The sequence below is a fragment of the Orycteropus afer genome, unplaced genomic scaffold (assembly GCF_000298275.1).
Source record: "Orycteropus afer afer isolate SDZICR_OR568_19922 unplaced genomic scaffold, OryAfe1.0 scaffold00031, whole genome shotgun sequence".
In the NCBI taxonomy this organism is placed as follows: Eukaryota; Metazoa; Chordata; class Mammalia; order Tubulidentata; family Orycteropodidae; genus Orycteropus; species Orycteropus afer.
In genome coordinates, this window is record NW_006921618.1 from 13767623 (window position 1) to 13818359 (window position 50737).

Consider the following 50737-nt stretch of genomic DNA (forward strand, 5'->3'; position numbering starts at 1 on the left):
TATATATATATATGCGTGTATATATATATATATATATATATACCTCCCTCTCATAGATATTTATTGAATTAAAATTAATCTAATTTTGCTATATCCCTGAAAAATCGGGATTATAATTTCTATTTCACAGATAAGAAAACTGAGGTCTAGAGACATAAAATGACATCCAGTGTTAAGGAGGTGGATGAGCTGGGATTTGCACCAGATTTGTAGAAATCCAAAGTCACTCCAACTCAAAATTCAATTTGAAACAACTGAGGCTCTACTCTGGGAAACGCATGGAAGAAGGAGAGCATCTGGGTTCAGCAGAAATATTCACTTTAATTTTTTAAGGTCCTACTCTCCACCAGCTCTGTGACCTTAGGTAAGTCACTTCATCTTTCTGAGTCTCAGTTTCAAGTTTGATCAGGATTCAAGGAGATCACATGATGGCAGAGCCTGGCTTGAAGGAGGCTTTTGGGAAATATTCCTTTCCATCCCTCTGCTGTAGAACAGCTTTGCAAACAATGGCCAGTCTTCAACACTCAGGAAACCAGCGAGCCCATCTTTCTACTCCCCACTAGTGAATAAATCTCACCACACCTGGACCTCTAAGATCTCTTTAGGTGAAGGCTGACTCTCCAGGGGGAATCTGCCGCTCCATGCTTTTAACTCCAAGTTCCAACAGTTCGCCCAAATAAATTGAATTTAGATGGAAAAACAAAACAAAACAAAAAAACCGAATTCACTGTCGTCCAGGTCGAGTCAGTTCCTACTCAGAGCGACCCCTCCTTGCGTTTCTGAGGCAGTATCACTACCGAAGTACAATGCCCAGTCTCCCTTCCAAAGGAGTGGCTGGTGAGTTTGAACCGCCAGCCTCTGATTATCAGTCAAATGCCTTAGGCACTACGCCACCAGAGCTTGAATTTAGATAAAGAACAAATAATTTTTCCAGTCTAAGTAGCCCCAGATATTGTAACATTAGTCCTGAGCAAGTGCAAGTCAATCCTGGGAGCCAGGTGCAGCACAAGTCCAAATCAGCCCAGAGCTGGGCCTGTAACTGGAGAAATTTCAGGGAGGCCTAGCTTGAAAGAAGCCCTCTCAAATGATAGGGCACAAATAGGCACAAATTACAAAAAATGCGTATTAAGCAATCTGGGGCTCTGTGGGTCCTGCTAGTGGTGACAGAAGAGTTGGAAACGGCCTGGAGCTCTGAAACCCCCAGTGAGAGCCCCGTGTTGTCTTCTGCGATGGGCAGAAATATGTAGAGGGTAGGGGGAGCCCCAGGGTCTTTTGCGGTGAGGGTTTGAGCACAGCAGTTTCTTTCAAGCCTCCGTGGGGATCACGCCCAGGACACCATGCGTACGTGTGTGTGTTGGGTGTTGCGGGGGAGCTTCCCTCCTCCTGAAGGAAGAAAGGACATTTGGGGATTAATTCTCAAATGAGCGAAGCGGAGGAGAGCGTTCGACCCCCGGACCCCGGATCCCTGGCTTGGTCCGCGCAGGGGGATTTGGTTTGGCAGGGAGGAGCCAAGAGGACCCCTTCTGGGCGGAGCAGAGCTTGGGCCTGGGGCTGGGGGAGGCGGGGTTAAAGCTGCCGGAGCAGCAGGGGCGGGGGTCCGCGCCGGGAATGCCGCGCCGCGGGGGCTGGGGCGGGGCTTCGGCGGCCCTGCCCCCTGCGCAGGTAGCCAATGGGTGCGGCGGTGCCGGGTGACGGAAAAAGCCGAAGTGCGAGTGCCTCGGCGGCGGCAGCAGCGGCGGCGGACGGCCCAGCCGGAGCGCGGGGGGCGCGAGGGCTCGGGCGCGCAGAGCCCCGGAACCGAGCACCCGGGAGCGGCACAGCTAGGGCCGCAGGAGGAGCGTTCGCGGCCAGGCGGCGGCGCGATGCCGCTCGCCCAGCTCAAGGAGCCCTGGCCGCTCATGGAGCTGGTGCCGCTGGACCCGGAGGTGAGTGAGCCAGGCGGGGGACTGGCGCCGGCGGCCGGCGAGCCGGTGTGCCCAGGGGCGGGGCGGCCCACGGCGCCGCTGCAGCTAGACTGGCGCCCTCCAGGGCGCAAATGCTTTCCGATCTCTTGCTTACTCTCCGGCTCCCCCCACCCTCATGCTCCGTGTGTGTGTGTTTGTGTGCCTGTGTATGTGTATTTGTCTGTGTACGCGCGTGTGAGTGCGAGGGACGGTTCCATCAAGTGCCGAGTACCCCTAATACCCAGGAGGTGGGAGAGAGTGGGGCGCCGAGATCAGGTCCTCCTCAGCACACGCCCACCTTGGACCCATACTGGGATCGGTTGGGTGCTGTTGAGGCTACGTGTTTAGCACAGACGGTCAGGACTGGCATGCCAGATACCTGGGACTCTACCAGAGACAAAAGTCATGGAACCCCCACTTTTCCTTGTATCCCACTGACACCCTAAGCGCTTCCGCTTCTTTGCTGCTGACTCTGGAAGGATTGCCCCTCCTTGCCTCTAGCAGTTATGGAATGTGAGGTGACACAGCCCCTCTGGGGCTGGGGACTTCTAGCTCTCTTTGCCCCGAGGGTAGGACCAGAGGATACCTGTATCCCCTTGCCCAGGCTGAGGAAAAGGGAGTGGGGGGGCCTGGACCTTGCGAAAATTATTGAGGTGGGGACAGGGAAGGCCCTGGTGCTAGTCTTGGGCTCCCTCATATAGCAAGGGCTGGGCCCTGAGGAGTTTGGCCTCTGCCTGCCCAGTCCCTCCCAGAACCAGCTCCTGCCCTTTCTCTGAGGAGTCTGTAGTGCTACGCCATAAGGAAGCAGAAAGCTAGCTCCTGTGCCCTTTGATACTGTTTGATCCCCAGGGTCAAGGTCAAGCCCCTGAACTTGCAGGTCAAAAACTTTCCCATTACCCTCACCCTGGAAAGGAGGCAGGTGATACTCCCTTTTCCAGGGGGCCTGAAGCCAGTGTACTAGGAGAAGTGAAGAGCTGGACTAAGTCTGGTAGCTCAGGTGATTTTCTCTCGGCTTAGGCCTCTGCCTCAGTCCCCTTCTCTGTCCCCTCTTACTGGAGGCAGCCCTGTGGGCCCTGGCTCTCAGGGCCACACACTGGGGTCAGGGTGAGGACTTCGAGTCCCCAGCACCCAAGGTGTGCTGCTCCTTTAAAGGGATGCCCAATTGGCGATTGGAGGGTGGTCGAGGTAGGATTAGGTAACCAACCTGAAGGCGCAATTTGGAGTAAATTGCTCTGGGATGCCTGCCATGGAGTTTTTACAGGCCCTGCACTGGCTGCTTGGAGGTTCTCTCGCTGACTCACCCTCCGAGATGAGAAACACTGCCCTCTGCAGCCCCTTTATCCCCCACACCTTCCCTCCTACTAGGGCTGGGGGTTCAGGGACCTGGGAGATGGCACTCAGAGGTGGATTTCTTTGCCCAGACAAGCCCCTGCGACCTAGGCTACCCATGAGAGAGGTAGAGCTGGGAGAGGCCAGGAGGGACTTAACCCAAGAACTTCCCTGGGTTATGCTGGTAGGGAGGGAAGACATCTAGGAGTCCAGCCCAGGGCACTACTTCCTGCTTCCCTTTGGGGATCCTGGGGCAGGAGCCAGCTTCACCGGGGGTCCAGGTTTAAAGGAAAACTTGACTAAGTTTTGAAAACTATTGTACCTGAATTTGTGAGAGAAGACTAGCTTATTCCCTAGGTTTTGGGGGCTGTGGTTTCTCCAGGAGCTTCTGTTGGAAATGCTGTGTGACTCTCGGTCAGTCCTTAGCCTCTCTGGGCCTCTGTTTTTCCAGTGGTGAGGGCTGAGTTCCAGGCTCTGCTTCCTGGTCCTGAGAAGACACAGGGCCCCTGGCATGGCTGCCGGTCTTCTCCTTCCCCTTGTGGAGGTGCCAGGCGACTGGGTGTTATTGTTTGGGTAACAGGAGCCACAGGATAGCCAGGGCGAGGGTTGGGCTGTTCTCACTGGAGAACAGGGCCTCGCTGTTCTTTGCCCAGGTGACATGTAAGTGATACAGCAGCCTGACCTGCAGGTACAGGCGCCGCCGCCGGCTCCTGGTGGCTTCCGGCTGGGAAGTAGGCAGGCGAGGGGCTAGCAGGAGCATTTGGCAGAGGTCTGGGATCTGGGCTGTCCTTCCCGTGACGCTGCCGAAAATGGGCTGCTGGGAGGCAGGGCCTGGCCCAGGGTGCGGCCCAAGTGGAATAAAGCCATTGGAAATGTGGGTGAGGAGTCCACCTGGGCCTTCCTTGGCCCTGCTGAAAGCAACCTTGTCCCCAGGCCTAGCCCTACCTTGTACAGAGCTTTGCTATATGCCACTAAATTCTGCTTCACCTGTGTCATTTTAATACTTTACACATTTTCAAAGTAGGGATTATTACTCCCATTTTCAAATAGGGCAACTGAACTCAGAGAGAACTGGCTTATCAATAATATTGGAGGTAGGATTGAAACCCAGATCTCTCATTGCCTTCCAGCAACTGGGAGAGGCTCAAGGAAGGAGAAGGGCTGGAATCAAAATGGCCCAGGTAAAAGGTGCTGCAAGAGCAGCTCCGGATGTTGGCAGACTCTCCTAACCCCACAGGGCCTGGGTCCAGCCTCGGCCAAGGGGCTAGCAGTGCCAGCCGGCCCTGGCACCTGGCCCTTGGCCTCTAGCAGTGTGCAGGGCTGCCAGTACTGGGCTCTGAACCTGGCTCCTGAGGCTGCTTCTTGCCTGTGGGGCACTTGCTGTCTTTCTCCATCTGCTTCCCAGTTTCACCAGACACTGCCCTGGCTCCCTCTTCCCAAGGCAGAGCTGCTTGGTGGGAGGGAAGGGCGCCTGTTGGAACTTATCTCTGACTTCTGGGAAGGGGACCCTGGGATCTGGTGGCCCTGGGCAGCTGCTCTCTGAGGAAAAGCAGGGAGAGTGGATCTCCCTCCAAGAGGCCAAAAGACCCTTCCCTATACCTCTAGTCAGTATTTTGCAAGGTCAGCATCATTGTCCCCTTTCATTCATTTATTCATCAAATATTTATTGAGCACTTATCATGTGCCAATACTATATTCTAAGCAACAGGGCTGCAGCTGTGAACAAGAGAGACTAAAATCCCTGCCTTCATAGTATAGTTGAAGAAATCAAGCCTCAGATAAGTGATGTGGCAGACTCAAGGTCAGAGTAATGGCTGGCAGAGCTAGGGTTGGAGACCGTGTCTTTGTGGCTGCAAACCTGTATTCTTCCCACTACCTTGTTTAGCAGCCAGATCGGAGGAGCACATGAGTCCTGCATTCCCAGGGCCCTGGCTCTGAGGAGGAAGCTCACCTGGGGTCTTCTTTGCACCCATAGTCCTTTCTCCAGAGCTGCCCATTCCCCTCAGAAACCTGTGCATCACTTCTTATAGGCATCACCCTTGGGTGGGGTTCCATGAGGACTATGCAGTCCAGAGACTTAAGGAGTAAGGGTGGGCCAGACTGAGCCTGTGGGATCCCCTGAATCATCCAGGCTAGTGTAGAAGCATTGACTGCTTACAAGCCCACACCTCTGGATACTCCTGCCTTCCTCCTCCTTTCCCTCATGAGGACCAAGACTTGCAGTCCTGTGACTTGAGTTATGTCCCATGCCTGCTACCTGCTTGCTGAGGAATGTTAAGGTTAGTTCCTTAACTCTGTGAGCCTTTTCTGAAAAATAGGAGTAATGGAACACATTCTTGCCTCCTTGCTGTGTTTTAACCTTGACAACTGATGTACTGGGCCTGTAGCTAGGTTCTGGAGAGAGAGTGATGGACAAGCCCTTCTCGAGGTAAGAGGAAAGAACTTGAGGCTGTGTGGTCAGAGAAGGTAGCATTTGAACTGAGTCTTAAAGGAGTTGGCCACAGTGACAAGGCACAAAGATTTTCTTTTTTTTTAAATAGTGATTTGAGTGAAAATTTACAGAGCAAATTCACTTTCCATACAGCAGTTCACATACACTTTGTCTCATGACATTGCCTACAATTTACCACAATGCAACAGCTTCCCTCCTACTTCCTCCCAATAGTTACCTCTTCCCTGTGCCCCTCCATGCACTCCTGCCCCCTGAGCTGTCTCCCTGTGCATAAGCAGCCCTTCTTTCTCCCATGATTGTTCTCTCCAAGGAGTGTATCTACCTCAGATGCGTGTTCAACTCATATGCCTGTCTTTTGTTTGGCTGGAAGCCACAGGCGTGGGTTCAATTCCAGACCTGAAGGGCAGCTAGTGGCCATAGTCTCAGTGGTTCCACCAGGCTCTATCAGACCAGCAAACCTGGTCCCCACAAAGGTTTCCTTGATGGAGGGAGCCACCATGCAAATACTCAGGAATGTGAAACCAGCTGGTTTGCTCAGGGTCTCAGGTGGTTTGGTTTAGCTCCAGATAGATCACTGCTGCGGAGTCCACTCCAACTCGTGGTGATCTTATGTACAACAGAATGAAATATTGTCCAGTCTGGTGGCATAGTGGTTAAAGCTAACCATCTGGCTGCTAATCAGAAGATCGGTGATTTGAGCCCACTAGCCGCTCTGCAGGAGAAAGTTGAGGCAGTCTTTTTCTGTAAAGATTTACAGCCTTGAAAGCCCTCCCCAGTTCTACTCTGAACTAAAGGGTCACTATGAGTCAGAATCAACTCCATGGCAGTGGGCTTTTTTTTCCCCCATTGTTATTATCCTCATGATTGCTGGCATATTCGAGTCCATCTTGCAGCTATTATGCCAGTCCATCTCACCAATGGTCTCTCTTGCCCTTGCCAGCCCTCTACGTCATCAAACATGTTGTCTTCCTGCAGTGGGATTCACGATGATGTGTCCAAAGCAAGTCTGTTGGACAGTGTCTGTTGTGATCCATTAGTTTTCATGGGCTGATTTTTGGAAGCAGATTACCAGGCCTTTCTTCCTAGTCTGTCTTAGTTTGGAAGCTTTGCTGAAACCTGCCCACCAGGGGTGACCCTGCTGGTATTTTAAATACTGGTGGCATAGCTTCCAGCATAATAACAACACACAAGCAACCGCAGTATGACAAACTGATATGTGGTGGAGCTCAAGAATAGGGCCTGATAATAATAACAGCTATTGTTTTTGGAACAGTTACATGCCAGGTGTATATGCTTAAAAGCATTTTTTTTTTTTTTTTATTGTGATTTGGGTGAAAGTTTACAGAGCAAATTCACTTTCCATACAGCAGGTCACATACACTTTGTCTCATGACATTGATTGTAATTTCCCACACTTCAACAGCTCCCCTCTTACTTCCTCCCCGTAGTTACCTCTTCCCTGTGTCCTTCCCTCCCATGTACTCCTGCCCCCTAAACTGTCTCCCTGTGTACACACAGCCCTTCTATTCTCCCATGACTGATCTGTGCAAGGAGTGTATCCATCTAATGTAAATGTTCAGCTCATATGCCTGTCTTTTGTTTGGCTGGAAGCCACAGGAGTGGGTTCAATTCCAGACCTGAAGGGCAGCTAGGGGCCATAGTCTCAGGGGTTCCACCAGGTTCTATCAGATCAGCAAACCTGGTTCTTTTTTCCTTTTTTTACCCTCCCCCCCCCATGATTTTGAGTTTTATTCCACATTATTCTCCCTCTCTATCCAGGATCTCCTACATAGATCCCCCTCCAAGTGGTTGACAGTGGTAGCTGGGTACTGTCTAGTTCTTCTGGTCTCATAGTCATGTAGGCTGAGGGTCACATGGTGTACCAGTTGCTTGGACTAGTTGTTTCCACATGTCTTTGGTTTTCTTCATCTTCTATGCTCTGGACAAGGAGAGACCCATCGTTACATCTAGATGGCCGCTTGGAAGCTTTTAAGATCCCGGTAGCTACTTGCCAAGGTAGGATGTGGAACAATGTATTTGTGTACTATGTTACCAGGCATTATTTTTCATTTGCTTCTTAAACACCCCAAAGTTAGATTACTTTTATTTTCATTTCACAGATGAGGAAACTGAAGGCCTGAGAAGTAAAGTAACCTTCTTAGGGTCATGCAGGTGATTAGAAGCCAAGTTTTGAATCTATGAGATTAGGTTCCACATTTTTGATGACTGTGCTGGAGATGACAGCCTTGAACGCCATGCTAAGGAGCTAGGACTTTAGTCTGCAGGAAATGAGGAGCCATGGAAGGCTTTGAGGCCTGGTATATAGAAAGTGCTCAATAAGTATTACGTGAGTGAGTGGCTAAGTGAATTGAGTACAGGGTTCACACTTTAGTTTTAGGAAGGATGAAGGTTTGGAGTGGGAAAGCCAAGGAGCTGGTGTACAGGCTGTTGTGATCATTTGTGGTGGAACTTACTTTACTCGGCAAATGCATTACCATACCCCCTGCCCCAGGCCCCAATCAACCTATCTCTGCTCCCCAGACTGCTGAGAGATGATGGTGTGTGTGTGTGTGTGTGTGTGTGTGTGGAGGAAGCCTGCAGAACACTTGCCCCCTGAGAAGGATTAGGAGGCATTAAGGGGGCTCAAGGGGCAGGATGTCCTGGGAGTAGCAGGGGAGCTATGCCAGGGGCAAGGAGATTATGTAATGGACAGAGCACAGCTGTGTCTGCTGCTGCCAAGCAAGGATACAGCTGCCCTATGGACCCAGATCCTGGCTCCAAAGTCCTGATCTGCCCCAGGCTGGGGGTTGCCAGCCCATGGGAACCTCATGTCTGCCTCACCAGACTCTTGGTATGCCAGGAGGGATGGGGATAGCTCCTTTTAGCTTCCTAAGGCCCAGAGAGGGTAGGTTACGCACCTCACATCACTCAGGAAAGGGATGGGCAGGTTTAGGTACCGGGTATAGAATACTCACTGGAGGGCAAAGTCTGGAGACAGGAAGAAGCATGGGTGGGCTCCAGGGCTTGCTTCTGCCTGAAGGAAATTCCCCTGCCTGGAGTGTGTACTGCTTTCCAGCAGATCTTTTTTCTTTAAACTCTCACCCTCTCCAAATCATGTTCATTTTCTCTCCTTCTCCTGACATTTACCAGTTGCCACTAAGTCAGTTTCCAACTCATGGCAACTCCACCTGTGTCAAGCTTTCCAGTGGCCAGTTTCTGTTTTTTTGGGTTTTTTTTTTTTTTTTTTCAGTTTTATTTTGATTTGGGTGAAAGGTTACAGAGCAAATTCATCTTCCATACAGCAGTTCCCATACAGTTTGTCTCATGACATACATTGCAGTCTCCCACAATGCCACAGCTCCCCTCCCACTTCCCATAGCCACCTCTTCCCTGTGTCCTTCCCTCCCATTCAGTCTTGCCCCCCACCTGTCTTCCTGTTCATACACAGCTCTTCTTTCTCCCATGATTGATCTCTGCAAGGAGTATAGCTACCTGATGTAAATGATCAACTCATATGCCTGTCTTTTGTTTGGCTGGAAGCCACAGGAGTGGGTTCAATTCCAGACCTGAAGGGCAGCTAGGGGCCATAGTCTTGGGGGTTTCACCAGGCTCTATCAGACCAGCAAACCTGGTCCCCCCCCCCTTTTTTTACCCTCCCCCCCCCATGATTTTGAGTTTTATTCCACATTGTTCTTCCACTCTATCTCCATGGTCAATTTTTTGGAAGTAGATCACCAGACCTTTCTTCCAGGGTACCTCTGGATGGACTTGAACCTCCAACCTTTTGGTTAGCAACTGAGCATAGTAACAATTGGACCACCCAGGGCTCGAGCAGATCTATTTTGAGCACCTCCTGGGTACCAAAGAGACCAGATTTTAAATCTTTACTTAAGTTGTGTACCTTAGGCACACCACTAGGCCCTTCTGAGCCTCGGTTTCTGCCTCTGTCAAGTGGAGATGGGGCCTACCTCCCAGGGCTGTCATGAGTTTTAAGTGGTACCACAGGTGTGAGGCTCCAAGTCCAGTGCCTGGCATGTGGCAGCAGCTCTGAAGAGAGCAGCTGTTAGCACCACGCTCTAATCTCTCATCTCCTAGGACTCCCATTTATTGGGAAGGACGGTCCTGTAAGTAAATAGTCCCTGCAGTGTCACATGTGGTACAGTGAAGGATCGAGGAGCGTAGTGGGGACAACAGTGATTCTATCTGACAGTAGCAGTGGAGGGTCCCAGAGTGGGACAGGGCAAGAATAGCCACCATCTCTGGGCTGGACACTTCTTCATACTTTGTCTCCTTCATCCCTTGCAGCATCTCGGGGATAGGGCTGTACTTACTTCTATATGACGACTGGGAAACTGAGGCCTCTTGTGGTTGAATAGTTTGCACAAGGCCACAGTTTGTCTCTGGAACAGCTCGGAGTCACATATGACTTTTCCCTCTCACTGGGAGGAGGAGATGTTTAAGCATGGTCTTCAAAGATGAGGTGTTTGCTGGGCCAAGAGCATGAGAGAAGGAGTATGGGCCCCTGGGGATTTCTGTGTCTGAGTTGTGAGGGGCTGTTGTAGGATGACTCATGCTCACCTCTGCTTCCACCCCCCGTGAACGTGGAAGTGGAGGGGACATCTAATCAGAACGCCTGTCCCCACCTCCAAGGCCTCCCTGGCCATTGGGAGCTGCCAGGGGTGGGGTGCCACATGGGGTCTCTCTGCTCTGTTCCAAGCTGGTAAATTCTGACCATGTTTCCCTTCTCTTTTCCAGAATGGCCAGGCCTCAGGGGAAGAAGCTGGACTTCAGCCATCCATGGTGAGGATGAGGGCCAGTGCCCCAGGTCAGGGACTGGGTGAGAGGACAGTGTTTGCAGGGCCTCGGAGAGATGCTGCCCTTGTCCCACCTGCCTGGCATGTCTTGGCTTCTCAGTTGTCTGCCCAGTTCAGCTTTCCTTTTCTGATCTCATACCTAATCCTTATGGCAGCTCCTACACAGAGAGATCACTTACTCCGACTTTGTATTTGTAGGTAAGGAAAGTGCAGGCCAGAAAGGGTCAGGAGCAGAATTCAGGCTGGTTACTTATCAACCAGGCCAAGACACTTCCTCAATCTAGTTGCTCATTCTGCTCATGCTCAGGGTGAGGGTGGAGGGGCAGGGCCTAAGTGATAGGAGAGGCTCAGGTGGAATCTGCACTCTTGCCGTGGAAGAGCTGGGCCTGATGAGGGTCTGGAAGCATCTGGGCCCAGTGGTGCTGGGAGGGATCTAGTGACTTCTGAAGTCTAAACATGGCCCAGCCGTTCCTCAGGGCTCTCCATTCCCAGCCTGAGGCTAGTTCCTCAACCCTGCTACTTCTTTTTCCTCTGTCCTTTTCCCTTCAGTCCCTCAGCTCTTGTTGCTGGTTTTGTATGTTGCCAAAAGCTCCTGAGGTTGGGTGATAGTTTTGTGACGTAGGGTTGGTCTCTTGTCCCTTGTCTCTTTTCTGGGAAAGACCACACCAGTTCACGAACTAGCTGTGAGCCACAGGAGATGCTGTCTGTGAGGTGCCTTGAATGCCACATTAAGAAGAGAAGAAGCTTAACCCAGGCCTGACACCACCCAGGAGCTCTGCATTTAATTCTCCCAACCTCAGAGGAGTTGTTGTTGTCAGGTGTCAGGTGCTGTTGAGCCTGTTTCAACTCATAGTGACCCCTGTGACAGAACAGAACTGCCCCAGGGGCTTCTAGGCCATAATCTTTACAGAAGCAGATATCTAGGCCTTTCTCCTGCAGAGTGGCTGGGTGGGTTTGAACTGCCAGCCTTTCCATTAGCAGCTGACTGCTCAACTGTTGTGCCACAGAGCTCTTTACCCCAAGGCTAGAGATCACTCTTTTCTCCATTTTACAGATAAAGTTGAGACCAAGGTCACATAGCTATTGGATGATGGAGTCAGGATTTGACCACAGGTCTGCTTGACCTCAGAGCCCCCTCCCAGCCCAGGGAACCCTGAGTGCTAGAAAGGAGCAGCATTGGTCCCTGTGACCCCAAGTGCCATCAATTCTGGGTACCTGCTCATCTGTCTCCTCTCTTACCCCAGCCATTGGTATCCTCAGTGCTCAGTTCTGGGCTTGACATCCCTGAGGGTGTTCAGCCTGTGGTTGGGACCTCATCACTTTGTGCAGGGGACAGAGCTGGCAGCCAGCCAGTTTATCCTTTGCTTCATCAGACATTCGGTGCTCCCTGCTGTGGCACTAGGGGGCCCCAGAATGAAATCAACAGCTCTTACTCTCAGACAACTCTCAGTCTTGGGGAGAAGGTGGAGACAGGAAAGCTGTGTGGTGGGTGCTCTATTCAGGAAGAACATGGCTGTGGAAACATAGCACCTCCATTCCATGCTGAGCTCTGGGATCAAAGATGGAGGTGTGTCACCTTCCAGGTGCACACATCTCTCAGTGGGTTGGTGAGACAAACAAGTCGCAGGGAACCCAGTCAGCCTCATCTGAACATGGGGCTGAGTGTGGCCTAACAGATGGTCACTGCTATGTTTAGCAGAGGAGGAAGAATTGGGTTGGGCTAGGGGACATTGTGCCACCTTCCCTGCTGAGTTGGCATTTACTGGGCCTCAGCAGACAGGTAGAATTTGGGCAGTGGGAGAAGGATGTGGGGCCTCAGGGTGGAAGAGAGACAGAGAAAGGACTAGGGAGTCAGGTATCCTGAGTTCAAATCCTACCCCCACTTCTTGTTTGCTTTGTGATCTTTGGTGAGTGGCTGGCCCTGCTGAAACTCAAATTCCCTTCTTACAAAAGGAGACTAGAGCCCAGCTCTCAAGGCCAACTTAGGAAAGAATGGGATGCATGTAAAAGAAAGCATGCAACAGCAGTTGTGGTGCAATGCAGGTGTTTAATGCTTGTATATTCATTTGGGGTTTAGCAGCAATATTGTGGACAGCAGGTCCAGCATAGGAGTTCCCTGGATCCCTTCAGCACCCTGGGCACACCTGATATCCTCAGGCACCCTGGGGCTCCATTCACCCTCCCTCTTCTTCCTGGAGGTGGACTGGGCATCCCAGGCCCCCTCCCCCGGCTGTCTCCGGAGCTGGACCCCTTTGAAGCGCCTGCAGGTCTATTTTGAGAGCTGAGCGTCTCCCCCCTTCCCCTCCTCTCTTCCTGTTTATGAAACCCTGATCCCTCCCGGATCCCTCATGCTCCCCTGGCCTGAGCTCAGGCAGGATGTGACTGTGGACTTCGGGGAGCCTCAGGCAGCTTCAGGTGTTGGGGGAACTTCCCTGGGCTGGCCAGGGCAGGCCCAGCCTACCTTCCTAGCACCTGGGACCACGTGGCTGAGATCTGACCCTGCGGCCTGCCCAGGAGTGACCCCACAGGAAGATTGCCCAACTAAACCAGGGAGAGATCTGTTGACAATGTCTCTTTTGTCTCTTTGGCCCAATTTGCTTCTAGAAATATCCTTCTGTGGGTAAAACTAGTACTTTTAACCTCTGTTTTACAGAGGAGGAAACTGAGGCTCAGATAGGCAGAGAGATTTGCCTGGAGCTCTTCTTGACTTGCCACCCTTCACTCATGACCTCAAGCCTGCTGGTCTTTCTTCCTGGAGTATCTTCCTTCCTGGCCAACGCCTGTCCATCCTCAGGACGCACCTGGACTGCCCCTCTCTGGAAGGTCTTTTGGAACTCGCCCACAGGTGTTCCTCTGGGCACCTACAACACCTTGATTGCAGCTCTGTCATAGAAGCTGCCTGTGTTTTATTATCATGTGTTTATTTTTGGGGAGGCCCTCCCTGGGTGGTATAAATGGTTAACATGCTTGGCTGCTAACTAAAATCAAGATTGATGGTTCAAGTCCACCCAGAGACACCTCAGAAGAAAGACCTGGTGATTTACTTTTGAAAATCAAGCCCCCATGGAGCACAGTTCTACTCTGACACACATGGGTTGCCATGAGTCAGAATTGTCTTGAAAGCAACTGGTATTTATTTTCGGTTTCTCTGAGGGTCTGCCTTAACCTCTGTACCTCCTGGTGTCCGGCTGTGGCCTGAGACTAAGTAAAGGCCAGTAGTATGAGTGATGTGCAGAGAGAAGGCAGGCCAGCCTTGCCGGGAGGTGACAATGAAATGCTTAAAAGCAGGGCTGCGTAAAAGTAGGGCCTTTGGGGTGACCAGGTTTGCTGGCCCAATAGAGCCTGGTGGAACCACTGAAACTATGGCCACTAGCTGCCCTTCAGGTCTGGAATTCAATGCACACCTGTGGCTTCCAGCCAAACAATAGACAGGCATATGAGTTGAACATTTATCTGAGGTAGATACACTCCTTGGAGAAAACAATCATGGGAGAAAGAAGGGCTGCTTATGCACAGGGAGACAGCTCAGGGGGCAGGAGTGCGTGGAGGGATGGACACAGGGAAGAGGTAACTATCGAGAGGAAGTAGGAGGGGAGATGTTGCATTGTGGTAAATTGTGGTCAATGTCATGAGATAAAGTGTATGTGAACCGCTGTATGGAAAGTGTATTTGCTCTGTAAGTTTTCACCCAAATCACAATAAAAAGGAAAAAAAAAAAAAAAAGTAGGGCCTTTGGAAGCAAACAGACTTTGCCTTTCCTTTTAGTGCTATCCCTCTCTAGCCATGTTGCCTTGGGCAAGTCGCTGTCTCTCTGAGTCTAGCGTCCTCATGTTTGAAATGAGGATGGCTCCAGTGCTAGGGGCTAGCAGAATCCACATCAGCAAAGGTTGAGGGAAGCATGGTTGTGTGTAACAAATGCTCAATCAATGCCTAGGTAACCAAACCCACTGCTATCGAGTCTATTCCAACTTACAGTGACCCTGAAGGACAGAGTAGAACGGCCCCTATAGGGTTTCCAAGGCTGTAAATCTTTACAGAAGCAAACTGCCTCATCTTTCTCCTGTGGAGCTGCTGGTGGGTTCAAGCTGCTGACCTTTTGGTTAGCAGCTGAATGCCTTAACCACTATACTACCTGAGCTCAGTTAATAGGAGGTACAGTTCCCATCATTACTGTATGCAGGTTCTGGCATAGTGCCTGAGGCTAGCTCCCCTGAAAGAGGCTTGGAAACTAGAGACCCCTCCTTACCTCCTCAGAGGCATATTGGGAGATGCATCTGGGGGCACCTATCCTACCAGAGGGGGTAATGCCTGGAGGTCTTGCAGATGCTACAAGCTGGGGAAGGGGCTATTGGTGTCCATTAGGGCTAGGGATGGGCAGATGGGCTTGAGCTATAGCTGGCAGAGGGAGGCCCAGGGTGGGGGTCTTGGATTCCAGGGATCAGGCTGCGGGGCTCTGGGCTTCTCTCCCAGCTGTTATGTGGGAGGAAGTAAATAAAGAGGAAGTATCTATAGGAGGAGAAAAGGGCAGGGACCAAGGGGATGTAAGCTGGTGCCTGCCTCCTGCTTCTGTCGCTAGAGGCCACATAGCCCCTCCAAACACCCTTCTGTGAAGGCAGTTCTGAGACCATTTCCTTCCTGTTGCCTGTTCCTGTACCCTGTTGGCCATAGAGGTTCTTCCTCTGCTTCTGGGGGATGGGTCTGGGGAGGGGCCATGCTGACAATGACCCCTCCTCTGCTGCTGGACCAGAATGCTCTGGGCTTCCCAAGGCCACCCTGGCCTCCAAGCCCCTGCCTGAGAAATTTGGGTGGCAGTGAGAAGCTTCAGTTAAACAGAGCATCTTTCACAACCCCCAACAGGGCACCACCCATCAAAGACTGTTATTGGAGGCCCTGCAAGGACCAGGAAGGGGAAGTTTGTGTGTACTTGGGGGCGTGGATTTCCACATGGTGGATGTCTGTGGAAATAGTTTCCGACCAGCCTGAGTGTGTCTTTGTGTGCATATCAGTTCCTGTGGGTGTACTGGTGTGAGTGAGGAGGTGGGGCCCCATGAAAAAGGCGGGGCCTGGTCAACCCCTGCCCAGCAGCCACCTGCTCCTCCATCCATCCTGTTCCTCCTGGGCAGCCAGGGTCCTTGTCTTGGGCCTTCTGCCCCATTGGGTTTAGGGATGGCCTCCTAAAGAAGGCTTCTTTAGGACAGGGCTTGGAGTATGGGGCCTCTGAGCAGGGGCAGGGCTGGGTATGGTACCTTCTCTGTGGGCTGGCGTTTTGGGTGGCCCTAGCCATGGAAAGGTTTCTACAAGGGAGTGTCCTGGAGAGTTGGACCAACTGAGCTCTGGGCTGAGCACTTTGAGGCTATGGCCTTGCTGATTTCTGTCCCCATTCATTCAGACCTCCCTCAGGTGGGAGTTGAGATGTCCACTGTGTCCCTGCCTCATCTCTGTGTGACTTCTGTCTCTGTTCCTGTCTCTCCCTTCTTAGGGTCAGGAGAAACAAGAGGGGTATCTCCCTGAGTCCTCTTTGGGGCCTTGGGCTTGGGGTCTGCAGTATCCCCTCCTCAGCAGAGAGCCTGACCCATCTTCTGTCCCTCCTCCCTGCAGAGGGGGAAGTGAGAAGGAGGGGGGCCAGGGACCCTGCCTTCTGGGCTAGGAAGGCTGAAAAAAGCAGAAGTAAGGAGAGTAACAGGGCCCTCTGGTCACCGGCTTGAGCCCCACCATGCAGACCCCGGCAGACTACCCCAGGGGTGAGGGAGACTCAGTCTCCTGTCACAGAAAGGTGAGCAGAGAGGTGACCTGCCTCCAACGATGTCTGTCACTACAACTCTGGGCAAGGAATGGGTTTAGGGGTGGCTCTGTCCCCTGGGGTTTCCGGGTGGCTGCCTCTGTCCCCAGGGAGTGTTCTAAATCAGAGCCAGACAGACCAGGTAGAGGCTCAGATCTCAGAATAGTGTGGGCAGGGATTGCTGTGTTTCCTTGGCCTATTCTTTGCCCTCTCTGAGTCACACTTTCTGCCAGTCCCTCCAGGGGGTTACATTCAGGGACCCAATTAGCCTGCAACTTTCTGTGGCTGCTATACCCATTCCTTCATCTGTCAGGGAGAGTTTTCTGAAGATGGGGCTGTGTTGTGTCTCTAAGGGTCAAGACCTGGAGTGGGAAGTCCCCAGGCTGACCCTAGTGCTGAGAGTGGGGCAGGCTGGGGTGGGCAGGAAGTAACTGTGGCTGACTTACCTGCTCACCCTTTCCTGGCACTCAAGGCCAGGCAGTAACCAGGGGTGGGACTTGGTTCAATCTGACTTTGCCACCTGGCTTGTTTTGAGCCTGGATGAGTTACTGCCCTTCTCTGAGTCTCAGTTTCTTGTTCTCAAAATGGAGATAATGGTTTTTGGGATGTTTTGGGCCAGAGTCAAAGTCATCAGATGCTGTTCGTGAGATGGCCTCATAGCCATCTTAGCCCTGGACCTCCTCAGGCCCTGGTGTGGGAAGAAAATCTGAGGAAGTGGAAAACCTCAAGGATGAGTCTGCCGTGAATGCTGGGCTGCTCTCCTGAGTTCTAGGGATTTGCAGTTATATCTCTTCATCCTCCCTGACTCCAGGCAGACCAACAAGAACCCAGAGTTCCACCTTCTCGCCTAGGGTCTAACCCCCTTTCCTGGGGACCCCTGCCCTGCTACCTGTCTGCTAGCTGTCAGATTCCAACTGCTGTGGGCATCTGCCTGGGTCTCACGGATTCTGAGGCTGTCTCTGTCTGCAACCCACCTGCCTCTGCTATTGGGTTCCTATCTCTATCTCCACTTGTCTTGACCTGTTGGGTACATGTCCCCATCTGTTTCTGTTGGGTACTTGTTGACATGTCTTTGCCTGTTAGATGTAAGTCCCCATCTGCTCTGCCTGTTGGGTACAAGTCCCTGTCCACCTTCGTCTGTTGGGTACAAGTCTCCATCTGCCTTTGCCTATTGGGTGTGAATCCCCGTCCATCTCCTCTTCTTGGGTCCATGTTCCTATCTGTCTCCACATGCCTCTGCCTGTTGGGCATGTGTCCCCATCTGCATCTGCACATGCCCCTTCTGTCTCTGCCTGTTGGGTACGTGTCCAGGTCCATCTCTGCCTGTTGGTATGTGTTCCCTCCTGCTCTGACAGTTGAATCTATCTCCGCCTCTTGGGTGCCTGCCTCTGCCTGTTGGTGTCTCCCTTGATCTTTATCACATGTCCCTTTATCACATGTCCCCATGTGCCTCTCTGTTGAGTGCCTGTCTCCGTCTCCACCTGATGAGTGCCTGATGAGCACCTATCTAGTTCTCAGCAGCTGAGTTGGCATGGGGCTCTCCCTTTGCAGGCCCCACAGGGAGGCTGGGGGGAGGGCCAGAGGGCAGCCCTCAGGCACTGGGGAGTGGGGCGGGGAAGAAGGGAACATGGTGAGGGTGTAGGCCTGGAGCTGGGAAACCACAGGCCCTGAGTGATTGGCGGTCCTAGGCCGGGCCCAACCCCCGCCCTCACCCCTCACATCCGCCTTGGGCCTTGCCACCTCCGCGGCAGCCCTGGACGCTGCCTGCTCCTGCCATGGTGCCACGGCCCTGCCGGGCGGATGGAGCAGGATCCCAAGCCGCCTCGTCTGCGGCTTTGGGCCCTGCTCCCCTGGCTGCCCAGGAAGCAGCGGCCCAGGATCAGCCAGACCTCGCTGCCTGCCCCAGGTCCTGGCTCTGGCCCCTGGCGGGACTCGGTGAGTGTGCCTAGAAGTCAGGTCCTGCCCTCCCTCTGGCCCTGGGAGCAGGTGCCTGGGCAGACAGTTTGATCTAAACTGGCTTTGTACCATTCTGGCCCGGACCTGGCCTTGTGGGATGACTGGACCCTGTCCAGAGTTGCTTCCTGGGGCAGTAGGGAGGCACTTCAGAGCTCTAAGGCAATGCTGGTGGTTGGAGGGAAGGCAGAGGGTTCTAGAACAACCAGGACTTGGCAAGAGGCTTCTCATAGGCTTGTATGAGGGAAATTTGGGAAGGAGGGAATTGAATCAGGCCTTAATTCCCAACCATCCCAGGCTGGCCCTTACTGGGTTGTTGAGGAGATCCCAGGTGACTCTTAGGTCTCTGTGTACCTTAGCACTGCCCTATTGGCCAGAGGAATCCTCCTTTCCTGTCTTGATCAGGAACAAAGGCTCAGCTCTACCTCTCTAGTATGAGAACAAACCCTACTTCCTATTGTGGTAATACAAAAAACCTTTGCAGCAGGGGGAGGGGAGCCCACAGGGAGGGCTGGGTCAGGCCTATGGGCCTCAGCCAGAGCTTGGGGTTGGGAGATTCCCTCCTGGCCATGCCTGGGCATCCCAGGCCAGAGCAGCAGGAGAATAGGAGCGCCTTGGTGGTTTGACCCTCCCTGGCCTTGGAGGCCCTTTTGTATTGATGAGCTGGAGGCTGGCCCTGTTAGGGTAGCTATCTGGTTGAGCCTGTGAGGTCCTGTCTGCTGAAATCTGGTGGGAATGGACTTGGATTTGGGGGACATGTCCTGTACTGCCCTGGGTAGGGCCCACCACACCCACTGACCCTTGTCTCCCCACCAGGATGAAGGCATTCTCAAGGAGATCTCCATCACGCACCACGTCAAGGCTGGCTCTGAGAAGGCTGACCCATCCCATTTTGAGCTCCTTAAGGTTCTGGGCCAGGGATCCTTTGGCAAAGTGAGTTCTGAGCCTATAGCTGAAAGGGTAGCATTGGCCATTCAGAGGTGGGAGGTGGGAGGTCACCTCAGGGCCCAGTGGATGAGGAATCATTTCTGGGATCACAGAGATGAGGGTCACTTTGGGCCTCAAGGAATTGGGGCCAAAGGTTGATGGGCTTTTTCCTGGCTGCATTCCCAGGTCTTCCTGGTGCGGAAGGTCACCCGGCCTGACAATGGGCATCTGTATGCCATGAAGGTGCTGAAGAAGGCAACCCTGAAAGGTGAGTAAGAAGTCGCTCCCTGTGTGAGCCCAGGGTGGGTGCAGGGTTGACAGAGACGGCCTAGTCCTTAAGGACTTGGGTAAGATGGGGGATGTAGCTCTGTTCTAAGGAGCACCTAGTCTGAAGGAGGAGAAATTGGCCCCATCCCATCCCACTTGATGGGAAGACAAGGCCCACTGAGAAGGCAGGACTTTAAAATATTAATCCTACCCCTCCATCTCATCCCCCCTTCACTCCCAAAGCCAAGTGCCAATGACTGAGGCTGAAGATGAATGCCTAGAAGGCAGTAGTGGGACAAATTCAGTGTATTTGTTGTGGGCTGGGTGGCCCTCAAATATGAGACATCAGGTTGGTTGGGCAGAGGTGTTCTAGCTGTCAGTAAAGTTGCTTCATGATGCAAAGTCAGGAGGAACCTCTCTGGCCTCATTGCTCAGGGTGGAGAAGGGCATGAGAGAAAAGTCAGGAACCCAGGGAGCCAGCTGGACCAGGCCAGGGGAGAGTGAGGTCAAGGCAGAGCCTTGGAGATGGATGGCACGGAGGTTCAGAGGGAGCATGAGCCAAGGTCTGGCATTCTGAGCACTTACAAGGGGTATGAGGATGATTGGTAGAGAACTTTGGGCTTTGATTGGCTTGGGAACCAGTGTGGCCACAGATCAGGAGAAGTGGGGGCACTAGGGGGCCCTAGAGATATTATGGTCTTGTGGTCCATGAAGGGCTATCTGGGGTGATGGTAGCTCTGGTACCTCTGGACCAGCCTGAAGAGTCATCCATACCAGGAACCAGAGGGACAGAGAAAGATGAAAAGACTTGGTCCCTGCCAGAGAAGGCCTCCTAGGCTAGTGGGGAGAAACTAAACAGACCCTGGAAGGCTGTAGTCAGTGCTGTGACACCAGTTTGCATGTCCCAGGGGATGGGAGAGGCCCACAGGAGAACCTCCAGAGCTGCACCCTAGAGAGGGAAGGCTCAGAGGTCAAGGGGACACCTGAGGAGTGTCCATTTGAGCTGTGTCTTGAAATGGAAGTTAGGAGTCCTCCAGACAGAAAATGGTAGAGGAATGGCATCCAGGGAAGAGAAGCAGCCTGAGCAGAAGCAGAGGCAGGAAAACACAAGATGTTTTTAGAACCCAGTGGTTAGAAGAGTCATCTCCAGAATGGTCCCTGTCATGTCTAGTGAAGGAGATAGAAATGACAATAGGAGGTAAAAGTGCAATGAAGGGGGAAACACTGACCCAGCTCAGGAGGTTAAGAAAGGCTTCCTGGAGAAGGCGAGTCCAAGAAGGAGACACATTCAATGGTCCTAACCTACTGGGGATCAGAATTGCCTGGGAACTTTTGTTCTTTAAAAAAAAAAAAAAAATGTATTGGAGGTGCCCACCCAGATCCATGAATCTAGACTTTAGGCTCTAGGAATCGACATTCCTAACCAGCTCCCCAGGGGGCTTTCACAGCCTGTGGACAGGAATTTGGGGGTTTTTTATGCCAGATGAAGAGGGGCCTAATACAGGGAGCTGCAGGGGCAAAGGCCTGAAGGTCAGAGAGCTTGGCATATGGAAAACAGTTGCTCATACAGTCTGATTTGAAGGCCCTTGATGGGGTGTGGTGGGACAGAGGGCTAGAGATAAGCAGAGGGCCAAGGGCCCACCCTTAGGCACTGCGTGAGAGGTCAGGGCAAGGAGCAGGCCAAGGGGCCAAAAACAGACTGAGAAGGAAGAAACCCGAAAATTGAGTGTCCCTAAAGTGTCCACAAAGCCCTGGGTGCGAGAGTTCTGGAAGCTCAGACCTGAAGTAACAAGTAGAAAGGAGGGCCCTTCTTAGCCAGAGTTTGGGGAATGGCTCTGTTGGGTAGTTGGATTCTTGGGAGGGCTCTAGCATGACCACTTTTCTCCTCTGGCCAGTGCGTGACCGTGTCCGGACCAAGATGGAGAGAGACATCCTGGCTGATGTCAACCACCCATTTGTGGTGAAGCTGCACTATGGTGAGACCACAGACCCCTCCTGCCCTGCCCACAAGCCTTCACCCTGCCCTCTGGGCTGCTGCCCTCCCTGTATCTTGTGTCACCTCCCATCAGGCAGCCAAGAGAGCAGGGAGCAGGGAGAGGGAGTAGGTTCTCAGGCCTGGCTGGCTCCACCATTGCCCTTTCCCCTCTCCCCAGCCTTCCAGACCGAGGGCAAGCTCTATCTCATTCTGGACTTCCTGCGTGGCGGGGACCTCTTCACACGGCTCTCGAAGGAGGTGAGCCAACATCCCACTGCCAGGGGACCCTAGGATGGAGCTGGGGGAAAAAGAAGCCTGCCATCCCAGGGCCCTGCCAGTGGCCAGGACCTGAGACCATCCAGGCCTGCCTAACAGCCCCTTACCCTGAAAACATCACCCACCCTGGAACAGAGCCCTGGCAAAGTCTCTGAGAGTTTCCCTGAGATGGGCTATGGAGAGTCAGGCCCTAGATTTTGATGCTGCCCTGACTCCAGGGAGCTGAGAGTACTATCCTCTCTCCACCTCCATTTTCCTAGGGCTGTGTGAGGATAGAGAAGCCCAAATCCACCCAGAAAGCTAGAAGCTCTAACGTTCTTATCCCACTTGTTAACCAAAAGGATTTGAACCAGATATAAAAATAGGACTGTTAATGCAACTCAAACTTTAAAGACAGCCAACGTTGGTTTTTTTTTTTTTTTTTTTAATTTTTAAAATTTTATTTTAATGCTTGAATAGGTAATACATTTACATGATTCAAAAGAAAAATACTCATCGAGAAGTCTTGCTCCTACCCAAGTCCCCTCTACCCCCCATAGGTAAACAGTTTTATTGGTTTCTTGTTTAACCTTCCCATGTTTCTTTGGCAAACACAAACAGATCTGATATATGTTCTGAATCCCAACCCCTACTGTCTTACACAAAAAACATCATTCTGTGTACACTGTTCTGTACCTTATTTTTTCCACTTGACAGTGTATCTTGGAGATCGTTCCATATCAGAACAAGGAGAAAGTCCTTGTTCTAGTTTATGGTTGTGTAGTGCCCTGTTATATGAGGAAGACATGGTTTATTCCAGTCTTCTGCTGGGCCCTTGGGCTGTTGCCACCTTTTGCTATTCCAAGCAGTGTCACAAGGAGTGACTTGTATAGTCATTTCAAACTTCAAAGCCCCTTTATAAAGAGGAGGAGATACAGCACTGAGCTCCCCAAGGGTCCTCCCCAAAGTGGACCCTCAGGACAGGAAGTTGCTGACTGCTCAGTGTCTCATCTTCTGAGGAAGAGGAAATTCCAGCTGAAGCCCCCGCCGCCTGTTTCAGGTTATGTTCACGGAGGAGGATGTGAAGTTCTACCTGGCTGAGCTGGCTTTGGGGCTGGACCACCTGCACAGCCTGGGCATCATCTACAGAGACCTAAAGCCTGAGAAGTGAGTGATGCCCCCAGCCCCACTCTCCCTGGAGGGTACCCAGTCAGGGCCTGGGGCTTCTTCTAGGACTAGGCCACTCTGAAAGTAGCTGTGTCTTTCTCCAAGAGCATCCCGCCACCTTTGGGCTATCTGATGAGTGGGTGAGTGGAATAGAGTGGTGGCAGCACGTTCACTTTGAGGGGTGCGGCTACATAATCACTAGTGCTGCTGTTATAAAGTGGCCGGCACCATCCATACAGGGGTGCTGCCTCCTTTTTTTTTTTTTTTTTTCATTAATCTAGTGTGATGTTTGAAATGCTGCTATTAAAGTTCATGCCTTTGGTTAGAAATGGCCCTTTCTAGAATTTTTCTTAACATCTGAATACCCTTGGATGAAAACTTGGGAGCCAGGGGCAGATGGTAAAGTAAAATGAGATCTGGCTTTAGAGTTAGGCAGACCTGAATTAAAATCCTATCTCTACCACCTACCAGCTCTGTGACTGTCAGGAGTTCCTTAGCCTCCCTGAGCCTTAGTTTTCCCATCATTAAAATGGGACCATAATAGTAACTACCTTATACAGTTGTTTGAAGGACTAGCACAAAAAGGTTGGTAACACACCTGTATAGTGCCTGATGTTGGCAGCGCGATTGATTATGTAGTCCTCAACTAGGTGAGCCTGCGGCCACCATCCCTTCTGCTCCACCTACCCATTCATCAGACAGATCTTAGTGGGGCATTTTCTCTGGGCCAGCCTATCCCCTATAGCCCCCATGGTGTTCCCACAACCTGCTAAGGTGCCGCAGCTGGGGGTCCTGACTCCCATCTCTCCATTACAGCATCCTTCTGGATGAAGAAGGCCACATCAAACTAACTGGTGAGTGGAGGTTGCCGGTCTCCTTAGGCCCCAGGGGGAGGACAGAGTGGACTCCTGGTGGATCTGGGCTGAGTGCAAGGGGCTCATCCCTTCTGAGAGGCTGTGCCAGGCACTGGGAAGTGCTCACGAGCCTAAGTCTCAGACTTGGAATGCCCTGGATTTTATCTCAGTTCCCTGCTTTGTTGGCTGTGTATCCTTGGGCAAATCGCCTAACTTCTCTGTGCCTCAGCTTCCTCCTGAGTGTCATGGGGTGATGCCCTCAGGCCTCTGGGGAAGGGGGTTGGGTGTATGATGGTTGTCAGTGGGGAAGCCATTGACCCCTGAAGATGTGTCCTCTTGTCCTCTTGGCACAGACTTTGGCTTGAGCAAGGAGGCCATTGACCATGAGAAGAAGGCCTACTCCTTCTGTGGGACAGTGGAGTACATGGCCCCCGAAGTTGTCAACCGCCAGGGCCACACCCACAGTGCAGACTGGTGGTCCTATGGGGTGTTGATGGTGAGTACCCAGGCAGGGCTGAAGGACTCAGGTATATATCGAGGGAGTTAATGATCTCTTAGGCACTCCCCTCTCCTCTTACACTCAAGCTGGCCTCACCCTCCACACAGCTGTGGTTTCCTTCCTTGGGAAGATCCCAGGCTTTGTTCTGCCTCCTGCTCCTAACCCAAAACTGGCCCTGTCCCCAGCCTAAGGACTCTAGTGCTGCTCCTGGTGGTCTGGGTTGGCAGAAGGGGGAAGGACAGATGCATTTCTTGCTCTAGATGAGCTGGTACTCCTAAGAGGCCTGCAGAAACCCTGGAAATGGAGCAGAGTGGCCTAGGGTACCACTGGGGAAAAAGACCAGGGGAATGGACACCCGGGACCAGAGTCTGAATAGACCCTTATCCTTGGCAGTTTGAGATGCTGACGGGCTCCCTGCCCTTCCAAGGGAAGGACCGAAAGGATACCATGACAATGATTCTGAAGTAAGCACCAGCCCCTCCCTGGTACCTAAAGGTCTCCCTGCCACACCAGTTGGGACACAGTAATACCCTCCTCTGAGTTAAGCATCATGCTTTCCAGGGCCCCCTTTTCATCCACCAGGACTGTGGGAGGGGACCTAAAGCCTTTGGGAGGTGAGTTAGTGGATGGCTTGTCTGGACTGAGGGAGACAAGATGACCTGGACAGAGAGACAAAGGGGAGATGGGGCCTCTGAGGTGGGGCTCAGCCCTCATGAGACCTGGGGGCTGTTTCAGGGCGAAGCTAGGCATGCCCCAGTTTCTGAGCACAGAAGCCCAGAGCCTCCTGCGGGCTCTGTTCAAGCGGAATCCTGCCAACCGGCTCGGTAAGCAGCCCCAGCTCAAGGGAGGTGACGTGGTGGTGGGGAGCAGGGTACATCTGCAGCCTTGGCCACAGGGCCACATCTGGGCCTGAAAGGGGCTGTTGTCCTTTGTGTGGGTAGACAATGCCGCTGGCCACCCTGCTTTCTGGCTCCATGTATGGAGTTGAGGGGGGTGACCTGTGTGTGTAGGGGAAAGGCAGGAACTGAGTCATCCCCACTGCCCCTGGGGACAAGGACAGAGGCCCCCACACAGCTCCTTTGCCAAGGCTTCTGTAGCAAGAGAAATACAGTGAGCTCAGGAGTCAGAAGGCCCAGGTCCCAGTTCTAGACTTGTATTGGGTCCCACTGGCTAGCACACAGTAGGCCCTCCATAAATATTTGTCCTGTGAATGCCATTTATAGACTCATTTATTTGAGGTGCTCAGTACCTGCTGGGTTACTTGGCTCCTGGGTTCACTTGGACAGTGACTGGATTTGTAAGACCCAGTCTAGGCCCCTGAGGACTAATGGAGTGAGAACTCATCTCGTGGTTGAAAGGGCAATGGGATAAGAGCAATAGTGATGAGGCCAGGGTTGAGTGAGGTATGGGGACCCCTTGGAGATCTTGAAACAAGTCTGGCCTCTCTCCTGACTGTGTGGCCATGGATAAGTTGCCTAACCTCTCTGGGCTTTCCTTCTCCCATTAATACATTGGACCTTGGTCATAAAGGGCTCCAGATACTAGAAAATGCTGAGTAGGCAACAGTACGTGGGCCTATGGCTGAGAGGACGTAGGGTAGGGCAGTCCCTTTCTCCCTCCCTGCTCCAGCCCACTGTGAGGCCACTCGGCAGGCAGGGTGGTGTCTAGGGTCTGTGCATGGGTAGCACCCTCATCTGGACTCTTGCAGGTTCTGGCCCTGATGGAGCAGAGGAAATCAAGCGGCACGTTTTCTACTCCACCATTGACTGGAATGTGAGTGTGTCCATCTACCTCAGGGCCCTGACTAGGGCTTCAGTGGGGTCAGGAAGGGTGGCATAGGGGTCCTCTGCAAACTAGAGCCTTAGATGCTGGAGCAGAAGGTGATAGAATGGCCTTAGAGGCAAGGGCTAGCCTCCTGCAGGGCAACATGTATGCCCCTGTCTGCTGGGTGTTACAGCCCCTAGACTTGTTACTGCCTCTTGCGTGGGCTCAGGCTGTGGGGTGCCCAAGAAGGTGACCTTCTGCTTTACAGAAGCTGTACCGTCGTGAGATCAAGCCACCCTTTAAGCCAGCTGTGGCTCAACCCGATGATACCTTCTACTTTGACACAGAGTTCACATCCCGCACACCCAAGGGTGCGTCCCTTATCTAGGTTTGTCTATCTTGGGCTGGTACAGGAGGGAAACGGAATTCAGGGTACCTTGGGACACAGAGACTGGCAGGCCCAGGCGTGTGGGCAGGCAGGTGGGTGAGTTTCTGCCTCCCTGGGACTCTAACTCTTTGTCCTGGTCTCACTCTGCCAGACTCTCCCACTCCCGGGCTCTGTGGGCCTCTTTGTGTCTCAGTGAGGGAGTAGGCGTGAGTGGGTGGGTGAGGCCACAATGGAAAAGTCAGGACCCCTGCCCTGGGCATCTTTCAGCCCACTGGGAAGACCAAACACATCAGGCTCACACTCACGTCAAGGCTAAAGAATCTGACCCAGCAAAACTACATAGCGGAGACAGTCTGGCAGTCTGGAGAGCAGTGCCGCCAGGTCAGGGGCAAGTGCAGGGATTGGCTTGGGCTGGTCTAACTGCTGGGCCGCAGTGTGCTCATCTGGAACGTGGGTGCAGCCGCAGACCCACTCATTTCCTGGGGCTGCTGTGAAAAGCCAGTGAGGGGACTTCTGGAAGGGAGCTTGATGAATCCTAATCTCTAACCAGCTGTTGGTGTTAGTTCTGGGAGGGGCAGGTTTTAGCAGAGGGGTTGATTTTTTACTGCATCTTGCACATTGGTGATGACAGGGAGCTCAGCACTTCTCCAGCAATCTGTCTCATCTTTATTCATTTCTCTGAAAAATATGTACTGGATTGTTCCTGGGTGCCAGGTGTGGGGAGAATGATGGTGGACAGGACAGACCCAGGCCCTGCCCTCCTATGGCCTGGGCTGTAGTGGAGGCAGAGACGTGAGAACAGCTCCTGGGCAGCGTGATAGGTACATCCACATGGGTGTGAGGGGCCAGAGGAGTGGCATCAGGCAGGGCTTCTCGGAGGACAAAATGTGTATGCTAAGCCTTGGGGGATGGACAAGGAATAGTGATCTAGTTAGAGGGAACAGCATGTACAGTGGCTCTGAGGCTCCTTCCTTTAAGGAACTGAGAAGTCCAGCATGGCTGAGCTGTGGGTAGGGGAAGAGGATATTAAGAGATCAGCGGAGGACAAATGACAAGGCCCTCAGTTGCCAGACCAAGGATTGGGCTTTATCCTGAAGGCAGAGAGAGAGGAGCATTTGAAGGTACAAGCGGAGTGGCAGTGTGGTCAGATTTGTGGTTGGAACCGTCCCTTTGGCTGCTGTACGAAGGATGGATCTGAAGGAGCAGCACACCTGAGGCGAGGAGGCTGGGGAGGAGGCTCCAGCAGGAGAGGAAGTGTCTGGGCCTGGGCTGGAGGCCGAATGTGGGAATCTTTCACGTTCCTAGGGTGTTGGGACTGGGCGGGTCCCATTGTACAGATTATATAGATACGCTCACGGGCCTGGGACAGATGGGCCCTTCCCAAGGTTCACCACAGGCCTTTGCTGGGTTCCTCAGGATAGGAGCTCCTCCTCAGGCTCCCATCCCCCTCCTGCCCCTACAGATTCCCCAGGCATCCCCCCCAGTGCTGGTGCCCATCAGCTGTTTCGTGGTTTCAGCTTCGTGGCCACTGGCCTGATGGAGGACGACGGCAAGCCTCGGGCCACACAGGCACCGCTGCACGCAGTGGTACAGGTGAGGGGCAGGGGACTGCTGCTCCGTTGTCCTCTTCCACTTAGAACCTAGAAGCCAGAACAGCTGAAAACACAGGCTCTGTCCACACCGTGAGGCCACTGTGGAGCCAGTAGATCCTCTATCCTCTCTGAGCCCATTTCCCTGTTTGTGAAGCCAGGTAGTGGTGTCTAACTCACACTGTGGTTCTGAGGACTGGGTGACCACATAGCTGTAAAGTTCCTGGCACAGGGACAGGGGCATTTCGGGGCCTGGGTAAATGCCAGGGGTCCCTAGGGTGCCCAGGGTGGTGGGGCAGGGGGAGGCTGTCAGAGCACTGAGTGGAGGATGAGTGAGAGGGGGCTTTTATCTCCTTACACTTGTCTCCTACTTGTACACTTTCCATGGAAAATTTGGAGTTGAGAAACAAGAGTGTAGACTCTGAAGCCTGTTGCCTGGGTTCAGAGCTTACAAGGTAAGGCACTCTGGATGACTCACTTACTCTCATGGTGCCTCACTTTTCTCATCTGTAAAATGGGCATAATGATGGAGCCTTCTCCATAGGGTTGTGGTGAGGATTATATGAGTTAATATGTGTAAAGTTAAGGTGACTGTATAATGTATTCTCTAACCCAAGGCATCTTTGTCTAGGATAGATGTTAACCAGATGGGTGCTGGGACAACAGACCTAAACTAGGGCTGGCGAAGGCAAACAAGGACATGTGGTCACCCATGACAAGGGCTTAGCATAGTGTGTGGCACATATTAAGCACCGTAGATAATCATTTGCTATCCTAATGCCTCAGAACCTTGAGACACCATATGAGGTGGGCTGTGACTCCCTAGAAGGAGGAGGCAACTTAGCCAGGGCCACAGTAAGTGGCAGAGCTGGGACCTGACTCAGGGCTGCTGAGCCCTTTCCAGGCTTTCCCAGACTTCTAAGAACCACAGACCTTTCAATGTGTGTGTTGCAGCTCTGTTATCGGCACCACCCACCACCTTCTGACCACAGACTGCAGCCCAGGCTGCCTGGGAGTCAGCAAGCCTGCCCAGTGTATAGAGTAGAAAAGTGAAGGTCAGAGAGGAGTAGGTCCTTGCCCAAGGTCACATGGCCAGTGCTCTGCTTCAGGCCTCCTGGCTCTTGCCTGGTGTTGTCTCCACTGTGCCAAGACCTTGGATACTAGGAGATAACCCCTGGCATTGTGGAGCAGGGTCAGCCTCAACTCTCGATCTCCTACAGCAACTCCACGGAAAGAACCTGGTTTTCAGTGATGGCTACGTGGTAAAGGAGACGATCGGTGTGGGCTCCTATTCTGTGTGTAAGCGCTGTGTGCACAAGGCCACCCATATGGAGTATGCTGTCAAGGTGGGCCTCCTTGGGTTGCTTGGGTGGGGCTGGCGATGAAGCCAGTATAGTCAGGTCCTGTAGGGGGAGGATTGGTGCCTGAGGCTATAGGGTGGGTGAAGTGTGCAGCTAAGACCCCCAGGACCACAGTGTGGATTTCATGGCAGTGAGGGACTTTGGGATCTGTCCTGTTACTGCCACATGCACTCTCCCTTCTCCTCAGGTCATTGACAAGAGTAAGCGGGACCCCTCAGAGGAGATTGAGATTCTTCTGCGGTACGGGCAGCATCCCAACATCATCACCCTGAAAGACGTGAGTGCAGGTCCCTGAGACTGGGCTGTGGACTAGGGCACTCAGTCACCCAGAATTTTCTCTCAGAACTCTATTCCTTGGACCTCTGGTCCTCCTCCCAGGATTCATGGAAAGGAGGAGGAGGACCCTTGTTCCCTCTGGTCTGGCCACACCCCAAGACCCTCCAGCCCAGACTTAGGCATTATCTGAGAGCTTTTCTCCCCCATAGGGGGTCAGTGCCAGCATCCTCCATCCAGGGAGGATAGAGGTCCAGATAGGGAAGCCCTTGGCAGGGCCACTAAAGCACAGAGCGGAACATGTGCCCAAGGCCACAGCATCCTGGGCAGGGTCATCCTGCTGCTCTGACAGGAGGGAGCCTGACTGTGAAGTCTCTGGCAGGTGTATGATGATGGCAAACACGTGTACCTGGTGACAGAGCTGATGCGGGGCGGGGAGCTGCTGGACAAGATCCTGCGGCAAAAGTTCTTCTCAGAGCGAGAGGCCAGCTTCGTCTTGCATACCATCAGCAAGACCGTGGAATATCTGCACTCGCAGGGGGTAGGTCTGGGGCAGGGGCTGGAGGCAAGGGGGGTGTGGCCAGAGATCTGCCATTGGCAGAATATAAGAACCATGGGCTGGCGTAGACAGCAGGAGTCCTCACCCAAACAGGGAGGCTATGATGAGTGGATAGAAGGGTGGATGGATGGGCAGGCAGGCGTGTGGGTAGGTGGATAATGGAAGGAAAGAGAAAGGAAGAGAGGGAAGGTAAGAGAAGGGATAAGTGAAGCCGAATGGTGGAAAAGAACATTTATTAAGTAACAAGTATATGCCAGCCAGGGGGAGCTCTGGTAGCATAGTGCCTAAGGCACTTGACTGCTAACCAGAAGGCTGGCGGTTCAAACCCATGAGCCACTCCTTGGAAGGAAGGTTGGACAATCTAGTTCCATAGTGATACTGCCTCAGAAACCCAAGGAGGGGTTGCTATGAGTCGGGTCTGACTCAACGGCACATAACAACAACAACATATGCCAGCCACTATTCTAAGTTCTACATTATCTGACCTGATTTTTATAACAACCCTATGGGGTAGGTGCTATTATTTGCCCCACTTCACAGGTGAGAAGACTGAGGCTCAGAGATAGGAGGTCACTTGCCCAGAGTCACACAGCCAACAAGGAATGGAGACAGAATGCCAGGCAGGAGGATTTGGATGGAGGGAGTCATGATGGCTGTTGAGCCAGGGAGCAGTGGGGTCACTGTGGGGCGTCAGGGAGGTAAATATGACTAGATTCTGCTGCCGGCCGGGGCAGAGGACGTGGATGCAGGAGGACGAGCTGCTGGAAACACAGCAGGTGCTGTAGAAGAGGCGTAGGTCCGAGTGGCAGAACTTAACCTTTATTATCTAACCCTAACTCTAATACACTGCTTTCGTGTCAGATCTGACTCATAGTGACCCCTCCTTGGGTTTCCGAGATGGTATTACTAAAGAAGTAGATTGCCCAACCTTCCTTCCGAGGAGTGGCTGGTGGGTTTGAACCGCCAGCCTTCTGGTTAGCAGTCAAATGCTTTAGCCACTAAGCCACCAGAGCTCCTAACCTTTGTTATACAAGGCAAATAAGTGCTGGGCAACCTTGGGCCAAGGCCAGCAAAACTGAAAGGAGGTAGAGATGTCCTGTCCAATGTATTAAAGCCATAAACTGTAAAGCTAGGGGAGTTTCTCTCTGTATAAGGAAATGTTTTAGGGTGCTTCTGGTCAGACAGCATGGGGGTTAAGAATGCAGCCTCTGCCTTGATGCCACGATGTGGATGAACCTTGAAGCATGCTGAAGAAAATTAGTCAGTAGCAAAAGGACAGATACTATATGATGTTACTTATATGAAATAAGCAAATGTATATATATCAAAAATTATTAGTGGTTACCAGGGGTGGAAAGCAGGGAGGAAATGGGAAATTTTTGCTTAGGAGGCACTGAGTTTATGTTTAATGGTGCTAGGACAATTTGGAAAGGGATAGCAAGGATGGTTGCACAACTTTAAGAATGTAATCAGTGTCACTGAATTTACGTCTAGAATTTATTGAACAGATGTAAGAGAAATAAAAAAGAATGCAGGCTTTGACATCTGATGGCTTGCATCTAAGCGCTGGCTTCTTCACTTACCTGTGTGAGGTTAGGCAAATCACTTTACCTCTCTGAGCCATTTCCTCATCTGCAAACTCATGTTAAAAGAGCTGGCACTGCCCAGGGTGGTTAAGTATGAGCTAGGTCCTGCCCCTGGGAAAGCACCTGATCCATGCAGGCTTGTGGTAAATACCCTATAAGGGGAGAGATATGTGGGGGAGATAGGACTGGACCATTGCCATGTGTGACTCTTTCTAAAATATTTTATTACAGAAATGTTTAAACATCTACAACACCATGAAGAATAGTATAATGGACACCCATATAACCATCACCCAGATTTAAAAATGGTCAGGACTTTTACCACACTTGCTTCAGTCTCCCCTGTGCTCTTTCTTTGTCGTCATTGCTTAATGAAGTATTTTCCCAGAGAAGTTAAAAGAATAATAGTACAATGAAAACCCTTGATCTTCTAGATTCATGAAATATTAAGTCTGCCACATTTGCCATTCTCTCTGTGTCTCTGTTTTTCTATATTGTTGTTGTTGTTATTTGCCATCGAGTCAGCCCCGACTCATAGCGACCCCTCCTTGGGTTTCTGAGGCAGTATCAGTATGGAAGTAGATTGCCCCATCTTCCTTCCGAGGAGTGGCTGGTGGGTTTGAACCACCAGCCTTCTGGTTAGCAGTCAAGTGCCTTAGGCACTATGCTACCAGAGCTCCTCTTTCTATATATAAATACATATTATTTTGCTGATGCATTTGAAAGGAAGTTGCAGAGGATACCTGACCCATAAATGCCTGTAACTGAAGCATTTTAAAGCATGTCCCAGATCTTATATCATCTTACTCCTATGTCAACAACTCTAAAAAAAGTTAACATTTTCTTTCATAACAACTCACAAAATTAACCATGACTCGTTTTCACATAGTATCCAGTCTATAGACACATTTCCCTTTTTGTCTCAAAAATGTCTTTGCAGTTGGTTTATTGGAATCAGGACCCCTCAAGGCCACATATTTCATTCAGTTATATATCCCTTATGTGTCTTTTAAAAAAAAAAAAAAACTAGGGTAAAATTTGCATCCAGTGGATACACTTTGATGAGTTTTGTGAAATGTGTACATCATGTCAGGCCCACTTCCTTTTTTAATGCCAGTGACTTGGTAAAGAAACCAGCTGTTCTGTGGAATGTAGCCATTCTGCATTTGTCTGTTTGCTTCCTTGTGGCATCATTTAAATCATTCTTCTATGGCCTGTGTATTTCCTGTCAACTACAAGTTGCTCTGAAGTCTTCATTAGATTTAGTTGTACCTTTCTTGGGGAGGAGGGCTTCAGAACACTCTCATGGTGAGTGCATCACAGCAGTGAGCACACCGTGCCACTTTGCCCCCATTCGTGATATCAAGTGGCAACAGCGTGGTCCCCTCACTGACAGGACCCTCAGCAGCCTTTCATATATAACGGTTTCATCCTTTGAGGCTCTTTGCCTGAATGAATTATTTCATGACGTTTTGCAAAATGGCAGTGTCTAACTCTATCGAATTTATTGAGGGGAATTCTTTTCTGACAAGAACACCTGGGAAGCAGAGTTTCCGCTTGGTTACCACATGTGCTTTCAGCGGTCATATTTGGAGTGGCTTTGGTTTTTGCCATGGCCAGTGCAAACAGTCTCACATTTAAACATGTCCAGGTCAGACAGTAAGTTTGTTTCCTTTTCCTGTTTTGTTCTCAAGCGGATACTAGTTAAAGTTACCCCCAAGAAGGTTTAGAGGAAAGAGCTAGAATCATTGTTATTGGTAGGTCACAGAGGGCTCAGAGCAATGAAGAACTTGCAGTAATGCACCACTCCAAAAGTGGTGGCCCCTTCCCCCGGGTTGCAAGCTCCAAGATAGGACAGTCAGTGTAAAGGGTATGTTGTTGGAAGAACTTTTCTCATTCCCAAAGCCAAGAGTCTGTGAGTCTGCAAAGTCCCTGGCCCTTTCCAAGTACCAGGGGAAGATGATGAGGAAATGGGGAAGCTCTTCCTGTTAAGTATCTGGAAGGAGATCCTCTGGGCTGATTAGGCATCAGTGGTAGCTGTGGTCTAAAAGCTGAGAATCCCACCAGAGCTGAGAGCTGGGAAGGGTAACCAGGGAGCTGGGACTACTGGGGCCCCTTTTTTGATTTAACATCATCTTTTTACTGAAGTATAAACACAGAAAAGTACACAAATCACAATGTATAAGTCAGTAAGTTTTCAAAAAGTGAATACACCCATATGAACAGCACCCTGATCAAGAGAAGAAGCATTTCCGGTTCTTCCAGAGTCCTCTTGTGCCCCTGGCAGTCCCTGCCTCCACCGAAGGGTAACCATTCTGAGCTGACTTTTGTATCTGGCTTCTGTTGCCCAGTATTGTCTCTCAGACTCACCCGTATTGTCATGTGTGGTTGCAGTTATTCCTTTTTGTTGTTGGGTAGTAGTCTGCTATATAAACAGGCCATGATTTAATTAATTGTCCATTCTGTTGTCGATGGACATGGGGTTGTTACCAGTGTGTGACTGTTACAAATGACGCTGCTGTGCTGTTCCTGTCTTTTGGTGAATATGTGTCCATTTTCATTTTGTGTGTATCTCTAGGAGTAGAATTAATTGCTGGGTTATAGTGTATGTATATGTTCATCTATAGTAGATATTGCCAACCAGTTTTCTGATGTGGTTTTACCAATGTACACTCCCACCAGGACCATCAGAGGGTTCTGGTACTTACCAGCACTTGGTATTTTCCGTATCTTTAATCATAGTCATTCTGGTAAGTGTGAAGTGGTATCTCATTGCGGTTTTAATTTGCATTTCCCTGATGACTAATGAAGCTGAGTAGCTCTTCAAGTGTTTATTGGCTGTGTGGGCAACCTCTTTATGAAATGCCTATTCAAGTCTCTTGTCCATTTTTGATTGGATTGTCTGCCTTCTTCGTATCACTTTGCAGGAGTTCTTTAATATGTGGAGCCTATCGGGCCCCTAGCCCCTCCTGGTTGTTTCTATTACGGCCCTATCATACCAGTTTGAGAATAGCCTTTGAGTTGAGGACTCACGAGAAAGTCAGCCTTGGCTTCTCTGTTTAACCAGATGATTCACATAAAACAACTTCACCTTTTTTTTTTTTTTTTGGCTGGTCCTAAATGCACATCCTCTGATGATGCTGATGATGCCAAAGCTGCTGCTGCTGCTGGCAGCAGACACCGTAAAGCAGAGCCAGCCAGCTTTCTAAGCACTTTACATGTTCCCTCATTTAACTGTTCCAACAAACCTATGAAAAAGGTACTATCATTATCCCCATTCTAAACTGTTGTTGTTATGTGCCTTCGAGTCAGATCTGACTCATAGTGACCCCTCCTTGGGTTTCCGAGGCAGTATCACTACGGAAGGAGATTGCCCAACCTTCCTTCCGAGGAGTGGCTGGTGGGTTTGAACCTCCAGCCTTCTGGGTAACAGTCAAGTGCCTTAGGCACTACGCTACCAGAGCTCCTATAAGGAAACTGAGGCTCACTCAAAAACTGACCATCGTCAAGTGGGATCTGACTCATAGCAACCCCTTCCTTGGCGGTATCTCTACAAAAATAGATTGCCCAATTTTCCTTCTGAGGAAGCTTAAGGAACTTACCTGAAGTCTCTTAGCTAGTCTAGCTCCAGAGTCTGTGCTTTTAATGTGTGCATGTGATTAGATGCTGCCATGGATAAGAAGTAATTTCTTGTCCTCTCATTTGTAAATGCTTCTTAACAAGCAGTCACTCTGTCTTAACATCCAGCTTGATGGAGGGTTCAGCCCCAGGCAGTTCTGGAGTTGCTGGGACACAGTGCCATTTCCTAAGCCCTGTCCTAAACATTCCTAGTGCTCTAACTAATACGCTCTTCCTTTTGGATATCCTGGGGGCTGAGCTCTTATCAGCCCCATTTTAAAAGTGAGAAAACTGAGGGCTAGATAGGTGAAGTGAAATGCCCAGGGGCCACACAGCTACTAATGGTGAAGCCAGGATGCACCCTCTGACCTGCCTTACTCCATGCCTGAAGTCACAACCAGAAGTCATGGGTTGTTGACTCAGTGGCTACATTTGACTGCAGTATATTTTGTTTGGCCTCCAAGGTGAAGGTTTTTTCTTACTTTGTAATTTGGCTGCTTTTGAAAAACTAGGTGAGTTGCAATGTGGTGTCTGTCAGCTGGTGCTGTGTTGTGTCTGTCCCCTTTAGATGGGGCCGTGCTCTCTGCTGGCTGTGGTTCACACTGAGCCTGGCTTCACTCCCTGTGCTGCCCGTTGCACTCTTCAGTGCGGTGAGATGTGAGAATATATTCTCCCCTCCCCCCCTCCCCACACACACCTGGAGGGCAGGTGTCAGAATCACTGGGGGGCTTTTCAAGCTGTGCTTACCCTGCCATCCTAATACTCTTACACCTGCCATGAGGAGCCATAGTTACCCATGGGAGTGTGTCATTTTCTTATGTTAGGGCAGGATAGGGTTGAAAACTGCCACATCTGTGTGCAAAAAATGTCATTTGTGCCACACTAAACTGGAAAGATTGTGGAATTAAGGTCAAAACTTGCCATGAGCAAGTCAGTTCTCTCTCAGAGCTTCAGTTTCCTCCTCTGTATGTGGAGCTAGTAACCCCTGCCCTACCCACTTCCTGTAGTGTAATGAGATCATGACCAGGAAAGTACTCTGTAAGAGGGGAAGATCCCTTGGACAGAACAGTTGGCATCCTCAGCCACCCTGAGCATCCCTGACTTCTAGAAGCTTGACTGTGCCCTCTGCAGGGAAAAGAGAAGAGTCCACATTTCCAGGGGCCTGGGCCATGCAAGTATATTAGGAAGGAGAGAGCCCAAGGTGCTGGCCAAATGTTGCCTCCAGAAGGGCTTCTCCAGAAAGCCCTTCTTTGGGGCCACGCTGCCAGTGTAGCGCCTTCCCCCTTGTCAGCCTGGCACCCTTCCCTCTGTAGCAGTAGACTGGGTTGGGCCATGTCTGCCCTCCAGCCTGCCTGCCCATGAGCAACTGCTGGAGGAGTCGGAGCTTAGTCGGGGCTGTGAAAGGGTCATCTCTACCAAGCTAAGTAATCTTCAAGACTCAGCTCCTCTGACCTGCAAGGCCTCTGTGTTGTGTTCCAGATGTCTAATCCCTTGGTTCATTGCATGAGTGTTCACTTTGTACTCGATCTGTGCTAGGCCCTGCGCTGGTGGCTGGAGGGGAACAGGTGCTTCCCAAACAGACATGGTATGGTTATGGTCAAAAGAGTCCCCAGTGGTCTGAGTTCGGGACACCTGAAGGGAGGCAGTAGGCAGTGAGGCTGGAATGAGTGGCTGAGCCTCCTATCCTAAGATAGACTTTGGCCTTTATCTTAAGCAGAAGGGAGCCACTGAAGGGTTTTGACCAAGGAGTGATGTGATTTAATCATCCTGTCAGTCATTTAGGCACGAAAGGTGGTCTCTGATCTAAGGCATTGAATGGGTTTGAAGCTAAAAAGTGAGAGCGTACTAGACGTGAGTTGGTGCTGATGGATTGAGATGAGAGAAAAGGAGAAATTGAGAGATGCCCAAGAAGTACCTGTGGAGAGATCAGGTGGGGCTACACAGGCCACTGTAAGGGCTTTTCTCTTTAGAGGGGAAGACTTGGAGGGTTTCAAGCCAGAGAGTGACAGGATCTGACTTCTTTGTTGAGAACAGCTATAGGAGATAAGGGTGGAAACTTCCTGGTGTTGATTGCAGTAATCCAGGGGAGGGATGACAGTATCTGGGTTCAGAGTGCTGCCGATAGAGGCTGAGAAATGGTTGGGCTCTGAATATATTTTAATGGTAGAGACAACAGTTTGCTGATGGGTTGATTGAGGGATATAAGGGGAAAAAAAATTTAAAAAAAATGACACTAATGGTTGAATAGCATGATGAATGTAATTAATTCACTGAATTGTACATGTTAAAAGTATTAAAATGGCAACTTTGTATTATACATATGCAATAAAAACTTAAAAGATCCTAAGATTTTGGTCTGAGCAACAGGAAAGACAGAGTTACCATTAGGTAAGATTGTGTGACAAGCAGGTTCAAGGAGGAATGTTAGGAGTTCAGTTGTAGACAGGTACCTTGTAGACATCTATATAGAAATTTCAAGTGGGCAGTGCCAGCAGCACCAAGGGCTCCTATTTCAGCCCCTTACCCCCCTTTTGGGTTCTGGGGACCCGTCTTCCTAACTTTCCCATCCCTGGCAGTGACCTGGACCACTAGTAGTCTCCCCACATTGAGAATGACCCAGCCCTCTGTCCCCAGGTTGTACACAGGGACCTCAAGCCCAGCAACATCCTTTATGTGGACGAATCAGGGAACCCCGAGTGCCTGCGCATCTGCGACTTTGGCTTTGCCAAGCAGCTGCGGGCTGAGAATGGACTCCTTATGACACCTTGCTACACTGCCAACTTTGTGGCACCTGAGGTGAGTTACCTGGCCTCCTCAGGTACAGGAGTGAGGGCCCCTGGCACCAGAGCCCTTGTGCCCTCTTCCAAAGGTCCCACAGTGATCCAGGACTCCAACTCCTATGGCCTTGGCTCAGGCACTAAGGGAGGATCCAGCACATAGCTAGAATGCTTGTCATATGGGCCCACCTTCCACTGCCCCTCAGACTGACCTCCCTGCCAGGTGCTGAAGCGCCAGGGCTACGATGAAGGCTGTGACATCTGGAGCCTGGGCATTCTGCTGTATACCATGCTGGCTGGGTGAGTGTCCTGCTGGCCTGAGCTCCCCTCCTAAACCCCTCACCCCTTCCAGCCCCAGTGTTCAGAGAGTGGTCGTGCTTGTGTGATATGAGAGATTCAGCCCTGCCCTCACAGGGTCTGAGGATAGAGAGATGGCCCTGCCTTTAGGAATTCTTCCTGGAGGAGGAAGATATTGCCCTTGAAAGTACCCACTCTGAGTGGGAGATACACACCATCCGCCTCTACCTACAGAATTGAGGCCAGAAGCTTTGCCTGTGTTTTCCCCAGATACACTCCATTTGCCAATGGACCAAGTGACACACCAGAGGAAATCCTGACACGGATCGGTAGTGGGAAGTTTACCCTCAGTGGGGGAAATTGGAACACGGTTTCAGAAACAGCCAAGGTGGGTCTGAAGACCTGGACCAGATTCCTTTAGGGGGGTATACAGCATCCTGTCTCAGGATTTGACCAGTTGGTGAACAGGTGATGTCATTTCTCCAAGTAGAGTGTTCTACAAGGCCCTATTGCTATATTTCTCAAAGTGAAAGATTCCTAGACCACCACCCACCCCTTACCCCTACCTTACTGATCACTCAGTGATCATTCACTGGGCCTTCCTGCATGTGGGTCCTATGGGGAACAGAGGGCTGCGTCAGTGACAGCCTCTGCCTCGTGGAACATGGTGTGGTGGGAGATAAAAGCTTGCATACAAGGAACAGAGATGCCCTGCAGCAGAGAGTGGATCCTCTTGGCCATGGGTATGGGCAGTGGAAGCACAGAACAGAGCAACTGACCAGACCATGCAGAAAAGCCTTCTCAGAGGAGGGAACATTTGAGCTTTCAGTATTAGCTAACCTTCTGGTTACAAATGCCTTTGGCACCGTGCCATCAGAGCTCCAATATTAGCAGTAGTTTTCAGTTATGGGGAACTTCTGTACCAGGCACTGGAGCCGAGCCCTTTATGAACATTGTAAGGCAAGTATTTTCTCTGTTCTTAGAGGGGAACTGGGGCTCAGAGAGCTGAAGTAACTTGCCCAGGGCACTCAGAGAGGAGACAGCTTTTGATCCTAAGCCTGCCTGACCCAAAACCTTAGGCTCTTACCACCTTACCACATAATTTCTTAAAGGTAAAGTAGAAAGGGAAGAGTGTTCCAGGAAGACGTTTCTGCAGCAGCAAAGGCCGGTGGAAGGAATACATAGTCCAGTCTTGGGAGTGTGGCGAATCACGGGCTTTTGTGAAGGTGTGGGTAGAAAATGGTGAGGCCTGGTTGCCTTGCTCATTCCCTGTCAGTGGGGCACAGCTATCTGCTCCCCCCTGACCTTCCCCACCAACCTCCTTAACCACTATGTCACTAGGACCTGGTATCCAAGATGCTACATGTAGACCCCCACCAGCGCCTCACAGCCAAGCAGGTTCTTCAGCACCCATGGATCACCCAGAAAGACAAGCTCCCCCAGAGCCAGCTCTCCCACCAGGACCTGCAGCTTGTGAAGGTATGGGCATGTGGGGGTTCAGGCCAAGGTTCCCATGGCCAGGGAATTGGGATGACAGAGACAAAGAGATACCATGTCTGTGCCAGGCACCATCAGGTGGGACAGAGGAAAAGAAGACACAGCCCTGTCCTCAGGGAGCCCCAGTCTAATATAAAGCAGTATCAACACTGCACTTACTGACTATAGTTGTAGGGGAGCCCCTGACCTTGGAAGACCCCAGGACCAATGGACATGAAGGACCACCAAGGCTAGATTAACAGTGGGCTGGGTCGGCTGTGGGATGAGGAGGTCGTTGGAACACAGGGAGGGCTGGCCCGGCCCGGAGCATGCCCATCTGGTGAACTGACCTCCTTCTTTTCCTCTCAGGGAGCCATGGCAGCCACGTACTCTGCACTCAATAGCTCCAAACCCACTCCTCAGCTAAAGCCCATTGAATCATCTATCCTGGCCCAGCGGCGGGTGAGGAAGCTACCGTCCACCACCCTGTGAGGGGCCAGTGTGTGCAGGCCACAAGGCGGTGCTAGCTCAAAGGAGGCAGCATACTTCCCAGAGGGAACAGGCCTGAGTCGCAAGGCCAGAGGGAGCTGGAGCCCCGAGGGATCCAGGAAGCAGCCAGCCCAGATCACCCCCAGTGAGGGTGTTAGAAGTGCCTTCTCCTTTCCCAGGATGGACTCTTCTTGGCTCAAGCTCTGCTGGTTGAAATTGATCCACTGTACAAACTCTTCATCTTTTTTTAAGGGAAAAAATGGCATCAACCACGATGGATTTTTACAAGATTTTGCCTTTCTGGAGCAGAAGTAGCCCGTACAGCCTGGGAGGGGCACTGAGTCATGCAAGGGCTCTGTGTGCCTGGGACTCTGCAGAGAAGCCTGGGGAGAACCCCACAACTGGCTGTCCGTAGCCATCTGTGCACGCCTCCAAGGCAGTCCAGCGTCACCTCCCAGAGCCTTTGGCTGTTTAGACTTCACTCCATCCCCAGTCAATTCCTTGTCTGTTCTGGTCTGCTGGGGGGTTCTGGAACCACATCCTGCTACAGGAGAGGACCAAGTCCCCACCGACTCCCAGCTCCAGGCACCAGCATCTGCGTCAGCCCGCCAGTGGGTCTCCTGCAGTCAGATTGGGCCGCCCCAGGGGGAAGATCAGGAAAGCACTTTTTGGCCGACTTCTGTGGGGGTCTGCCACAGGACAGAGCTCATAGGAGGCCAGTGGAGCAGGCCGAGGCGGGCAGGGGCTTTTTGTTTTGGTTTGTTTCATTTCTTCCTCAGCTGGTAACTCAGGGTTCATCTGTCCATGGCCTTTCTAATAAACTTACAGTTGAGTTGAAACTCCCTGTTCTCTGCTTTTCATCCTTAAATTTGCCCTCTCTCTGCTATTGGCTGTTAAAGAATTTGGCAGCAATAAGAAATGGGCCAGGTCCAGTTTGCCCAGCTGCTTGGAGTGTAGGTCATTTGGAGAGTATGTGGGAATACTGCTGGGCCTGCCTTGCATGTTCCTGCCAGAGGATTCCATCATGGTATTGATAACAGTAGCACTGGTATTAGCCACTGGTTACCAAGTGCCAGGCACTGTGCCTTGGCATTATATGCATATCTCATTTAATCTTAACCCTGTGAAAACTGAGGCTCAGGGGAATTAGGTGCAACAAATATTTTTTGAACACCTCTTCTGGCCCTGTTCCAGATGCTGGCATTAGAATGATGAACCAGGTTGACATAGGTCTTACCTCCTAGTGGGGGAAATGGACAATAAGCAAACCAGTGTCATCTACTGATAAGACATGTGCAGAGAATTAAATTGGGGTGAGGGATGGGGAGTGACTTCAGATGAGGTAGTCAGGGAAGGCCTCTCAGGGGAGGTAACCTAGAAACTGAGAAATGAGTAGTGAGAAGGAGCTAGTCAATCCAGGACCAGGAGGCAGAGGGCACAGTCAAGGCAAAGACCACAAAGAGGGAAACAGGTCAGCTATGCTCAGGGGCCCATAAAGGAGGCCAATGTGGCTGTAACCTCAGGACAAAGATTTGTACAAGGTACAGCAGGAAAGGACAAGAATTAGTCATTGGACTTGTAGGACAGGGTAAGAAGTTAAGTGGGAGAATAACATGGTTCTTGTTAAAAATATATGACAGAATATACACCAAATCAATTTCCCTATGTACAATGCAGTGATTACAGTCTTCAAATTACACAGCTGTTCTCACCCTTCTTTTCCTTCTGTGTTGACATAAACTCGTTTTTCCCTAGCTTCCTCTCTAACTTTTCAAGTTGCTGTTCACAGTTGATCTCATAGAGTAAGTTTTGTAAAAGAGCATAAAGCTTATGATAGACATTCTTTACTAGTTAAGCTAGACTGTGTTTGGTTTGAAGAAGGCTTTGGGATATTTCGGTGAATGATTTCAGGGTTAAAGATTATCTCAGGGCAGTAGTTTCAGGGGCTCATCCAGCCTTAATAGCTCCAGAAAGTCTGGATTCCATGAGAGTTGGAATTCTGTCCCAGGAAATGACATGATTTCATTTACATTTTTTAAAAGGTTGTTCTCACTGCTATACAGAGAATTTACTGGGAGAGCAGAGGAAGTACAGGTTTACCAGGCCAGCAGCTACTACACAGCCCAGACCAGAGATGTACCTGAACAAGAGATGTAGGGAGAGGAGGATGGGCAGGGTCAGGATATGCTTTGAAGATAAAGTAGACAGCACTTGCTGGGAGTTTATATGTAGAGGATCAGAGAAAAAGCAAATTCAGGTATATCTTACAGATTTTTGACTTGAGTAGTTGAATACTGAAATAGAAAAGAGTTGAGGAGGAACAGTTTAGGGAAAATGTTTAGTTTTGTTTTAGATATCCCAATGAAGATGTCAAATAAGAGCTGTAATTAGAAGTTGATGTTCTGGGGAGAGAGCTTGTAGGATGTTTGTGAAACCAAGAGACTGGGCTTGTTAAAGTGTATTCCATGGACAGTGTCGCTGGCACCATCTGGGAGCTTATGAGAAATGCAGAGTCCCAGGCCCACCCCTATACCTGCTCACTCAGAATCTACATTTTTAAACAAGATCTGTGTGTGATTTGTGTGTACATTAAAGTTGGAAAAGTCCTGTTTCCAAGACTGAGAGCAGAGAATAAGGACCTGTGACAGCCCTGAACACACATTTAGAGATGAAACCAAAGAGGAAGAGGCGCAAAAAAAGACTGAGATAACAGCTGGTGAGGGAGGACTTGCCATACTGGTAAGATTCAAAGCTTTATGAACCGGGGCCTTGTTTCTGTGACTTCTCAGCCCTCCCCGCTTTACAGATAGGAAAACTAGCACCTGCCAAGGCAAATCAGTCCATTTATGAGAGAAGGAGATTCTGACAGTAGCAGCTCAGCTTTAGATCTGGACTAAGCAGGCAGGTTCTAACCTTCGCAGTCTCCCCACTGGAGCAGGAAGGATAGGTTGAGAGCCTCAAGGGCTCCCCTGAACACCTGGCTGACACACAGTCCTGAGCTCCTGTCCTGTGCACGTTTCACTTCTCTGATTCAGTTTCTCCATTTGTACAGTGAAACCAATATTTTCTTTTCAACACACCACCGAAAGTTGTCACTATGGACACATCACCCCAGCTGGAATAATTCGGGTGTCATCCTGACTCCCCCTCATTCCCTGCATCCAGTCTGCATCCTGGCCTCATCAATTCTGCCTCCTAAATATTTCCAAAAGCTATCCACTGCTACCCATCATACCTACCATCCTCATATTTTCTCTGTTCTTGTCAACTGCCTCCTCCTTACTGGTTCCCTCCAGTCTTGGATTCCCCCAACATTCTCCATTTATTTATTTATATTGTGATTTAGGTGAAAATATACAGAGCAAATTCATTTTCCATAGAACAGTTCATACACATTTTGTTTCATGACATTGACTGCAACTCCCCACAATGTAACAGCTCTCTTCCCACTTCCTCCCTGTAGTTACCTCTTCCCTGTGTCCTTTCCTATGCATTCCGGCCTCATGAGCTATCTATCTCCCTGCACAAACACTGCCCTTCTATTCTCCCACGATGGATCACTCCAGGGAGTATATCTACTTGATGCAAATGTTCACCCTACATGCCTGTTTATTGTTTGGCTGGAAGCCACAGGAGTGAGTTCAGTTCCAGACCTGAAGGGTAACTAGGGGCCATAGTCTCAGGGGTCTCACCAGGCTCCTTCATACCAATAAACCTGGTCTTTTTTTTTTTTTTTTTTTTAATGATTTTTGAGTTTTGTTCCACATTGTTCTCCCATTCTGTCCAGAATCTCCTACATCCATTCCTTTCTGAGTGATTGACAGTGGTAGCTGGGCACAATCTAGTTCTTTTGGTCTCATGGTTATAGTCCCTTGGACTAATTGTTTCCAAGTGTCTTTGGTTTTCTTCATTATTCTTTGCTCTGGATGAGGAGAAATCCATTGCTGCATCTAGATGGCCACTTGCGAGCTTTCAAGATCCCAGTCGCTACTCACCAAAGTAGGATGTAGAACAATGTTTTTGTGTAATATGTCATGCCAATTGAGTTTGATGTCCCCTGTGACCAGAATCCCAAGCCCACAGGTCCAACTACTCCCTTAGATGGTTGGCTGTGGCCAAGAAGTTATAATTTTGCCCTTTATTATCTCTATTATATATATGGACATTCTCACAGCGCATGTAAATATGTATATAGAAATATTGGCTGAACCTTACATATTGTCATGGGTATATTCCCTTTTGTCTAGACATACCTGACCATTCCCAACATCCTCCATTTAGAATCATATGTCTGACCCAGCACCTGGGGGTCAGGCAGGTGAGTCTGATTCTCAGTGTTCTGTGTGATCTGGCACCTGCTGAGCCCCCAGCATCAAATCTCATCATTCTCTCCAGGGGCCCCAAACTGCCTATAAGTTGTGCTGCTCCCTCCACTGGATTCCTAGCTAATGCCAACTCATTCTTTAGGACAACCCAAATAATGCCTCCAAGAAGCCTATTGGCCAATACAATTTTTGAAAAAGAAGCAGCAGCTTATTGGGACACCCCAAAATGGGTTGGGTGAGTCACCTTTTGGATCCCCAAACACTCCATGCCCTATCTCTTTGCACACCACACTGTTTTTGGAAACAGCTTATGATGCATGTCTTCCCACCAGTCTGTGAACCTGAGTCTGTGGTCAGTGTCTTGTTCACCTCTGCCTCTCAAGGACCTAGACACACAGTAGGTCCTGAGCTTGTGCTTGTTGAGTGGATGAGTGAGAGAGAAGGCAGGAGCAGTAGACTTCGTGGTGCTGGGGTAAGCACAACAAACTGCTCAAAGAGCTGGAGCCTGGAAAGACATCTGGGGAGGAGGAAGGGAAACTGGTGCTCTGAGGAACAGAGGAGTTAACCTCTGGCTCTAGCATTAGGAGGAAGATTCAAGAAGCAGGAAATGGTGGTAGGTGGGTGTGTAGAGTAGGAGTAGTACTTTCTCAGCAGCTAAACCTCAAACCCAAATACTTCACCTCTCTGAGCCTTAGCTTCCCCACTTGCCAACTGAGGATAATAATTCCTGTCCATCTCACAACATCAACTGAAGATCAATTGAGTGAGTAAATATGAACATGTGTAGGAGTTTAAAGGCTGCTACTTGTACAATGAATTTTGTTCTAGGTTTCATAAGGTCAGGATGGCACCCCAAGAACTCACTAGACTCCAGATAAGGTTCCCAGCCAACAGCATCTCTGACAGGAATTTCCCTCCCTGAGTGGCAACATCCTGGACAAAATCCACTATGAAATAGCTTGGGGAAACAAATTGTCAGTCTAGGTGTCCCCAAGTTCCAAGGTCATTTCTTTAATGCCCATGTATCAGTCCCGGAGCCACCACCCTGTAAGATGTCCCTCCCATGAATATTGGCTCCCATCTACTAAGCAAATGTGCGGTATGTGTAGGTCCAGGTCCCCAGTGTTTCCCATGCTCTATTCCATTTAATCCTCATGTGAGCAAATTGAGGCTCTGAAAGTGACTCACCCAAGAACACATAGCTAAGCAGCAAAGCAGAACTCACATCAAGGTCTTTGTGATTCTGAAACTCATTGTTAACCAGTGTGCTGTCCTGCCTCTCTGATTCTGAGAATGCCTAAGACCTACTTACATGTTCCACAAATCTGTCTGGTTACCACCTCCCTTCAGCCAGCCATGTGGTCATAAAGATTCCTACAATATTGGAAGTCATTCCCACTGAGAAGAAGCAGTTGTTAAAAACTTCTATCTGACAGACAGTGGAAACAAGCTAGGAAATTTGGGGAGTTTCCTATGGACAGTTTTAGAAGGTACTGAGTTCTCCATCACCTGGACTGCAGAGACCTAATGACCACTTTTCAATGTCTTGGAGAGGATTCCTGTTCCCAGTAGGAGACAGTTTAGATATCTTACATGTGCCCTCCAGCTAAGTCTGGAGACTCACATTCTACATTGTTTGGCACAGGCATCAAAATCTATGTGTCTTGTACTTTACCCATTTGTATGTCAAGTCACATTATTTTTAATGATTATTTCAGAGATAAACACACTGAAAGAAAAAGGCTGGTCTTTTGCACATGTTAAGTATCCAAGCATTTGGTACCTTGGTTAACATAGAATCAATTCTCTCACTCAACCCTGTAATAAAAGGCCACCAGAGAACTGCCAATTCATGACGTGACCATTCATTTAATGACTATAACAATAAGTGCAATTTATTGAGCTCCTGCCATACACTGGTGCTCCATGTATATTCATCAACCCTAATATTCGAAGCAATCTTAGGAATGGATATTACAATTTCCACTTCCTGTCAAGGAAACTGAGGTTAAAGAATAAACTTTCCATATTCTGCCAGCAAAGAAGTGGCTGAGCCAGGTTTTGAACCCAGGTCTATCTGGCTCCAAAGCTCATACATGTCCCTCTGTCCCTCTCAGATGCATGGGCTAAATTTCATCCCACAATGACTCATAACATCTCAGGGTCAGAAGGACCCTCCACCCACTACAGGAATCCCCCACAGATGGTTATCCAGTTTCCACTTGATACTGCAAGTGACAGAGAAGTCACCACATTATAAGGCAGTGCCCTATAAGGATGGAAGTTTCTCTGGCTTTGCACTGAGGTCTTTTTAGTGGCTTCCATTTTGAGGGGAGGGAGTTCTCACTAACTCCAGGGGACTTGGAAAAGAAATGACTAAAGAATAGCAGCAAGTGAAATCTAAATGAAAATCCCCACAACCCGTGAAAAAGGAGCCCTGGTGGCACAATGGTTAAGTACTCCACTGCCAACTGAAATGTTGGCACACACCCCCAGTGGCTCCATGGGAGAAAGACCTGGCTATCTGCTCCTATGGGAGCTCTGGTAGCATAGTGCCTAAGGCATTTAACTGCTAACCAGAAGGCTGGTGGTTCAAACCCACCAGCCACTCCTTGGAAGGAAGGTTGGGCAATCTACTTCCGTAGTGATACTGCCTCGGAAACCCAAGGAGGGGTCACTATGAGTCGGGTCCTACTCAATGGCACATAACAACAACAACTCTGTCACATAATGTCACTATGAGTCAAAAATTGATGTGATGGCACCTAACATCACCACCCCCACGACCACCAGTGCAGGTGGCTAGGGAAGCTGTGGGACTAAGGCTGTGCTACCAAAAGGGAAAGGCCCAAGGAGGTGGGCAGGAAGGTCTCATGGGCCCTCACCTCTACCTGTTCCCTCCTGCCTGCACCACTGCCCAGCACATCTGTGAAGGCAGCAGTGGGTTATGGGAGTAGCACTGGATGGGGACTCAGACAGACCTGCAATCACACTCAAGCCCCACTGCTGACCGGCTATGTGAGGGTCAGCAAGTCACTTTACTGCTTTGTTTCCTCAACTGTCAAACAGGGCTATTAAGAGCATTAAATGAGAGTGTGTTTAAAGACTATGGCTGGCGCAGAGCTGATCAGTCACAGTGACCAGAACATAGGAAGCAGTCTAGAGTAGTGGTTAAGGGCAGACTCTGGGGTTAAGCTGTCCTGGTTTTGTTGTTTGACTATTTGATTGAAGTATAAGTAGTTCTGGGTTAGAATTCAATTTTGGCCACTAGTGTATGCAACCTGGGGCAAGTCACTTAACCTCTTTGCCTCGATTTCCCCATCTTTAAAGTGGGGTTTAATAGTAGTATCTACTCTTTAGTGAAGATGAAACAAGGTAACACATGAGAAGCACATAGCACAAGGCCTGACACATAATACAAAATCAAGGCAGATCTGAGGTGGTATCGCTACGGAAGTGGATTGATTGCCCAACTTTCCTTCCCAGGAGTGGCTGGTGGGTTTGAACCGCCAGCCTTTTGGTTAGCTGTCAAATGTCTTAGGCACTACGCCACCAGAGCTCTTCTGAGGCATAAGTGCTTAAGAGGGTGTTGGCTATCACACCATTGCTCCTCCCATGTTGTTGTTGTTGTTGTTTGCCGTCGAGTCAGCCCTGACTCATAGCAACCCCTCCTTGGGTTTCCGAGGCAGTATCACTACGGAAGTAGGATTGCCCAACCTTCCTTCCGAGGAGTGGCTGGTGGGTTTGAACCGCCAGCCTTCTGGTGAGCAGTCAAGTGCCTTAGGCACTATGCTACCAGAGCTCCTCCCATAGGATACACCAACCTTGCAGTCTCTCTCTCTCTTTCACTCTCTCTATCCCCCAACCCCAGCCCCTCTTTTAAGTAGAGGAAAACACATCCAGAGCCTGAAGAGAAGTTGCCTCACAGGAGCATCCTTGCCCACAGGGAGAAGAGGGGCACTCTCTTGTGAAGACCTTTTCTCTCTGTTCCCCTCCTGCCCCAGAGCCTCTCTCTGAGTTATAACTCATGTTTTTCTGACTCAGTCTGAAACTTCTTTTTATAAGTAATTTCCTCTGTTTCTCTTCCCTTCTTCTGCTCCACCCCCACCCCCAGGCTGAGTTGAGAAATCAAGGAGAGGATGACACATGTCTGAGCTGGGCATAGAGCCTGCACCTGGGATGGGCCTGGGTCACTTGCCCATTGCAGAATCTTCTACCAGGGCTGGATTTTGGCCTCCAAATCCGGGGAATCTTAGCTCACGGTCTATGGGCTTCCCAGGCTGGTAGAAATTCTATGTAAAATGGTATATATGTGTGTCTTTTTTTCTGGAAGAGAGTATAGGACATTCATAAGATTCTCAAAGGAGTTCATGACCCCCCTAAATGTTAAGAAATCTTGTCTCAAGGGGAGCAGATAACTAATACATGTACTTTATAAGCATGTAGAACAGCCCTCCTGTCCTAGCACTGTGTAATAGTTCATTCAGGAAACATTTATGGAGGCCTCTTATGTTCCAGGCACTGAAGACACGAAGACCAATGCTATTGGTTCCCTGCCCATCTGGAGCACTGAGCTACAGAGAAGTTAAGTGATTAAACAGAGTCATATAGTTCTGAAGGGAACCTACTGCTAGGATTAGAACCCCAAATCTCTGACTGCAAAGCTTGCACTCTGTGCCTTGATAGATGGGTCCTCCTAAGTCTATGGCTCACCCAGGTTCCCTCTGGTTGGCCCAGAGCAGCAGGATCGGCATTCCAAAAGAAAGACTTTGGAAATAGCCACTGACCAGGGTCACAGCTAGGGTTGATGAACTGCCTGGAGGGCTGTTAACTGTGACTAACAGTGTTCTGAGCTGACTCAGTGAGAGAAGGGTTCCTTTCCTAAATTCCAACACAAACTGACAGACTACGGAGGAATTCTACATATATATATTTATTTATATTTATATATATCAACTCTATTGAGGTTTAATTTACATGTAATAAAATGTATAGATTTTAAGGGTACAATTTAGTGAGTACACTTGTAAAACTCATTATCACTATCAAGATATAGAACATTTTCTTTACCCAGAGAGGTCCCTCACATCTCTGTCAATCTCCCCCAGTGCCAGAGGCAGTTACTATTCAGATTTTTGTCCCCATAAATTAAATCTGTCTTGGAAGAAGTACACCCAGAATGCTCCATAGACATGAGGATAATGAGACTTTTTCTCAAGTACTTTGGACATGTCATCAAGGAGGGACTGATTAGTCATTCCCATGATGAGGAAGACATCATGCTTAATCATCAAAGAAGTGGAAGACACTCAAGGAGCTGGATTAATACAGTGGCTACAACAATGGGCTTAAAAGCAACAACTGTGAGGATGGTGCAGGAACCAGGCAGAGATTCCTTGTGTTGTGCATAGGTTTGCTATGAGTCGGAACTGACTCAATGGCACCTGATCACAACAACAAATTAGTTTTGTCATTCTAGAGCTTGATATAAATGGAATCATACGGGGATACACTCTTTTGTGTCTGGCTTCAGCGCAACATAAAATCTGTGCAGATGTATTCATGCTGTGGCACGTATCAGTCTATTCCCTTTTGTTTCTGAGAAAATGTATTCCATTGAGTGAATGTGGCATAATTTCTTTAATCCATTCACCTCTTGATGGATATTTGGATTGTTTCCAATTTGGGGCTCCTATTAATAACTTGATTATTAACTGATTGTACTCATGAGGAATCTGTACCTTGACCAGGAGGCTGTCGTTTGAACGGAACAAGGGGACACTATATGGTTTAAAATCAGGAAGGGAGTGTGTCAGGGTTTTATCCTTTTCCCACACTTATTCAATCTATATGCTGAGCAAATAATCCAAGAAGCTGGACTATATGAAGAAAAACGTGGCATCAGGATTGAAGGAAGAATCGTTAACAACCTGAGATACGCTGATGATACAACTTTGCTTGCTGAATGTGAGGATGACTTGAGGCACTTACTGATGAAGGTTGAAGAATATAGTCTGCAGT

General features: G+C 50.2%; 1 protein-coding gene across 1 annotated transcript; it reads left to right on the forward strand.

The window, feature by feature from the left end:
• Positions 1 to 1862: 1862 nt before the first annotated feature.
• RPS6KA1 (ribosomal protein S6 kinase A1) lies at positions 1863 to 40394 on the forward strand. Its single transcript, XM_007935777.2, has 22 exons — positions 1863 to 1925; positions 10480 to 10524; positions 19087 to 19203; positions 19384 to 19465; positions 21360 to 21440; positions 21618 to 21697; positions 22755 to 22861; positions 23678 to 23715; positions 24069 to 24211; positions 24608 to 24678; positions 24950 to 25038; positions 25923 to 25987; positions 26247 to 26349; positions 27829 to 27959; positions 29176 to 29301; positions 29504 to 29593; positions 29972 to 30130; positions 37987 to 38148; positions 38353 to 38429; positions 38697 to 38814; positions 39768 to 39905; positions 40272 to 40394. Exons 1-22 carry the CDS (start codon positions 1863 to 1865, stop codon positions 40392 to 40394), a joined length of 2208 nt encoding a protein of 735 aa, XP_007933968.1.
• Positions 40395 to 50737: the final 10343 nt, after the last annotated feature.

Coding starts and splice junctions, on each gene's coding strand:
- RPS6KA1 (XM_007935777.2), top strand. CDS start 1,863: ATGCCGCTCGCCCAGCTCAAGGAGCCCTGGCCGCTCATGGAGCTGGTG. Junction 29,302..29,503: donor ATATGGAGTATGCTGTCAAG/GTGGGCCTCCTT, acceptor CCTTCTCCTCAG/GTCATTGACAAGAGTAAGCG. Junction 39,906..40,271: donor AGGACCTGCAGCTTGTGAAG/GTATGGGCATGT, acceptor TTTTCCTCTCAG/GGAGCCATGGCAGCCACGTA.